The sequence below is a fragment of the Xenopus tropicalis genome, chromosome 5 (genome assembly GCF_000004195.4).
Source record: "Xenopus tropicalis strain Nigerian chromosome 5, UCB_Xtro_10.0, whole genome shotgun sequence".
In the NCBI taxonomy this organism is placed as follows: Eukaryota; Metazoa; Chordata; class Amphibia; order Anura; family Pipidae; genus Xenopus; species Xenopus tropicalis.
This window is the reverse complement of record NC_030681.2, coordinates 154,054,497-154,126,585: the sequence shown is the minus strand read 5'-3', so window position 1 is coordinate 154,126,585 and position 72,089 is coordinate 154,054,497. Positions and strand designations below refer to the sequence as shown.

The 72,089-nt window shown below is 48.4% G+C and overlaps 2 protein-coding genes across 5 annotated transcripts in view; one reads left to right on the top strand and one right to left on the bottom strand.

Moving 5' to 3' along the window:
- LOC116411115 (killer cell lectin-like receptor subfamily G member 1) overlaps positions 1-34,435 on the bottom strand; it is a 35,897-nt gene extending 1,462 nt beyond the window's left edge. The window contains exons 1-5 of one of the 2 annotated variants that reach the window (XM_031903108.1): positions 34,288-34,435; positions 9,950-10,042; positions 8,519-8,663; positions 6,292-6,440; positions 5,166-5,275 (exon numbers count right to left, since the gene is read on the bottom strand). In XM_031903108.1, the coding sequence (XP_031758968.1) occupies positions 5,166-5,275; positions 6,292-6,440; positions 8,519-8,663; positions 9,950-10,042; positions 34,288-34,356 (566 nt within the window). In that variant the 5' untranslated portion in view covers positions 34,357-34,435. Of the gene's footprint in view, positions 1-5,165; positions 5,276-6,291; positions 6,441-8,518; positions 8,664-9,949; positions 10,043-14,957; positions 15,110-34,287 lie in introns of those variants that run through there. The other variant, XM_031903107.1, reaches the window with a different exon arrangement.
- Positions 34,436-49,211: 14,776 nt separating this feature from the next.
- Positions 49,212-66,584, top strand: LOC101734677. 3 transcript variants are annotated; one of them, XM_031903106.1, is made up of 7 exons: positions 49,212-49,510; positions 60,023-60,112; positions 60,926-61,058; positions 63,334-63,482; positions 64,227-64,285; positions 65,468-65,575; positions 66,312-66,584. In XM_031903106.1, the coding sequence occupies exons 1-6, from the start codon at positions 49,289-49,291 to the stop codon at positions 65,559-65,561; spliced, it is 747 nt and encodes a 248-aa protein (XP_031758966.1). In that variant the 5' UTR covers positions 49,212-49,288; the 3' UTR covers positions 65,562-65,575; positions 66,312-66,584. The 3 variants fall into 3 exon arrangements, with proteins under 3 accessions (XP_031758966.1, XP_031758964.1, XP_031758965.1); XM_031903104.1 differs by having other exon boundaries at positions 49,215-49,510; positions 60,020-60,112; XM_031903105.1 differs by having other exon boundaries at positions 49,216-49,510; positions 60,020-60,112; positions 63,337-63,482.
- Positions 66,585-72,089: the final 5,505 nt, after the last annotated feature.

Genomic DNA, 72,089 nt, shown 5'->3' with positions numbered 1-72,089 from the left:
CGTTAGGCAGCTGACAGTTGACACATTCAAGAATACCATATGGTACGACCACGAGAGTCTCAGAGGCACTAATCCTCTACTAAATGCCATGACGACTCCAAGATGAGCCATCGCTGCCTCCCAGGATCCACAACATAAAGGAAACAGGTACCCCAAATAACCCTCCCCAGAACCGGTAAACTGAAATGTATATACAGGTATAGGACCCGTTATCCAGAATGCTGGGGACCAAGGGTATTCCGGATAAGGGGTCTTTCTGTAATTTGGATCTCCATACCTTAAGTCCACTAAAAAATCAATAAAACATTAATTAAACCCAATAGGATTGTTTTGAATCCAATAAGGGGTAATTATATCTTAGTTGGGATCAAGTACAGGTACTGTTTTATTATTACAGAGAAAAGGGAATCATTTAACCATTAAATAAACCCAATAGGGCTGTTCTGCCCCCAATAAGGGGTAATTATATCTTAGTTGGGATCAAGTACAGGTACTGTTTTATTATTACAGAGAAAAGGGGATCATTTAACCATTAAATAAACCCAATAGGGCTGTTCTGCCCCCAATAAGGGGTAATTATATCTTAGTTGGGATCAAGTACAGGTACTGTTTTATTATTACAGAGAAAAGGGAATCATTTAACCATTAAATAAACCCAATAGGGCTGTTCTGCCCCCAATAAGGGGTAATTATATCTTAGTTGGGATCAAGTACAGGTACTGTTTTATTATTACAGAGAAAAGGGAATCATTTAACCATTAAATAAACCCAATAGGGCTGTTCTGCCCCCAATAAGGGGTAATTATATCTTAGTTGGGATCAAGTACAGGTACTGTTTTATTATTACAGAGAAAAGGGAATCATTTAACCATTAAATAAACCCAATAGGGCTGTTCTGCCCCCAATAAGGGGTAATTATATCTTAGTTGGGATCAAGTACAGGTACTGTTTTATTTCTACATAGAAAAAGAAAATCAGTTTTAAAATTCTGAATTATTTGATTAAAATGGAGTCTATGGGAGACAGGCTTTCCGTAATTCGGAGCTTTCTGGATAATGGGTTTCCGGGTAAGGGGTCCGACACCTGTAGTTCATGTTGATTTTACCTGAAGCTTTATATCATATTTTGTTTGTTTTATTTGGCAATCGGACCTCCCACTATATCTTATCTTCGGTAACTCGTCTCACCTAAGCGTGAAACAGCCAACTACCCACCATCCATATATCTGCATACCTACAACAAGTTTACCAACATAACTGTCTTAAATCATAAGAGCACTAAACACCCATGCATAATAACATGTCTTGATTTCTGTAAAAGATAATATCCTGCATATGTGGAATCCGATTGTTATATACAAAATACAAATAAAAACAAAAAAAAAAAAGTGCACAATTCAGCAGGAACAGCCCCCTACGTTTACTCATAGCCTGTACAGAGAGATACCATAAAACTATGGCACATAGGGATTCCCCTGTACTAAGCACAATTCAGCAGGAACAGCCCCCTAAGTTTGCTCATAGCCTGTACAGAGAGATACCATAAACCTATGGCACATAGGGATTCCCCTGTACTAAGCACAATTCAGCAGGAACAGCCCCCTAAGTTTGCTCATAGCCTGTACAGAGAGATACCATAAACCTATGGCACATAGGGATTCCCCTGTACTAAGCACAATTCAGCAGGAACAGCACCCTAAGTTTGCTCATAGCCTGTACAGAGAGATACCATAAACCTATGGCACATAGGGATTCCCCTGTACTAAGCACAATTCAGCAGGAACAGCACCCTAAGTTTGCTCATAGCCTGTACAGAGAGATACCATAAACCTATGGCACATAGGGATTCCCCTGTACTAAGCACAATTCAGCAGGAACAGCACCCTAAGTTTGCTCATAGCCTGTACAGAGAGATACCATAAAACTATGGCACATAGGGATTCCCCTGTACTAAGCACAATTCAGCAGGAACAGCACCCTAAGTTTGCCCATAGCCTGTACAGAGAGATACCATAAAACTATGGCACATAGGGATTCCCCTGTACTAAGCACAATTCAGCAGGAACAGCCCCCTAAGTTTGCCCATAGCCTGTACAGAGAGATACCATAAACCTATGGCACATAGGGATTCCCCTGTACTAAGCACAATTCAGCAGGAACAGCACCCTAAGTTTGCTCATAGCCTGTACAGAGAGATACCATAAAACTATGGCACATAGGGATTCCCCTGTACTAAGCACAATTCAGCAGGAACAGCACCCTAAGTTTGCCCATAGCCTGTACAGAGAGATACCATAAAACTATGGCACATAGGGATTCCCCTGTACTAAGCACAATTCAGCAGGAACAGCACCCTAAGTTTGCCCATAGCCTGTACAGAGAGATACCATAAAACTATGGCACATAGGGATTCCCCTGTACTAAGCACAATTCAGCAGGAACAGCACCCTAAGTTTGCTCATAGCCTGTACAGAGAGATACCATAAACCTATGGCACATAGGGATTCCCCTGTACTAAGCACAATTCAGCAGGAACAGCACCCTAAGTTTGCTCATAGCCTGTACAGAGAGATACCATAAAACTATGGCACATAGGGATTCCCCTGTACTAAGCACAATTCAGCAGGAACAGCACCCTAAGTTTGCCCATAGCCTGTACAGAGAGATACCATAAAACTATGGCACATAGGGATTCCCCTGTACTAAGCACAATTCAGCAGGAACAGCCCCCCTAAGTTTGCTCATAGCCTGTACAGAGAGATACCATAAAACTATGGCACATAGGGATTCCCCTGTACTAAGCACAATTCAGCAGGAACAGCCCCCCTAAGTTTGCTCATAGCCTGTACAGAGAGATACCATAAAACTATGGCACATAGGGATTCCCCTGTACTAAGCACAATTCAGCAGGAACAGCACCCTAAGTTTGCTCATAGCCAAAGTACCAGCGGCATGCTGTGAACTGAGATGTCGCAGAAATTCCTATAAGATTTTCATAAACGAATTCCAGAATGAAAAAATATCAGTTTTGCAACACAACCATTTTGCCATAGTTTGGGGTAAATTACTTCCCAAGGTTGTTCCTTGTGTTCATATATTGAAGTCTTTGTCAATTTTTAATTGGACACAATCCTACAATTATGACTGTTAAGGGCTTATCTATCAATTTTCGAGTTTGTCTATCTAAATCGAATAAACTTCCATAGTGAGTGCTCGCTTCACGTTTACAAACTCAAAAAATAAAACTTTGAAAATATGGCCGGACTGTGCCCAGAACATTGACTTCTATAGAACCAACGAGCTTTTAGCATTAAGTAATTGGGTTCAGAGACATGTTAATTAGATATTGGCGTTAAGCATCTCAAGCAGGGAACATTCTCCTGGTGATCCATTGAAAATCTAATTGACCAACCAGCATATATGTCAATCATGTCAAAGTAAATAAAGTACCGGTAATTCTAGCGGGTAAGTAAAGGTATGTGATCCCTTATCCGGAAACCTGTTTTCCAGAAAGCTCCGAATTACGGAAAGCCCATCTCCCATAGACTATTTTATTCAAATAATTTAGAATTTTAAAACGGATTTGATTCCCTTTTCTCTGTAATAATAAAACAGTACCTGTACTTGATCCCAACTAAGATATAATTACCCCTTATTGGGGGCAGAACAGCCCTATTGGGTTTATTTAATGATTAAATGATTCCCTTTTCTCTGTAATAATAAAACAGTACCTGTACTTGATCCCAACTAAGATATAATTACCCCTTATTGGGGGCAGAACAATCCTATTGGGTTTATTTCATGGTTAAATGATTCCCTTTTCTCTGTAATAATAAAACAGTACCTGTACTTGATCCCAACTAAGATATAATTACCCCTTATTGGGGCAGAACAGCCCTATTGGGTTTATTTCATGGTTAAATGATTCCCTTTTCTCTGTAATAATAAAACAGTACCTGTACTTGATCCCAACTAAGATATAATTACCCCTTATTGGGGCAGAACAGCCCTATTGGGTTTATTTCATGGTTAAATGATTCCCTTTTCTCTGTAATAATAAAACAGTACCTGTACTTGATCCCAACTAAGATATAATTACCCCTTATTGGGACAGAACAGCCCTATTGGGTTTATTTAATGGTTAAATGATTCCCTTTTCTCTGTAATAATAAAACAGTACCTGTACTTGATCCCAACTAAGATATAATTACCCCTTATTGGGGCAGAACAGCCCTATTGGGTTTATTTAACGGTTAAATTATTCCCTTTTCTCTGTAATAATAAAACAGTACCTGTACTTGATCCCAACTAAGATATAATTACCCCTTATTGAGGGCAGAACAGCCCTATTGGGTTTAATTAATGTTTTATTTATTTCTTAGTAGACTTAAGACCCCTTATCTGGAATACCCTTGGTCCCGAGCATTCTGGATAACGGGTTCTATACCTGTATATAGAATTCTGTAAAACAAATAAGTCTCAGTGACCATGAAACACATGTGGGGGTCAGATTAATCACTGTATTTAGACCTAACTGACGGAGGATTAATATAGATGAATCTAAGAAACAGGTACCGTGTGAATAGAAAAAAGAAAAAGAAGAAACGAAGGGGAGAAAGCAGAACAACAAGAAAAGAAACTTAGAACCTGATTACTTATAACGTTATACATACACACACACACACACACATATACATTATATATATATGTATATATAAACTTCCAAGTAAATGCCGGCACTCACATTAGATAAGTTGCTGTTGCCTGGGTGCAGGTCTAAATAAAGTTGAAGGTGCTTGAGAGAGGGTCAGCACTCACAGGACTTATATAAACAAAATTATTTTTATTCAGTCAGTATCAAAAGTCTCCTCTTTAATAAAAATAATTTGTTTGTATAAGTCCTGTGAGTGCTGACCCTCTCTCAAGCACTAAAATATATATATATTATACACACACACACACGCCTTATTCCAAATATGCAACCACACTCCTCCTATAGCGCATATTCCGGTGCTCAGCAATCTCAGGATGCCGTATCATCCCTTTATCATAGATATATTAGAAAAAAACAAAACACTTTTTTGCAATTATCTGAGTGCCGCTTCTTTTTCTAATGTATATAAATATATACACACACACACACACACATATAGGAAATTTCCTTACATGTCCCCTGCCAACAAGGTCCCATTCTCCCACTGCCACTTTCCTTCTGAGTTTCTCTGTAGGCCGATCCAGAGATCAGTTTTCTCCATTCTTAAGTATTTAATGACCTCCTGTAAGGAGATAAGTGTCAGTATAACCAGAGGGGCAAACATACCATTGTCACCCCACTCCTGGGGGCTGGAACTATAGCGGGGTGACTGTTAACAAGGTTACAGATATATAAAAACATTGGGGTAACAGTCACCCTGCTATAGTTCCAGGGGTACCCAGGGCACAAATAAGCACTCACCCCAAATCCCCCCCTAACTGGCCTTCAGGCTGGGCCCCCTTAGCCCATAACAAGGTTACAGATATATAGAAACATTGGGGTAACAGTCACCCTGCTATAGTTCCAGGGGTACCCAGGGCACAAATAAGCACTCACCCCAAATCCCCCCCTAACTGGCCTTCAGGCTGGGCCCCCTTAGCCCATAACAAGGTTACAGATATATAGAAACATTGGGGTAACAGTCACCCTGCTATAGTTCCAGGGGTACCCAGGGCACAAATAAGCACTCACCCCAAATCCCCCCCTAACTTGCTTTCAGGCTGGGCCCCCTTAGCCCATAACAAGGTTACAGATATATAGAAACATTGGGGTAACAGTCACCCTGCTATAGTTCCAGGGGTACCCAGGGCACAAATAAGCACTCACCCCAAATCTCCCCCTAACTGGCCTTCAGGCTGGGCCCCCTTAGCCCATAACAAGGTTACAGATATATAGAAACATTGGGGTAAGGGGGCTCAGCCTGAAGGCCAGTTAGGGGGGGATTTGGGGTGCTTATTTGTGCCCTGGGTACCCCTGGAACTATAGCGGGGTGACTGTTACCCCAATGTTTCTATATATCTGAATCCTAGTTCAGAACTTGACTAAATATTAAATCCCAAAGGATGGGCTGTACCCCAAAACGCCAGCAGACCTCTGATTTAGGCGTTAGTCAGGCTTAAGACACCCCTCGTTGCTTCTGCATGGAGTTGAGGTTCTTATGCAGAACCAAAATAGCACGGAGAAGGTTGCATATAAAGGTATTTCAAATTTTTTTCAGTATATAGATAAGTATTACAGAGAGTGCAGACCAGGCCGTACCATTGTCTCGTTATTAAGCTGCAGAAGAGTCGCTCCTTCTTTATCACAGAAGCTCTTGGCAGAATTATAGTCTCCAGTGTCGAGAGATGCAAAATAGCAGGTTCTATTATATAAGGTCCACTTGTCCGGGCAGGCAGGAGGGCACGGTCCTACAGATTACATGAATTAAAGTTTAGATATCAGGGCACATAGCAGCCATTCAGGTAATGTGGTACCGTCATGTGACCCTCCTGTCAGTGTGGGGATGGGATTGGTTACTTTTTTGCCACATTGTTCTTCACCGATAAACCATGAAATATCTTAAAGGGATTCTGTCATGAATTTTATGGGGCATTCTTTATCTCTAAATGACACTGTTACACAGCAAATAATTCCCTCTGCCATTTAACCTTTTATTCTTCAACCAACAAATGTATTTGTAGCTGTAATATTGGTGTGTAGGCGCCATCTCCGTGCATTGTGCCTGAGTCTGAGCTTTTAGCCAGCGCTACCCATTAGAACTGCTTTCAGCTAACCTATTGTTTCTCCTACTCCCATGTAACTGGAGGAGTCCCAAGCCGGACTTGGATTTCTTACTATTGAGTGCTATTCTGATACCTACTGGGAGCTGCTATCTTGTTCCCTTCCCATTGTTCTGCTGATCGGCTGCTGGGGGGGAGGGGGGGATATCACTCCAACTTGCAGCGCAGCAGTAAAGTGTGCCTGAGTCTGAGCTTTCACCCAGCGCTACCCATTAGAACTGCTTTCAGCTAACCTATTGTTTCTCCTACTCCCATGTAACTGGAGGAGTCCCAAGCCGGACTTGGATTTCTTACTATTGAGTGCTATTCTGATACCTACTGGGAGCTGCTATCTTGCTCCCTTCCCATTGTTCTGCTGATCGGCTGCTGGGGGTGAGGGGGGGGGATATCACTCCAACTTGCAGCGCAGCAGTAAAGTGTGCCTGAGTCTGAGCTTTCAGCCAGCGCTACACATTAGAACTGCTTTCAGCTAACCTATTGTTTCTCCTACTCCCATGTAACTGGAGGAGTCCCAAGCCAGACATGGATTTCTTACTATTGAGTGCTATTCTGATACCTACTGGGAGCTGCTATCTTGCTCCCTTCCCATTGTTCTGCTGATCGGCTGCTGGGGGTGAGGGGGGGGGATATCACTCCAACTTGCAGCGCAGCAGTAAAGTGTGATTTAATCTAAGCTTTCAGAAGGAGCCAGTGATACCAGAGGCGTAAGGGAGTTACTTTGCTGCACTGCTGTGATGTGACCAGAAATTAGCACAGTGGGAAAGGGAATCAGATTATTGCAGGAGCCAACATGGAGCCCTCTTAGTTACTTTAACCATAACAGTCACTTTACTACTGAAAATATAATCACTGGTAGGCAGTGGAGATGAAAGGGAAAGAGTTAGTAGGCACATTGATGGACTCAGAGGAGATACTGAAGTCCCCTAAATATTCAAGAGGGAGTGGAATAGGGGGGGGGGGGGGTGATACAATGGGAGGAGATCTGAGCTGAGAGACTGTAACAGGTCAAGGCAGCAGCGAGAGGGATGGGAGTAGTAACTCAGTTGTACAGGGATTGTTAACCCTTTCCTCCCAGCATAGGGAGCTCTGCTGAATAAGGGGCTGGTTAGAGAGTGAGGAGGAGAGACCCAAACCCCGAGCCATTTGGCACGAGCAGAAGATAAAGGTGCAGCCAGGGAAGTTGCCGGGTAGAATATACAGAGAGAGCAGAAGAACAGAACCTGCCGGGCTGCAGGATCATCGGGGAAAGAAGCGCAACAGACAGTTGGTGTTCATTAGGGAGGACACATTGCCTTTAAGTAGTAAAACCTCATTTACGGTACTAGTTATGTTAGTACATTTTTTTCTTTTTTTTGCAGACATGTTCCCAGCATTATCAGAGGGACTATGGCATTAGACTAGGGTGATGGCACACAGGAGATATGTCGCCTATGCTTAAATCCAGGCTACTGCAGACAAATCTCCCCAGAATTCTTTCCCACTGGCCATAAAGTGAATCAGGGGTGGGATAACCGAGTACTGCATATGTTTTCCCACCGGTGATCCATTTTATTGCCAGCAGGAAAGAATTCTGGGGATATTTGTCTCCCATGGTTTCCCAGATTTAGCAAATCTCCATATGTGTGTTTGTGTGAGTGACTCCTTATATGCCCCCCTACTGTACATAATCAGGAGACCCGGGGTAGGTGCCTGCAGCTCATACTTACCAGGGGTAGTTGTGAGAGTTGGAGTTGTACTTTTATAATTCTCTCTTTTGATTCCTTTTCCAGTCACTATTCCAATGGGAACTCCAATCACTATTCCAATCACTATTCCAACGAGTAGAATACAGAGGTTGTGCCGGGAGATTTCCTGAAACAAGAGAAGAGCCGGTGAGTAACGGCACAAGCAGAATTAGGGGGGGTTTCAGCAAACAATGTGGGGGTCACGTACGAATCAGCACTGATAAAGGGAAAAGTGAAGACCAGGTTTGGGAAGCCGTACTGGCAGCAGTGGGCTGTCCAGTGAGTATAGATCTATATGACACTTTATAAAGGCAGAGTAAGCAGTACTGGCAGTTAGTGGTTTGCTGTCACCCCTTACTGGGCCCAGGCTGTGGATGTGAATGACTGACATTCTGTATAACCCTCTATCACTGAAACGTGTGCCGGACACCCTAAAGGGCTACTGTACCCCTGCTATTATAGTGTATTATTCCCTTAATCGCTTGGCTACTTCGTATTCATTCCTGTAGAAATCCTCGTGGTTAGTTGTTCCCACGCATTTCGTACTAACCGGATGGCTCAGGTTTCAGTCTCAGGTCTTCGGGACTCCCCTACCCAAAAGCTTCAGAATTAGGCAGTCCCTTGGTCTTCATACCTACAGCCATATGGCATTTAAACCAAAGGGCACCAGTCTTGAACCCAAAGGTTCCATTTTGTGCACCCACAGTGGGGCCAGGGGCAGCTTGGTCATTTGGCCAGGGGAGCTAATGTTGATAATACATTTGATCTTGGCCAAAATTCTGAGAAGTGCCAGTCCTACAGTGCAAGAGTTATTGTACTCCCTCTGTACCTTGCCAGGGGGCACAGGAGTCCGATGCCAGTTGTACCAATGTGATTAAGCTTATTATGTAACATAATGCTACACTGGTGGGCAACTATGGTTCCATGGGGGCACGCCTTGCTGCTCTGGGGCATATGAGCAGCGTATCCCTAACATTCAGTACTACTGGGATCATTTCCTAATGGTTTTAAGCACATTGGGCAGTGTGAATAGTGCATTTGTACCAGGGGTAGTTGTGAGAGTTGGAGTTGTACTTGAATTATTCTCTCGTTCGATTCCTTTTCCAAACTCTAATCCAATGGGAACTCCCAATGGCAGCTGCAATCACTATTCCAATTCCAGTTTTCAAATTGACTGCAACTTTATTTTTCCATAATTTCAGTCAGGAAGAGGTTGTGCACCTTTGGCAACTGCAACGGATGCATCAAAATGTGCACATTGGCAGTGCCAGCTCCTGTGGGTACAGGCCTGTAATGCAGATGGTATAACGCCAACGCCAATGTTGAGAAATGACTGGAAGGCCACATTCCACTGATGCCTCATTGCCCCTCAGTAATAACCCGGCATTCCCATGGCCCTGCGGTTCTACCCACCTGCTGAAATCTCAGCCGTAATGAGCGGCACCCTTGGTTCTTTGGTGCTTCCGGGTCCCCAGCGCCAGCACTGCCATTGTCCAGTGGGTCAGCCTGTACAGAAAGGGAAAGTTCAGCTTTGGGAAAATGTAATATTTATAGGAATGTGCCCCCATATACACACAGTCACCATTTATTGCATTCTCCCCACCCATACATGCTGCCAGCCCATATACACTTACCCCCAGGATTTACTGCATGTTACCCCATTGGGAGCAGAACATACATACTGTATATAATATATACAGCACAGAGTTAAAAATAAAGTATAGAACAAGCAACAAATAACAAAATCATCACATGAATGTATCGAACAAGGTACAGCCTTTCAGAAGTAAACATTAACAGTTACTACTATCTTGAAACAAATATATACATCTCTGGAATTCGCTCCCACAAACTGTCAGACTTTCTCCCAATCTCTCTGCCTTCAAGAGATCTCTAAAAACGCATTTATTCAGAGAAGCTTCCCCTAATCTAGTGTAACATACCCTCAGTGTGCCGCTAAATACCCCCTGCATACCCCCTGCCCCACCCCTCCCAACTCTGCCCATTCCCACATCTTGTGTCTCAACCCTTTCTCCTTGTAAATTGTAAGCTCTTTTGGGCAGGGCTCTCTTCCCCTCCTGTATCGGTTACTGATTGCTTTATATGTTACTCCTTGTAGAGTGTAAGCTCTTTTGGGCAGGGCTCTCTTCCCCTCCTGTATCGGTTACTGATTGCTTTATATGTTACTCCTTGTAGAGTGTAAGCTCTTTTGGGCAGGGCTCTCTTCCCCTCCTGTATCGGTTACTGATTGCTTTATATGTTACTCCTTGTAGAGTGTAAGCTCTTTTGGGCAGGGCTCTCTTCCCCTCTTGTATCGGTTATTGATTGCTTTATATGTTACTCCCTGTAGAGTGTAAGCTCTTTTGGGCAGGGCTCTCTTCCCCTCTTGTATCGGTTACTGATTGCTTTATATGTTACTCCCTGTAGAGTGTAAGCTCTTTTGGGCAGGGCTCCCTTCCCCTCCTGTATCGGTTACTGATTGCTTTATATGTTACTCCTTGTAGAGTGTAAGCTCTTTTGGGCAGGGCTCCCTTCCCCTCTTGTATCGGTTACTGGTTGCTTTATATGTTACTCCTTGTAGAGTGTAAGCTCTTTTGGGCAGGGCTCTCTTCCCCTCTTGTATCGGTTACTGGTTGCTTTATATGTTACTCCTTGTAGAGTGTAAGCTCTTTTGGGCAGGGCTCTCTTCCCCTCCTGTATCGGTTACTGATTGCTTTGTATATTACTCCTTGTAGAGTGTAAGCTCTTTTGGGCAGGGCTCCCTTCCCCTCCTGTATCGGTTACTGATTGCTTTGTATATTACTCCTTGTAGAGTGTAAGCTCTTTTGGGCAGGGCTCCCTTCCCCTCTTGTATCGGTTACTGATTGCTTTATATGTTACTCCTTGTAGAGTGTAAGCTCTTTTGGGCAGGGCTCCCTTCCCCTCTTGTATCGGTTACTGATTGCTTTGTATATTACTCCTTGTAGAGTGTAAGCTCTTTTGGGCAGGGCTCCCTTCCCCTCTTGTATCGGTTATTGATTGCTTTATATGTTACTCCTTGTAGAGTGTAAGCTCTTTTGGGCAGGGCTCTCTTCCCCTCTTGTATCGGTTACTGATTGCTTTATATGTTACTCCTTGTAGAGTGTAAGCTCTTTTGGGCAGGGCTCTCTTCCCCTCTTGTATCGGTTATTGGTTGCTTTATATGTTACTCCTTGTAGAGTGTAAGCTCTTTTGGGCAGGGCTCTCTTCCCCTCCTGTATCGGTTATTGATTGCTTTATATGTTACTCCTTGTAGAGTGTAAGCTCTTTTGGGCAGGGCTCCCTTCCCCTCCTGTATCGGTTATTGGTTGCTTTATATGTTACTCCTTGTAGAGTGTAAGCTCTTTTGGGCAGGGCTCTCTTCCCCTCCTGTATCGGTTATTGGTTGCTTTATATGTTACTCCTTGTAGAGTGTAAGCTCTTTTGGGCAGGGCTCTCTTCCCCTCCTGTATCGGTTATTGATTGCTTTATATGTTACTCCTTGTAGAGTGTAAGCTCTTTTGGGCAGGGCTCCCTTCCCCTCCTGTATCGGTTATTGGTTGCTTTATATGTTACTCCTTGTAGAGTGTAAGCTCTTTTGGGCAGGGCTCTCTTCCCCTCCTGTATCGGTTATTAATTGCTTTATATGTTACTCCTTGTAGAGTGTAAGCTCTTTTGGGCAGGGCTCCCTTCCCCTCCTGTATCGGTTATTGGTTGCTTTATATGTTACTCCTTGTAGATTGTAAGCTCTTTTGGGCAGGGCTCCCTTCCCCTCCTGTATCGGTTACTGATTGCTTTATATGTTACTCCTTGTAGAGTGTAAGCTCTTTTGGGCAGGGCTCCCTTCCCCTCCTGTATCGGTTATTAATTGCTTTATATGTTACTCTGTATGTCCATTTCTAGCACCCCAGTTTTCTTTGTGCAGATACCAGTCAGTCAGTGGGAGTTGGAAAATCCTTTAAAGTCGGTTTTAACAAGTAAATCCCTAAGGCTACTGCTCCTCCTATAGCCAATCATTGGTTCAGTAGCCTGGTATAAAGACAAAGGGGCACATTTACTAACCCACGAATCCGAATCGGAAAAATTCCGATTGGAAAACGAACATTTTGCGACTTTTTTGTATTTTTTGCGATTTTTTCGGCGCCTTTACGACTTTTCGGAAATTGTTGCGACTTTTTCGTTACCAATACGATTTGCGTGAAAAAACACGAATTTTTTGTAGCCATTCCGAAAGTTGCGCAAAATCTGGCGATTTTTTCGTAGCGTTAAAACATTGCGCGAAAAGTCGCGCCTTTTTCGTAGCGTTAAAACTTAAAAAGCACGACGTTTCGCGCAAGTTTTAATGCTACAAAAAAATCGCCAGATTTTGCGCAACTTTCGGAATGGCTACGAAAAACTCACGTTTTTTCACGCAAATCGTATTGGTAACGAAAAAGTCGCGACAATTTTCCGAAAAAATCGCAAAATACCGATCATTACGAAAAAAACGCAATTGGACGCATTCGGCCCGTTCGTGGGTTAATAAATGTGCCCCAAAGTTTCATCTTGGTTGATCATAGGCCAATTCTTCTGAATGTTTTTAGACAGATTTGGTGATGTCGAGTTGTATGTAGTTGTAAAGATCAAGGGGGTTGGTTGATTCCGAGCCTTACCATCCCCTTGTAGTAGTGCCTCCTGTGTGTGCCGAAGTGCCCTTTGTAACGGTTGGCCCAATTGGGTGCCGGTATAGAAATCTTTCATACATTTCCCCAAGTTGTATTTGTGCTTTATCTGGTGAGCGGTTATTCCTAATAACACTAAGGACTGGGAGAAAGGGATACCCCTAATTATGGCTGGTGGCGTGTAATATAGAATTATGGTCGGTAGGTTTCCTAAATAATCTGGTGCCCAGTCCTGACCCGGATTTATATACGGAATAATTTACAAGAAGCACAATATTCTGGGGGGAACCTCTATACATTATCAGATGAATTCCCCCTACACAGTATCACATGGGCTCTCACATCCCCCGGATCAGCAGCAGCTCATTACATTTATTTGGACAAAAGCTGATTTAACCGTCTCCCTTCCCCTGTGCCGCTGCGGCAATGTGTGCCGGGGAACCTGGGGCTGGAAGGGCTGCACCCCCAAACCCACTGTACACCTGCCCATCAGGTATGGGGGGGCCGGGCTGCACTATATCCACGATTCAGCTCCAAATCCAACCGCACTTTTCATTAAAGTTCATTAAGTTCATGAAACTAAATCAGAACACAAAGTCATGTGACATTAAAGCGCCAGACAGCTTATTATTAAATGATATTGTTGAAATTTCAATAGGCAAATCAGGGCTGGGATCTGGTATCCGGGAATCTCTTGTACAGAATTCAGTCATTTTTGACCAAATCCAACAGCGATGGATTTTATACATAACTAAATTTGTAAAGGGTTAAGAGCATTGCCCTGCACCAGTACCTTACACACCGCTGCGCATCACTAGGCAGGAGGGCCACCCATATGTACTAAGCATAACATACTGTAAGGCAGGGCCCCCAACCTTTCTTACTCGGGAGCCACAGTCAAATGTAAAAAGACTGGAGAGCAACACAAGCACCATAAAAGTTCATGGAGGAGCCAAATAAGGGCTGTGATTGGCTATTAGGGGCCTCTATGCACCCTATCAGCTTACAGGGGCTTTATTTGGTAGGAAATCTTGTTTTTATTCAACCAAAACTTGCCCCCAAGTCAGGAATTCAGAAATAACTCCCTGGTTTGGGGGCACTGAGAGCAACATCCAAGGGGTTGGGGAGCAACATGTTCCCCCCGAGCCACTGGTTGGGGATCACTGCTGTAAGGTGTACCCAAGGTGCTAAATAAAAGTGTGTGTGTGTGTGTGTGTGTGTGTGTATTTTATATTATATATATATACACCCCCCCCCCCCTATTGCACTACAGCTTCTATTTCTCCAGCAGCACAAATAAAAGGCAAGAGTATCAGCACCCCAAAACCAACCTGCCCCCCCCACCCCACCTGTAGGTAACATTACAGTGACACAGTCTCACCCCCAGCACTAAGGGCCGGGGTACAAGATCCACAGCAGCCCCCACCTCCATCACCTTACTAATTACCAATTACAGGGTAAACGGCGCAAAACAGCGGCCCGGTCAGTTTCCCATAGGGAGAGAGACTGCGCCCTCACCCCCAGCACCCCTGCCCCGGTAATTGTGCCCCTGCCCATGGTGCCAATAAGGCGCGGCTAACGGGCGCTCCCCCGGCCCCTCTCCCCATAGGGAACAGTGGGGGCAGGTAGGGGCAGAGGTACCTGCCCGGGTATCACTTTGGGACAGTGCAGCAGTTACAGGGGCAGAAGGCTCTGGGGCAGTTGCGCTCACTGCCAACTCAAAGACTCACAAACCAAAAGCACGAACTTTTCTGGACACTAACCGGCTGCTGGGGGGCAGGAGCAGCCCTATAGCTTGCGGATCCGTTCATATCCACCCGGCAGTTATCGGGCAGGAAAGGTTGTCTCTCCGGGAGCGGTTTAGAAGCAGCCACAGGCATCGCGGAGCAGCAGATTGCGACAGTGCGACACCGGAGCTTATATAAGGGGTGAGTGAGGAGAGAGAGAAGCGCAGCCGGAAAGTCACATGGGCAGAGAAGAACGTCTTCTTAACCCAGCTGCTAGCAACACCAACTGCCACCTAGTGGCAGATACAAGTCGATTATTTTTATTAGTATTTTGTGTAAATCAGGTGCCTCTCTATTCCGGGTTGAAACTTCAGACTTTAAAAACAGCCCAATGCAGCAAACAGATAAATTCATTAGAGAATAACTATTTCCTATTTCCCTTCCCTGGGGGTCCCTGAGGGGCTCATACACACACATACTGCCTGCTGGGTAATTATATGTCAGTGCCCCCAGCAGTGTGTGCCCCCAGGGGTCTCGGTTTCCAGCACGTTGCGCTTTTAATTGCACAAAAGATGTTTTTTAGAGCAGCGGCCAAACAGAAAGGGCACAGAGACTCACAACCCATACGGTCTGTAGCTTCAAAACTATGTATTTAAAGGACAAGGCAACTCAAAATGTAACTTTTTGCCTAAGAAACCAAAATTCTACGCAGCTTTGCAATATACATTTATTACAAGTTTGTAATGGTTTTTGAGTTATTTGTATTTATAATTGCTATTAGAAGCAGTGTCTGCCTGTGCTTTTCTCTTCTCTGCCCTGGGGGCTCTGACTGAAACAGTGTAACACAAGGCAGCAGCCTGACAGACCTGACTCGCTGGGGGAGACTGACCCCTGAAACACTGTAACACAAGGCAGCAGCCTGACAGACCCGACTCGCTGGGGGAGACTGACCCCTGTAACAGTGTAACACAAGGCAGCAGCCTGACAGACCTGACTCGCTGGGGGAGACTGACCCCTGTAACAGTGTAACACAAGGCAGCAGCCTGACAGACCCGACTCGCTGGGGGAGACTGACCCCTGTAACAGTGTAACACAAGGCAGCAGCCTGACAGACCTGACTCGCTGGGGGAGACTGACCCCTGTAACAGTGTACACAAGGCAACAGCCTGACAGACCTGACTCGCTGGGGGAGACTGACCCCTGTAACAGTGTAACACAAGGCAGCAGCCTGACAGACCTGACTCGCTGGGGGAGACTGACCCCTGAAACACTGTAACACAAGGCAGCAGCCTGACAGACCTGACTCGCTGGGGGAGACTGACCCCTGAAACACTGTAACACAAGGCAGCAGCCTGACAGACCTGACTCGCTGGGGGAGACTGACCCCTGAAACAGTGTAACACAAGGCAGCAGCCTGACAGACCTGACTCGCTGGGGGAGACTGACCCCTGAAACAGTGTAACACAAGGCAGCAGCCTGACAGACCTGACTCGCTGGGGGAGACTGACCCCTGAAACACTGTAACACAAGGCAGCAGCCTGACAGACCTGACTCACTGGGGGAGACTGACCCCTGAAACACTGTAACACAAGGCAGCAGCCTGACAGACCTGACTCACTGGGGGAGACTGACCCCTGAAACACTGTAACACAAGGCAGCAGCCTGACAGACCTGACTCGCTGGGGGAGACTGACCCCTGAAACAGTGTAACACAAGGCAGCAGCCTGACAGACCTGACTCACTGGGGGAGACTGACCCCTGAAACAGTGTAACACAAGGCAGCAGCCTGACAGACCTGACTCGCTGGGGGAGACTGACCCCTGAAACACTGTAACACAAGGCAGCAGCCTGACAGACCTGACTCGCTGGGGGAGACTGACCCCTGTAACACTGTAACACAAGGCAGCAGCCTGACAGACCTGACTCACTGGGGGAGACTGACCCCTGAAACACTGTAACACAAGGCAGCAGCCTGACAGACCTGACTCGCTGGGGAGACTGACCCCTGAAACAGTGTAACACAAGGCTGCAGCCTGACAGACCTGACTCGCTGGGGGAGACTAACCCCTGTAACACTGTAACACAAGGCAGCAGCCTGACAGACCTGACTCGCTGGGGGAGACTGACCCCTGAAACAGTGTAACACAAGGCAGCAGCCTGACAGACCTGACTCGCTGGGGGAGACCGACCCCTGAAACAGTGTAACACAAGGCTGCAGCCTGACAGACCTGACTCGCTGGGGGAGACTGACCCCTGAAACAGTGTAACACAAGGCAGCAGCCTGACAGACCTGACTCGCTGGGGGAGACTGACCCCTGAAACAGTGTAACACAAGGCAGCAGCCTGACCGACCTGACTCGCTGGGGGAGACTGACCCCTGAAACAGTGTAACACAAGGCAGCAGCCTGACAGACCTGACTCGCTGGGGGAGACCGACCCCTGAAACAGTGTAACACAAGGCAGCAGCCTGACAGACCTGACTCGCTGGGGGAGACTGACCCCTGAAACACTGTAACACAAGGCAGCAGCCTGACAGACCTGACTCGCTGGGGGAGACTGACCCCTGAAACAGTGTAACACAAGGCAGCAGCCTGACAGACCTGACTCACTGGGGGAGACTGACCCCTGAAACAGTGTAACACAAGGCAGCAGCCTGACAGACCTGACTCGCTGGGGGAGACTGACCCCTGAAACACTATAACACAAGGCTGCAGCCTGACAGACCTGACTCGCTGGGGACACTGACCCCTGAAACAGTGTAACACAAGGCAGCAGCCTGACAGACCTGACTCGCTGGGGGAGACCGACCCCTGAAACAGTGTAACACAAGGCAGCAGCCTGACAGACCTGACTCGCTGGGGGAGACCGACCCCTGAAACAGTGTAACACAAGGCAGCAGCCTGACAGACCTGACTCGCTGGGGGAGACCGACCCCTGAAACAGTGTAACACAAGGCAGCAGCCTGACAGACCTGACTCGCTGGGGGAGACTGACCCCTGTAACAGTGTAACACAAGGCAGCAGCCTGACAGAACTGACTCGCTGGGGGAGACTGACCCCTGAAACAGTGTAACACAAGGCAGCAGCCTGACAGACCTGACTCGCTGGGGGAGACCGACCCCTGAAACACTGTAACACAAGGCAGCAGCCTGACAGACCTGACTCGCTGGGGGAGACTGACCCCTGAAACAGTGTAACACAAGGCAGCAGCCTGACAGACCTGACTCGCTGGGGGAGACTGACCCCTGTAACAATGTAACACAGGGCAACAGCCTGACAGACCTGACTCGCTGGGGGAGACTGACCCCTGAAACAGTGTAACACAAGGCAGCAGCCTGACAGACCTGACTCGCTGGGGGAGACTGACCCCTGAAACAGTGTAACACAAGGCAGCAGCCTGACAGACCTGACTCGCTGGGGGAGACTGACCCCTGAAACAGTGTAACACAAGGCAGCAGCCTGACAGACCTGACTCGCTGGGGGAGACTGACCCCTGAAACAGTGTAACACAAGGCAGCAGCCTGACAGACCTGACTCGCTGGGGGAGACTGACCCCTGAAACAGTGTAACACAAGGCAGCAGCCTGACAGACCTGACTCGCTGGGGGAGACTGACCCCTGAAACAGTGTAACACAAGGCAGCAGCCTGACAGACCTGACTCGCTGGGGGAGACTGACCCCTGAAACAGTGTAACACAAGGCAGCAGCCTGACAGACCTGACTCGCTGGGGGAGACTGACCCCTGTAACAATGTAACACAGGGCAACAGCCTGACAGACCTGACTCGCTGGGGGAGACTGACCCCTGAAACAGTGTAACACAAGGCAGCAGCCTGACAGACCTGACTCGCTGGGGGAGACTGACCCCTGTAACAATGTAACACAGGGCAACAGCCTGACAGACCTGACTCGCTGGGGGAGACTGACCCCTGAAACAGTTGTAACACAAGGCAGCAGCCTGACAGACCTGACTCGCTGGGGGAGACTGACCCCTGTAACAATGTAACACAGGGCAACAGCCTGACAGACCTGACTCGCTGGGGGAGACTGACCCCTGAAACAGTGTAACACAAGGCAGCAGCCTGACAGACCTGACTCGCTGGGGGAGACCGACCCCTGAAACAGTGTAACACAAGGCAGCAGCCTGACAGACCTGACTCGCTGGGGGAGACCGACCCCTGTAACAGTGTAACACAAGGCAGCAGCCTGACAGACCTGACTCGCTGGGGGAGACCGACCCCTGAAACACTGTAACACAAGGCAGCAGCCTGACAGACCTGACTCGCTGGGGGAGACTGACCCCTGAAACACTGTAACACAAGGCAGCAGCCTGACAGACCTGACTCGCTGGGGGAGACTGACCCCTGAAACAGTGTAACACAAGGCAGCAGCCTGACAGACCTGACTCGCTGGGGGAGACTGACCCCTGAAACAGTGTAACACAAGGCAGCAGCCTGACAGACCTGACTCGCTGGGGGAGACTGACCCCTGAAACACTGTAACACAAGGCAGCAGCCTGACAGACCTGACTCACTGGGGGAGACTGACCCCTGAAACACTGTAACACAAGGCAGCAGCCTGACAGACCTGACTCACTGGGGGAGACTGACCCCTGAAACACTGTAACACAAGGCAGCAGCCTGACAGACCTGACTCGCTGGGGGAGACTGACCCCTGAAACAGTGTAACACAAGGCAGCAGCCTGACAGACCTGACTCACTGGGGGAGACTGACCCCTGAAACAGTGTAACACAAGGCAGCAGCCTGACAGACCTGACTCGCTGGGGGAGACTGACCCCTGAAACACTGTAACACAAGGCAGCAGCCTGACAGACCTGACTCGCTGGGGGAGACTGACCCCTGTAACACTGTAACACAAGGCAGCAGCCTGACAGACCTGACTCACTGGGGGAGACTGACCCCTGAAACACTGTAACACAAGGCAGCAGCCTGACAGACCTGACTCGCTGGGGGAGACTGACCCCTGAAACAGTGTAACACAAGGCTGCAGCCTGACAGACCTGACTCGCTGGGGGAGACTAACCCCTGTAACACTGTAACACAAGGCAGCAGCCTGACAGACCTGACTCGCTGGGGGAGACTGACCCCTGAAACAGTGTAACACAAGGCAGCAGCCTGACAGACCTGACTCGCTGGGGGAGACCGACCCCTGAAACAGTGTAACACAAGGCTGCAGCCTGACAGACCTGACTCGCTGGGGGAGACTGACCCCTGAAACAGTGTAACACAAGGCAGCAGCCTGACAGACCTGACTCGCTGGGGGAGACTGACCCCTGAAACAGTGTAACACAAGGCAGCAGCCTGACCGACCTGACTCGCTGGGGGAGACTGACCCCTGAAACAGTGTAACACAAGGCAGCAGCCTGACAGACCTGACTCGCTGGGGGAGACCGACCCCTGAAACAGTGTAACACAAGGCAGCAGCCTGACAGACCTGACTCGCTGGGGGAGACTGACCCCTGAAACACTGTAACACAAGGCAGCAGCCTGACAGACCTGACTCGCTGGGGGAGACTGACCCCTGAAACAGTGTAACACAAGGCAGCAGCCTGACAGACCTGACTCACTGGGGGAGACTGACCCCTGAAACAGTGTAACACAAGGCAGCAGCCTGACAGACCTGACTCGCTGGGGGAGACTGACCCCTGAAACACTATAACACAAGGCTGCAGCCTGACAGACCTGACTCGCTGGGGGACACTGACCCCTGAAACAGTGTAACACAAGGCAGCAGCCTGACAGACCTGACTCGCTGGGGGAGACCGACCCCTGAAACAGTGTAACACAAGGCAGCAGCCTGACAGACCTGACTCGCTGGGGGAGACCGACCCCTGAAACAGTGTAACACAAGGCAGCAGCCTGACAGACCTGACTCGCTGGGGGAGACCGACCCCTGAAACAGTGTAACACAAGGCAGCAGCCTGACAGACCTGACTCGCTGGGGGAGACTGACCCCTGTAACAGTGTAACACAAGGCAGCAGCCTGACAGAACTGACTCGCTGGGGGAGACTGACCCCTGAAACAGTGTAACACAAGGCAGCAGCCTGACAGACCTGACTCGCTGGGGGAGACCGACCCCTGAAACACTGTAACACAAGGCAGCAGCCTGACAGACCTGACTCGCTGGGGGAGACTGACCCCTGAAACAGTGTAACACAAGGCAGCAGCCTGACAGACCTGACTCGCTGGGGGAGACTGACCCCTGTAACAATGTAACACAGGGCAACAGCCTGACAGACCTGACTCGCTGGGGGAGACTGACCCCTGAAACAGTGTAACACAAGGCAGCAGCCTGACAGACCTGACTCGCTGGGGGAGACTGACCCCTGAAACAGTGTAACACAAGGCAGCAGCCTGACAGACCTGACTCGCTGGGGGAGACTGACCCCTGAAACAGTGTAACACAAGGCAGCAGCCTGACAGACCTGACTCGCTGGGGGAGACTGACCCCTGAAACAGTGTAACACAAGGCAGCAGCCTGACAGACCTGACTCGCTGGGGGAGACTGACCCCTGAAACAGTGTAACACAAGGCAGCAGCCTGACAGACCTGACTCGCTGGGGGAGACTGACCCCTGAAACAGTGTAACACAAGGCAGCAGCCTGACAGACCTGACTCGCTGGGGGAGACTGACCCCTGAAACAGTGTAACACAAGGCAGCAGCCTGACAGACCTGACTCGCTGGGGGAGACTGACCCCTGTAACAATGTAACACAGGGCAACAGCCTGACAGACCTGACTCGCTGGGGGAGACTGACCCCTGAAACAGTGTAACACAAGGCAGCAGCCTGACAGACCTGACTCGCTGGGGGAGACTGACCCCTGTAACAATGTAACACAGGGCAACAGCCTGACAGACCTGACTCGCTGGGGGAGACTGACCCCTGAAACAGTGTAACACAAGGCAGCAGCCTGACAGACCTGACTCGCTGGGGGAGACTGACCCCTGTAACAATGTAACACAGGGCAACAGCCTGACAGACCTGACTCGCTGGGGGAGACTGACCCCTGAAACAGTGTAACACAAGGCAGCAGCCTGACAGACCTGACTCGCTGGGGGAGACCGACCCCTGAAACAGTGTAACACAAGGCAGCAGCCTGACAGACCTGACTCGCTGGGGGAGACCGACCCCTGTAACAGTGTAACACAAGGCAGCAGCCTGACAGACCTGACTCGCTGGGGGAGACTGACCCCTGAAACAGTGTAACACAAGGCAGCAGCCTGACAGACCTGACTCGCTGGGGGAGACCGACCTTTGCAACATTGTTTAAAATGTAACAACCAGGAGTTCAGCAAATGCTGCTTTCTATAGCCATTACATTTACACATGACTTTTAAAGCGCTACAAATTTTTAATTATTTCATATTGGAAAGTTGCTTAGAATTATGTTTTCTTTCATTATGCAAAAAAATTATTTTTGGGGTTGACATGCCCTTTAAAATAAAGGTGACAGATTGTGGGAGTGAATAACAGAGAAGGGGGCAGGTCTTGCAAAGTCTTGAATTCAGTTTAAATTCAGACTTTTGTCTGAAGGGGAAAATACCCTTTATTAATAATAATAAACAAAAATAATAATAATAATAATAGCCAGCGCACACCCCAACTGTGTCAGTCACAGCTGCAGGGTACAATCAGCACTTTCGGATGCTAATGAGTTACCCACATGAACTTGTTATCCAACTAATCAGTGAATTTCTATTTCTGTTCCATTTCTCGGAGCTACAGACCTTATTTCTTTACCACAAGTTCCTTTGTTCTTGTGGCTTGGGGTAAGGTGGGTGGGAAGGGTTCTCTATCTGAGTTTGTGCTCTTGTAACCATGGGGACCATATCTTTGTACATTTCTGGGGGCAGCCCCTATGCAAGTATGTTAATCAGTACATGGGAATGCTAGGGTTAACTGCATTGTGTGGCGGTTGGGGGGGAATGTGATTTCTCTATGAGGCGTTTGGCTACAATGGACAGAAATACCAGGGATGCCCGCTCTGCTCTTTTAGGGGCATCTGAAACCTGGTTTATATTTATTCAGTAATATAAACGCATAAAATAACAGAGTATGATACCTGCACAGACCATTCAGTTTAACGCGATTCCCATATCCCATGAGTTCCCTGGGCTCCCTGTGTGTACAGAGCTACTCATTCACTCACGCACAGTAACTGCCGCACAAGTCGCACCGCGAATCAGCAAATTCTGTCACTTAACCAGGCCCGGATTTGCGGTGAGGCCAAAGGCCTGGGCCTAGGGCGGCACAAATTTAGGGCCAACCCGCCGCAACAAAATTTTTACATTTTGCACCCATACAGAGCAATGGGGACTTCTCCCCACTGCTCCGTATGGGGGGGGGGGAGGGTTTAAATGTTGCGCATGTGCACTTGCGACAGTGTGGAGCAGGGGAAGGTTTGTTCGCACATGCACGCAGGGGGGGGGCAAAAGGTCTCGGGGCGCCTGGATTTGTAATCCGGCGCTGCACTAAAAGGAACAGTAACACCAAAAAATGAAAGTGTATAAAAGTAACTAAAATATAATGTGCTGCTGCCCTGCACTGGTACAGCTGGGGTGTTTGCTACAGAAACCCTACTATAGTTTATATAAATACCCCGCTGTGTAGCCCCGGGGGCAGCCATTCCTGCACTGGTACAGCTGGGGTGTTTGCTACAGAAACCCTACTATAGTTTATATAAATACCCCGCTGTGTAGCCCCGGGGGCAGCCATTCCTGCACTGGTACAGCTGGGGTGTTTGCTACAGAAACCCTACTATAGTTTATATAAATACCCCGCTGTGTAGCCCCGGGGGCAGCCATTCCTGCACCGGTACAGCTGGGGTGTTTGCTACAGAAACCCTACTATAGTTTATATAAATACCCCGCTGTGTAGCCCCGGGGGCAGCCATTCCTGCACCGGTACAGCTGGGGTGTTTGCTACAGAAACCCTACTATAGTTTATATAAATACCCCGCTGTGTAGCCCCGGGGGCAGCCATTCCTGCACTGGTACAGCTGGGGTGTTTGCTACAGAAACCCTACTATAGTTTATATAAATACCCCGCTGTGTAGCCCCGGGGGCAGCCATTCCTGCACTGGTACAGCTGGGGTGTTTGCTACAGAAACCCTACTATAGTTTATATAAATACCCCGCTGTGTAGCCCCGGGGGCAGCCATTCCTGCACTGGTACAGCTGGGGTGTTTGCTACAGAAACCCTACTATAGTTTATATAAATACCCCGCTGTGTAGCCCCGGGGGCAGCCATTCCTGCATTGGTACAGCTGGGGTGTTTGCTACAGAAACCCTACTATAGTTTATATAAATACCCCGCTGTGTAGCCCCGGGGGCAGCCATTCCTGCACTGGTACAGCTGGGGTGTTTGCTACAGAAACCCTACTATAGTTTATATAAATACCCCGCTGTGTAGCCCCGGGGGCAGCCATTCCTGCACTGGTACAGCTGGGGTGTTTGCTACAGAAACCCTACTATAGTTTATATAAATACCCCCGCTGTGTAGCCCCGGGGGCAGCCATTCCTGCACTGGTACAGCTGGGGTGTTTGCTACAGAAACCCTACTATAGTTTATATAAATACCCCGCTGTGTAGCCCCGGGGGCAGCCGTTCCTGCACTGGTACAGCTGGGGTGTTTGCTACAGAAACCCTACTATAGTTTATATAAATACCCCGCTGTGTAGCCCTGGGGGCAGCCATTCCTGCACTGGTACAGCTGGGGTGTTTGCTACAGAAACCCTACTATAGTTTATATAAATACCCCGCTGTGTAGCCCCGGGGGCAGCCATTCCTGCACTGGTACAGCTGGGGTGTTTGCTACAGAAACCCTACTATAGTTTATATAAATACCCCGCTGTGTAGCCCCGGGGGCAGCCATTCCTGCACCGGTACAGCTGGGGTGTTTGCTACAGAAACCCTACTATAGTTTATATAAATACCCCGCTGTGTAGCCCCGGGGGCAGCCATTCCTGCACTGGTACAGCTGGGGTGTTTGCTACAGAAACCCTACTATAGTTTATATAAATACCCCGCTGTGTAGCCCCGGGGGCAGCCATTCCTGCACCGGTACAGCTGGGGTGTTTGCTACAGAAACCCTACTATAGTTTATATAAATACCCCGCTGTGTAGCCCCGGGGGCAGCCATTCCTGCACTGGTACAGCTGGGGTGTTTGCTACAGAAACCCTACTATAGTTTATATAAATACCCCGCTGTGTAGCCCCGGGGGCAGCCATTCCTGCACTGGTACAGCTGGGGTGTTTGCTACAGAAACCCTACTATAGTTTATATAAATAAGCTGCTATGTAGCCCTGGGGCAGCCGTTCAAAGGAGAAAAGGCACAGGCACATAGCAGATAACAGATAAGCTCTGTAGAATACAATGGTGTTTTATCTGTTATCTGCTATGTAACCTGTGCCTTTTTTCCAGCTTGAATGGCTGCCCCCGGGGCTACACAGCAGCTTATTATATAAATTATAGAAGTGTTACTGTAGCAAACACACCAGTTTTACCAGTGCAGGGCAACAGTGCATTATATTTTTATTACTTTAAAGCTCTTTCATTTTTTGCGTTACTGTTCCTTTAACGTAATTTCTCGCTGTCTAGTTCCAAAGCCTCAACCCGGCCTGGGCATGGTGTATGCGCTTTCTCCTGAGTCCAGGAAAGAGAAGTAAGCGACAGAATTTCCCTTATTTGCTAGGGGTGGGGGTACCTTATATACATTTTTTATTGGGAAGGTGGAGGAGGGGGACCTGTCCTATCAACTGGGGGTCGGGGATTAACCCACGGTGTATGCTGTTTCAAGGATTCCGGGAAAATATTGCTATCTGGGTTGGTATTGTGCGTATAATAATGTGATGGATCTCACACTGGGTGAAGTGGGCAATTTTAACACGATTGAGGTAACAACTATTACAAGACTTGACCCCCGCAAGGTGCGCAAACTGACAGCGCAAAGATGGCGCAAAGTGACCGAGAGTGCAAAGAGAGAGAATCCCCAGAAGTGACAGAGAAACAAACAGGGTATCGGAGTCTCATGAAACACCTTAGAGAGCTGGAAATAACTGGATCAGAACCCCTTTATTCTTATATATAATGATAAATGAATATAAATATAAGAAGCGCCGGATCGCCCAACACTCGGCTCCAATCCTCTTCCGGGGATGCCCGACATTCTGCACCTTCCGTAGGTTGGTATCATTCTGCGCAAACTTGCGTTATATCTCTATATAATTAATACTGAACTCATTTATAACCAACAGTACCGTTTTATTAAGGCGATGTTCCATCTCCCAATAATCAAATTCTTAGGGGATAATAAAAAATAAACTTAAGCAGAGTAAACTGGCGACTATAAGCTCATTGGAGACACCGTCATACCCCAAAAAGTATAAGGTATTCACCAGATACACAGGGAATAGCCGCATATTTATACAGTCAGTTCAGGGGTTTAGATTATGGAAGTCACAAAGGGACACAAACCCCATTAGAGCCAAGAGCCGGGCACAATATACAAAACAAAAATCAGAAAAATAAACCAGAAACCAGATAAAGCACATCAGCATATAACCAATGTAAAATACAAATTGTCAGCTGTATTTCCGAAATACAAATAAATATTCTATATATAATTCTATATATTCCAGGGAAGCCCTCCATCCCCGGGGCTTTATGGATTTTCCCCTTTAAGAATGTCAGGGCTATATACAGGGGTGCAAGGGCAGATACCTCTCTATCCGGCGGCTGGATATATCCCTGCTTCAATCTCCCATATACCCTCCCAGTTAATATATTGTTCTATTATATTTAAAATAAATAAATGTTAAAAATAAATCTATATATGTAAATTGTAGCAGCAGAGACACATTTGAGGTTTAACCAAAGGGCTCATGTGTAGGAGTCGGTTAAAGGAGAAGGAAAGTTATAATCCAAATCAGTGCAGCCTGTATAAGCCACACAGCAGCCTCCCTTCTGCCCCGACACTTAGTAACCCCTGTAATGCTGAGAGCCAGTAGTATTGCCAATCCCATTCCCATCAGCCCCTGCCCCAGTGAGCTTACAATCTAAGGTCCCTATCACATTCCCATCAGCCCCTGCCCCAGTGAGCTTACAATCTAAGGTCCCTATCCCATTCCCATCAGTCCCTGCCCCAGTGAGCTTACAATCTAAGGTCCCTATCACATTCCCATCAGTCCCTGCCCCAGTGAGCTTACAATCTAAGGTCCCTATCCCATTCCCATCAGTCCCTGCCCCAGTGAGCTTACAATCTAAGGTCCCTATCCCATTGCCATCAGTCCCTGCCCCAGTGAGCTTACAATCTAAGGTCCCTATCACATTCTCATCAGTCCCTGCCCCAGTGAGCTTACAATCTAAGGTCCCTATCCCATTGCCATCAGTCCCTGCCCCAGTGAGCTTACAATCTAAGGTCCCTATCCCATTGCCATCAGTCCCTGCCCCAGTGAGCTTACAATCTAAGGCCCCTATCACATTCCCATCAGCCCCTGCCCCAGTGAGCTTACAATCTAAGGTCCCTATCACATTCCCATCAGCCCCTGCCCCAGTGAGCTTACAATCTAAGGTCCCTATCCCATTCCCATCAGCCCCTGCCCCAGTGGAGCTTACAATCTAAGGTCCCTATCACATTCCCATCAGTCCCTGCCCCAGTGGAGCTTACAATCTAAGGTCCCTATCACATTCCCATCAGTCCCTGCCCCAGTGAGCTTACAATCTAAGGGCCCTATCACATTCCCATCAGTCCCTGCCCCAGTGAGCTTACAATCTAAGGTCCCTATCACATTCCCATCAGTCCCTGCCCCAGTGGAGCTTACAATCTAAGGTCCCTATCACATTCCCATCAGCCCCTGCCCCAGTGAGCTTACAATCTAAGGGCCCTATCACATTCCCATCAGCCCCTGCCCCAGTGAGCTTACAATCTTTATTTATCTGTATTTATTGTTATACTTTGTATTTATCTATTATCTTAATAACCCCGTTTGTATTAATGTATTCTACTGTACAGAGCTGCGTAGATAAGTAGCACTTTATAAATAAACATAAACATACATACATACTAAGCATAACACTATAACACTATACATACATAACACGTACTCGGTACTAATCTGGGTAAATATATATATAAGTGAATACACAGACGCAGGCAGAGATACGGTACCTGCCGGGGCATCATTTTGGGACAGTGCAGCAGTTACAAGGGCACAAGGCTCAGGGGCAGTTCAGGACCCTCACACTTACCCGGGGGGGCTGCTGGGGGGCAGGAGCAGCCTTATAGCTTGCGGATCCGCTCATGCCCACCCGGCAGTTACTGACTGGCAGGAAAGGTTGTTCCTCCGGGAGCGGTTGAGATGCAGCCACAGACATCGCGGAGCAGCAAATAGCGACTGAGAGACAGTGGGACCTTATATAGGGGGAGTGGGGGGACTGACTTTCAGTCATATCTGCACATTTTAGTTAAAGAGGAGCCCTGCTGGGTAATTATATTTCAGTGCCCGCAGCAGTGTGACACCCAGGGGTTTCCGTTTAATATTTAGTTATACAAGTTTCCAGCATGTTGCACAAAAGAGATTTTTTACTGCAGCAGCCAAATAGAAACCACAAAATAGAAACCACACTGACGCTGAACTGATCAGCCGGAGAGGAAAGGCTGCCAAGTGCTGGTCTGGAAAAAACTAACAGTGCGGAGTCATATGGTGTTGTTTTATCTGTTGCTCAAAGAGAGGCAATTGTGGCCCCAAGTACAGCAGGGGGTGCAGCTATGGGAACATATGGATTATAGAAAGGGGTCCATAGCTCCTTGGCTTTAGGGTTCCCATCCTCATAAATCATATATTGGTTATGGGGGGGGCCCCATGCTTCCCAATGGTACCAAACAGGGACTGCCTATACCCACCAGTTAGGAGGGATAGTTTCTGGGGGGCTGGGACAGGAGACACCCCTCATGTTTGGTATCATTCTGATCCCCCCCATATGGGTCAAAACAAGCCCCTACTTTCATAATAATATTATATGACAGAAACTGGCATGAGAAGTGCAGCTCTCTACGGGGGGTCCCAAGGGACATGTGACATCCTGTGCCGTAGGCACCAACCTGACTGGACTTCTTTGTATGTATCCCAGAGCGTTGAAATAGGGGGGGATAGAGAGGTTCAGCTGTGGCCCCTGGGGGGATAGAGAGGTTCAGCTGTGGCCCCTGGGGGGATAGAGAGGTTCAGCTGTGGCCCCTGGGGGGATAGAGAGGTTCAGCTGTGGCCCCTGGTTGGATAGAGAGGTTCAGCTGTGGCCCCTGGGGGGATAGAGAGGTTCAGCTGTGGCCCCTGGGGGGATAGAGAGGTTCAGCTGTGGCCCCTGGTTGGATAGAGAGGTTCAGCTGTGGCCCCTGGTTGGATAGAGAGGTTCAGCTGTGGCCCCTGGGGGGATAGAGAGGTTCAGCTGTGGCCCCTGGTTGGATAGAGAGGTTCAGCTGTGGCCCCTGGTTGGATAGAGAGGTTCAGCTGTGGCCCCTGGTTGGATAGAGAGGTTCAGCTGTGGCCCCTGGGGGGATAGAGAGGTTCAGCTGTGGCCCCTGGGGGGATAGAGAGGTTCAGCTGTGGCCCCTGGGGGGATAGAGAGGTTCAGCTGTGGCCCCTGGTTGGATAGAGAGGCTCAGCTGTGGCCCCTGGGGGGATAGAGAGGTTCAGCTGTGGCCCCTGGGGGGATAGAGAGGTTCAGCTGTGGCCCCTGGGGGGATAGAGAGGTTCAGCTGTGGCCCCTGGTTGGATAGAGAGGTTCAGCTGTGGCCCCTGGGGGGATAGAGAGGTTCAGCTGTGGCCCCTGGTTGGATAGAGAGGTTCAGCTGTGGCCCCTGGTTGGATAGAGAGGTTCAGCTGTGGCCCCTGGTTGGATAGAGAGGTTCAGCTGTGGCCCCTGGTTGGATAGAGAGGTTCAGCTGTGGCCCCTGCAGAAGAAAAATAAGCAGAAGCCCAATGGGAATTAGAGGCTTTATTCCTGTGGGTGCTCCCTCTTACCCCACTCTCCCAGCCTCCTAACTGGGCAGCATTTGGGGGTATCCGTTTGGCAGCAGTGAGCCTGGCAGTACAAACCAGCACTCTTTTTTTTTTGGCTACAGAAAAGCAAATTCCTTTATTCACTCAGTCTGGAGATTCACAGAAGCCAAGCGGCTGCTTCAAATAGTTGTCTGGCAGCTCTCCAGCAGGCTGCCTTAGGGCAAAGACACACAGAGCTACTAGTAGCAGCTACTTGTCACGGCTACAGAAACAGATAATACTGATCATTCACTGATAATTGTCTCTGTGTGCGTTTAGCAGGGGAAATTCTAGTGCTCAGTAGCCGTGACAAGTAGCTGCTACTCATGGGTAGGGGAATTTTTTCTTTTTCGTTTTCTAATAAAAACCCAAATATTTACTATACTGAATGTTCAAAGTTCATAATTTCCTTTGTTAGCTTTATTTTATTTTTGCTACATCTTTATCTATCTTTATCTATATACTAAGCCGAAACGTGTGTCCTTGGTGCTTCCAGCGCCGGTGGGTCAGCCTGTACAGAAAGGGAAAGTTCAGCTTTGGGAAAATGTAATATTTATAGGAATGTGCCCCCATATACACACACTCACCTATTATTGCATTCTCCCCACCCATACAAGCTGCCAGCCCATATACACTTACCCCCGGGATTTACTGCATGTTACCCCATTGGGAGCAGACACCTACATACTGTGTATTATTATTTATATATATATATGGGTTAATTTACAAGAACACAATATTCTGGGGGGAACCTCTATACATTATCAGATGAATTCCCCCTACACAGTATCACATGGGCTCTCGGATCAGCAGCAGCTCATTACATTTATTTGGACAAAAGCTGATTATTTAACCGTCTCCCTTCCCCTGTGCCGCTGCGGCAATGTGTGCCGGGGAACCTGGGGCTGGAAGGGCTGCACCCCCAAACCCACTGTACACCTGGGCATCTGCCCATCAGGTATGGGGGGGCCGGGCTGCACTATATCCACGATTCAGCTCCAAATCCAACCGCACTTTTTTTCTTTTTTTAACCAAATCAGAACACAAAGTCATGTGACATTAAAGCGCCAGACAGCTTATTATTAAATGATATTGTTGAAATTTCAATATGCAAATCAGGGCTGGGATCTGGTATCCGGGAAATCTATTGTACAGAATTCAGTCATTTTTGACCAAATCCAACAGTGATGGATTTTCTACATCACCATTTGTAGTAAGCATTAATATCAACATTTATTTATAAAGCGCCAACATATTCCGCAGCGCTGCACAATAAGATGTACACTAAGCATAATATACCCAAGGTGCTAAATAAAAGCAATATATATATAATATATATATAATACAACACCCCCCCCCCCCATTGCAATACAGCTTCTATTCCTCCAGCAGCACAAATAAAAGGCAAGAGTATCAGCACCCCAAAACCAACTGGTCCCCCCCACCTGTAGGTAACATTACAGTGACACAGTCATAGAGTTAATATAACCCTAAGGGCCCAGGTACAAGATTCACAGCAGCCCATCAGGATACCAGGAAAACTCCCGGTGGGCCCAGGTGTCAGGGGGCCCTCCTGCTAATGACTATTTGGCCTGTTTCATGGCCATTCCCTATATCTGAATGGGAAGAGAGAGGAGAAATAGATGGAAGAATAGATGCTAGCATGTAAATAAAAGAGACTAGGGGAATAAAGAGGTTGGGTGAGGAAAGGAGGAAAAATAGTTTGGAGAGTGGGCCTGTGGTCTAAGGATTTCTGGTGGGGCCCTGGGGTCCCAGTCCGGACCTGGTCACATCTGCGGGTTACAATCAGCACTTTCAGACTCTAAGAAATGAGTTACCCACTTGTTACTTAAGAACCAAGCGTGTTAATGTTCTGTGAAACCACAAAACAGTAAATTTGTATTCCTGTTCCACTCTTCTTGCATTTGATTGTTTACCACAAGTTCCCTACTTGTTGTGGCTTTGGGAGGGGTGGGGGGTTTGAGGGGTTCTCTGAGTTTGTGCTCTTGTAACCATGGGGACCATATTTTTGTAAATTTCTCAGGGCAGCCCCTTTGCAGTGTCGGACTGGGACCCCAGGGGCCACCAGAAACCTTAGACCCTCCTTTCCTCCCCCAACCTCTTTATTCTCCCAGTCTCTTTTATTTACATGCTAGCATCTATTCTCCCATCTATTTCTCCTCTCTCTTCCCATTCAGAAATAGGGAATGGCCATGAAACAGGCCAAATAGTCAGGAGCAGGAGGGCCCCCCGACACCTGGGCCCCCCGGGAGTTTTCCTGGTATCCTGGCAGCCCAGTCCCACACTGTCCCTTTGCAAGTATGTTAATCACTACATGGAAATACAGCAGATTTCTATATTTATACAAAGTCAGTTCAGGGGTTTAGATTATGGAAGTCACAAAGGGACACAAACCCCATTAGAGCCAAGAGCCGGGCACAATATACAAAGAAAACACAAATCAGAAAAATAAACCAGAAACGGGAAAACAGAATTTTTTAAAGCGCATCAGAATATAACCAATGTAAATTACTAACTGTCAGCTGTATTTCCTGCTGTATTTCCTGCTGTATTTCCTGCTGCTCACTATCTCTGGCAGGGAAGGTAATTAGATTTGGCCTTTGTTTCCGGCAATCCTGTGCCCTGAGTGTGTGTATTGTTACCGATGCTATTAAGTGTAACCTGTAAGTAATTACATGACTAACGCGGCTTTGACTTGTCTCTTTGTCAAAAACATGTATCTGAGTTGACAAATACACACTGACAAATATGTCTAATTTTATAGGAATTTTAAAGGCACATAAGAGTATTTATTTGTCAGTTCCAAATGAAACTATCGGCTTTGGAATGTGTGCCGAGCGCAGGGAAATGCAGGATAAATGGGAATTAAATGGAACCCAACTCTGAGCCCCCAAGGGCAGAATATAATGGGATTAATCAGCCGATGTGATCAGGGGCAACTCAAATGTGCATAAAGCACACAAACTGCCCCCGTGTGAGAGTGACCCCTACAGGCTACTTTCCATATAGAACATTTGCACCCATTGACACAATTTCTATAAGAATGAGGGAACCCAGCCTGCCCCCCCACAGCTGAACTACAACTCACAGGGGTGTCCCAAGGCAGCACCTCCAGCCCCAAAACCTGCCCCCCCCACAGCTGAACTACAACTCACAGGGGTGTCCCAAGGCAGCACCTCCAGCCCCCAAACCTGCCCCCCCACAGCTGAACTACAACTCACAGGGGTGTCCCAAGGCAGCACCTCCAGCCCCCAAACCTGCCCCACCCCCACAGCTGAACTACAACTCACAGGGGTGTCCCAAGGCAGCACCTCCAGCCCCCAAACCTGCCCCCCCACAGCTGAACTACAACTCACAGGGGTGTCCCAAGGCAGCACCTCCAGCCCCCAAACCTGCCCCCCCACAGCTGAACTACAACTCACAGGGGTGTCCCAAGGCAGCACCTCCAGCCCCCAAACCTGCCCCCCCACAGCTGAACTACAACTCACAGGGGTGTCCCAAGGCAGCACCTCCAGCCCCCAAACCTGCCCCCCCACAGCTGAACTACAACTCACAGGGTGTCCCAAGGCAGCACCTCCAGCCCCCCAAACCTGCCCCCCCACAGCTGAACTACAACTCACAGGGGTGTCCCAAGGCAGCACCTCCAGTCCCCAAACCTGCCCCCCCACAGCTGAACTACAACTCACAGGGGTGTCCCAAGGCAGCACCTCCAGTCCCCAAACCTGCCCCCCCACAGCTGAACTACAACTCACAGGGGTGTCCCAAGGCAGCACCTCCAGTCCCCAAACCTGCCCCCCCCACAGCTGAACTACAACTCACAGGGGTGTCCCAAGGCAGCACCTCCAGTCCCCAAACCTGCCCCCTCCAGCTGAACTACAACTCACAGGGGTGTCCCAAGGCAGCACCTCCAGCCCCCAAACCTGCCCCCCCCACAGCTGAACTACAACTCACAGGGGTGTCCCAAGGCAGCACCTCCAGCCCCCAAACCTGCCCCCCCACAGCTGAACTACAACTCACAGGGGTGTCCCAAGGCAGCACCTCCAGCCCCCAAACCTGCCCCCCCCACAGCTGAACTACAACTCACAGGGGTGTCCCAAGGCAGCACCTCCAGCCCCAAACCTGCCCCCCCACAGCTGTTAATGGGCCCCTGGGATGTGCAGTTGAACAGCTGGAGGGCTGCAGGTTGGATATATCTGATGTATTTACTGATTATTTTAATAACAATTACGATAGTATTAATATACTACTAGTAATACTCCCTCCCCATTAGCCGCACACACAGTTTCTACCTTGTCGGTGCCCAGGAGCGACTCCATCACTGCAATTGGACTTTCCTGCTTCTGTCCCTTTGGGCTCATCCTGTTCCGACTTGCACTTTCTTTGCTGCGACTCTTCCCTTATGTACTGATCTGCTCACTGTCCGACCCCCAGGCGGGGCCCATTGCGCTGGGTGAGATATTGCCAACTAAGTCCCTGGAAAGCAGCCAAATACATCAGGGAAGCCAGTCACATTGACTTCTGTGACTCACACACCAGGAATCTGTAGCCATTTAATTAGGCTGGGGGGGGGGGAAACACCTGCAAGACTAACACTCACCTGCCTGCACACACACACCTCTCCCCCCCAGGCGCACATATCTGTACATGGTGCAATCAGGTGGTTACTTTGAGGCTTCTTTGATTTAATCAGTACTAATGTATAATTAACACTACTGCCACTTTCTTTCTTACCTAAATACAGACTTGTGCGCCTTGTAGCGCCAGACACTGCAGGAGAGTTGCAGTTCAGCAATACAGTTTGTCACATTCTTTCCAAATCTCTTCTTTCTTCTTAGTGTTCTAATCGCCATATCGCTTAATCATTATTTCCCCTGTTACAATTGACTTCTGTTAGTTTTATTTTATTTGTATTCATTCATATTAGTTACACGTGCCCCCAATTGCCCCCATACCCAGTACCCCCATACACAGTGCTCCCAATTTCCCCCATACACAGTGCCCCCATAGAAAGTACCCCCCATACAAAGCGCCCTCCACTGCCCCCATAGACAGTAACCTCCACAGAAAGTGCCCCCATAGACAGTAGCCCCCATACACAGTGCCCCCATAGAAAGTACCCCCCATACACAGTGCCTGTCACCGCCACAAAAGGAGCCGCATACGCAGAGGAGCCGCTGAAGAAGAAGGAGTGCAAGCCATCGCGATATCCCGGATACTTCCATGAATGTCCTGTCTGTAATCTATTACGGTATGTATGCTATATATATACATAATTAAGCATTTAGTAAAAATATCTCTTTCCATACTTTCTTCCCCTTCAGTGATCCTTTCTAATCATTTTAACATTATTTCTCTGCCTCCCTTTTCTATACCATTGGCTCCTTTTTGTCTTTACATGTGTCTTGTGCCGTTCTCCCCCATTAACTCAAATAAATATTATTTCCACCTGTACTCACTTTTAGGGCTCTGGCACACAGAGAGATTAGTCGCCCTTATTGTTATATTAATTTCCCCAAACCCCCTGCTTCTCTCCCCTTGCCAGATATTCCTGCTTTTCCCTATACTGAGCCTACCGGCCTGCACACTCGCTTGTGTTTAAGTTGCAGCGATAGTGAAGCATAACAAACCCGGGACACCGCTGCTGTAATGTTACCCTGTACTTTGTAACCCTGTTAAGTCAACACTCGGCTCCGATCCTCTCCCGGGGATGCCCGACATTCTGCACCTTCCGTAGGTTGGTATCATTCTGCGCAAACTCGCATTATATCTCTATATATTTAATACTGAACTCATTTATAACCAACAGTACAGTTTTATTAAGGCGATGTTCCATCTCCCAATAATCAAATTCGTAGGGGATAATACACAAAACAAAAATCAGAAAAATAAACCAGATTTTTTAGAGAGCATCAGAATATAACCAATGTAGAATACAAACTGTCAGCTGTATTTTCCGCCTCTGCACACACAGAGTTTGCCATATAAATATTTTCCATCCCTGGGGGCTGAGTTGGGATTTTCTGTTGTGCAGATATTACATTCATTCTAATGCATTTGGAGAGTGGGTGGGGGGAGATTTCCTGTCAGTTTTCTAATAAAAACCCAAATATTTACTATTCTGAATGTTCAAAGTTCATCATTTCCTTTATTACCTTTGTCCTATTTTTGCTACATCTTCTTTTCTGTTGAGCTTTTACAGGTTTTCCAACGTTTGTGAAGTCTTTATTTATATACTAAGCGTGTATCACTTTGCCTTACAACCAGCACTGACCCACAATTTGCTCTCTGGGATTCCCAAAAGTGCAAAAAAGTAGCAAATACAGACTGAATTCATCAAAGAATAAACGGTTTATGAAAGAGGGGATAAGAAGGCAGTAGTTCAGCTGTGGGGCAGGTTTGGGGGCTGGAGGTGCTGCCTTGGGACACCCCTGTGAGTTGTAGTTCAGCTGGAGGGGGCAGGTTTGGGGGCTGGAGGTGCTGCCTTGGGACACCCCTGTGAGTTGTAGTTCAGCTGTGGGGGGGCAGGTTTGGGGGCTGGAGGTGCTGCCTTGGGACACCCCTGTGAGTTGTAGTTCAGCTGTGGGGGGGGGGGAGGCAGGTTTGGGGCTGGAGGTGCTGCCTTGGGACACCCCTGTGAGTTGTAGTTCAGCTGTGGGGGGGCAGGTTTGGGGCTGGAGGTGCTGCCTTGGGACACCCCTGTGAGTTGTAGTTCAGCTGTGGGGGAGGGGGCAGGTTTGGGGGCTGGAGGTGCTGCCTTGGGACACCCCTGTGAGTTGTAGTTCAGCTGTGGGGGGGCAGGTTTGGGGGCTGGAGGTGCTGCCTTGGGACACCCCTGTGAGTTGTAGTTCAGCTGTGGGGGAGGGGGCAGGTTTGGGGGCTGGAGGTGCTGCCTTGGGACACCCCTGTGTCAATGGGTCCAAATGTTCTATATGGAAAGTAGCCTGTAGGGGTCACTCTCACACGGGGGCAGTTTGTGTGCTTTATGCGCATTTGAGTTGCCCCTGATCATATCGGCTAATTAATCCCATTATATTCTGCCCTTGGGGGCTCAGAGTTGGGTTCCATTTAATTCCCATTTATCCTGCATTTCCCTGCGCTCGGCACACATTCCAAATCCAATAGTCTCATTTGGAACTGACAAATAAATACACTTATGTGCCTTTAAAATTCCTATAAAATTAATTATGTTTTTAGCGTGTATTTGTCAACTCAAACCCCCCCCCCCCCCCCCCCCCCCCCCGTTTTTTCTTTTTTTTACATCATAATGAAGAAACTGTATTGTGCTCAGTAAAGGAACCTTGTACTTTCCCTTCCCTGCTCTGGTGCCTTATGTTCCATGGAGCTGACACGTCTGGGCATTGCTATACAGAGGGATGTGCAGTTCAGGGGAAGGCTGTCTGGGCTGGGAAGGGACTAATATAATAATTACAGCACCGCATGGATTTCTTATGCTGAATATAATGGAACAGTCAGGCTGCTGGGAAAATCCACATTGAAAAGACAGATTTATAAGGTTATACACAGTGGGTATATAAATCTACACTAGGTTTTTTTTTGGTTTTCTTCCCTCCACCTATAAGAGTTCAGTTTGTTTTTCAGTTGAGTGGTACAGTTTATTGGTCACATTAAAGGTGGAAAAAGTTCTGAAATGATTTATCTTTGTCTCATTTTTGTACAGCAAAGGAACCTGACATTGAGTGTGTATCCTTTTTATATCCACTGTAATTAATTAGTGTTAATGTGACATTAATGTGTTAATAGCGCTGTGATTTGTGTCTAAAAGCTTATTATATTGCACACAAAGGCTACTAAAGAGTTAAGTATGCTTTGAATTGATTGGCTACCAAAGGAAGGGGGTGGGTATGACCATACCACCCAACATTTCATTAAGAGAAAGAGGGACAAAAATATGTGAAGCGGGTAGTGCAGCAAAATTATTTTGCCCATGCCTGCTTTGTGACCACGCCCCCACATGCCACACCCACTTTACACGCCCCAGATGTGCCAGTATAATCACTAAATAAAAAGAATACAGGACATATTAACTTCAAAGGTGCCAGTATGACTACATTAAATTGATAAAGGGCATATTAACCCCAGACATGCCAGTAAAATTACTAAATGAAACTGATAAAGGGCATATCAACTTCAGACATGCCAACAGTTTCCAAAGTTATAAACAGGGTCAATTCCAGTGGTACATAAATCTGTTATTTCCTTCTATTCTTAATCAGTTGAAAGCAAAACAATATTAATGTACCACTAGAATTTCTAGCCATATTAACAAGGCCTAAGGTTCCCAGACTTATAAGGGCCCCTTTTAAATGTCTGCTATATTTTATGAACGGATCAGGGATACCCCTGTCTTCCCCTGCATGCTGTGCTATGCCAGAGATTCCAAGGAGTGAGAGATATATGTTAGGGGTGGGAAGGTGAAACTGCCCAGCACACAATTAAAGACAGCAGCCTCTTCTGCCTGATTAAAGACAGAGCGCACTCCCAGCCCCTGACCCAGTGAGCAGGAGAGGGATGCCGCCAATGCTGATAGTTAACCCTTGCCTGTCACAAATGCTCCTCCCAGGACAATTAAACATCAAGGTAAACCTGTGAGCTTGAGTGTAGCAGGGGAGATTGAAGAGTTAAGGGGGTGGGGCTTTATTCCCCGGAGCAGAGCAGGCACAGCAATCAATTAAATGGCAAAGCTGAGAAGCGGGATAACTAATGGTGAATCCGGGACAGCGGGCAGTGCCATAAATATTGGGCCGGTTGGGAGGTATGGATGACTGTGTTTAACTCTCACTTACGGCTTTGTTATGTAAACTTGATAAAGGGCAGGAAAGGGGCCTGAAACATGTCCTGTATGGCATAAAAATAAACACTTTTTTTGCAGAAATTTTGCATTTTGTCTCGTGCTCCCCCCTACATATATTTTTCGATAAGACTATGGTATGACTAGTTTAAAAGCCAATGTTCTAGAGTGTAACTAAAGGTCCCCATACACAGGCAGATCCGCTCACTTGGCAACATCCCCACCTACGGGTGGGCGATATCGGGGAACATGAAGGCGAATTCCATTGTTTGGCCCTGGGGCCAAACGATCGAATTATATTGGAGGCAATGGGGCAGTCGGTTCGGGGACCGCATCAACGAGCCAATTCGGTCCCCGATCCAACTGAATTTTCTAACCTGCCCGATCGATATCTGGCCAATTTCAGGCCCCTCGTTCCTGCCCCTACACGGGCCGATAAGCTGCCAAATCAGTCTAGGGACCCATATCAGCAGCTACAATCGGCCCCTGTATGGGGACCTTTACTTAGGTAAGAACATCATCCCATGTAATTACAGGCTAATTAATGAATTAATGCCTAAGTAATGGATAATGAAAGTACATGTCAAGGAAATAACAAATAATTAGGATACATTTGTAAAGTGAGCATTATTGGGCAACTCTCGTACCCCTCTAGTACAGGCTGGGGGCCCGGTGCCTTGGGGGTGGGACCTGACTATAGGCCTGTACATGGGTGGGAGTTGCCCAATGAGTGGCAGCAGTGGCGTAGCGAGGGGGGTGCCGAGGGGGCCATGGCCCCGGGCGGCGTATCAGAAGGGGCGGCGGCGGCTCCTTCTCTCTTACAGGCAACAGGCGCTTTTATAAGGTTGCGCCCGTGCGTATGACATCACACGTCAGCGACGAGGCGCAACCTTATAGAAGCGCCTGTTGCCTGTAAGAGAGAAGGAGCCGCCGCCAATGGTCTGTTGGGGGTATGTACTATGGGGGAAATTGGGGGCACTGTGTGGGGGCTACTGTCTATGGGGAAATTGGGGGCACTTTCCATGGGGGGGGGCCAGGTCTTTGTGGGGTATTGTGTATGGGGCCACTTCCTATTGGGGGCACTGTGTATGGGGCAATTGGGGCTCTGTGTATGAGGGCACTTTCTATTGGGGGGCAAGGTCTTTGGGGGTATTGTCTATGGGGACACTGTGTATGGGGCAATTGGGGCACTGTGTATGGGGGCACTTTGTATGGGGCAATTGGGGGCACTGTTTATTGGGGCACTGTGTATGGGGGCACTTTCTATTGGGGGAACTGTGTATGGGGCAATTGGGGCACTGTGTATGGGGGCACTTTCTGTGGGGGGGGCAAGGTCTTTGGGGGGTACTGTCTATGGGGGAACTGTGTATGGGGAAATTGGGGCACTGTGTATGGGGGCACTTCCTATTGGGGGCACTGTCTAAGGGCAATTGGGGGCACTGTGTGGAGGGGGCTGTCTATGGGGACACCGTGTATGGGGCAATTGGAGGCACTGTCTATGGGGAAATTGGGGCACTTTCTATGGGCAATTGGAGGCAATGTGTGTGGGGGGCACTGTGTATGGGGCAATGGGGGGCACTGTGTATGGGGGTACTGTCTATGGGGCAGTTGTATGGGGGGACCGTGGCCAGAATAGCGTTAGGGGGCACTGTGGTAGGGTGACCCTAATACTTTTTATGTCTGTGTGTCCTGTACTGATGGGAGGGGCCCCGTGATTTCTGATGGCAGCCCTGCCACCATGGGCAGCCACGGACGTACAGCTGAATCCACTTTTGACAATTATGACATGCGCACCGCATTTCAAATTCAATCAAAAAAAAAAAAAAATTTAATGCTGCTTTTTTTATTTTGTCTATTTTTTTTAAGAATAACTAAATAGAGGGGCGGCAAATTTCCGGTCGGCCCCAGGCGACGAAAGCCCACGCTACGCCACTGAGTGGGAGTAAGTGGGGGCTGAAGTGTAGTGAAGACAAACTAGCTGTCGCCCATCTCCCTAGAGAGTCTGTTGCATCCTGTGTCCGAATTACAGTAATGTTGTGGTAATATGAAATAAAACTGCTGAAAATATACCTTAATTTCCTAATTAATTCCTCACTTTCTGTGGCTTTTGGAGTTAATTGTAATCAATCTCTTCAGTGGCCGGTTAAGGAAACGTTTAATCTGTCATTAGGAAATGGCTACAGGATTGGGAGTTTAATAATGTCGATAGAAGGAAAGCCGCTTCGGGGCTTCAGGGATCTGTTTCCTGATGGCAGGCAGCCAATGGATTTATTTGACAAAGAGACATTTCAATGCAGCACTAGTCATGTAATTACCTACTTACACTTGTTAAATGCATTGGTAACAACACTTATGAAACAGGATTGCAGGAAACAAAAGCCAAATCTAATGACCTTTCCCTGCCGCTAAGGGCAATGGCACCCAGTAGCTGAGATTAACCACAGGCGACCATTGATGCTGAACTCCCGGTTGTTACTGTTTAAACAATGTTGCAAAGCTTGGTCTCCCCCAGCGAGTCAGGTCTGTCAGGCTGCTGCCTTGTGTTACACTGTTTCAGGGGTCAGTCTCCCCCAGGGAGTCAGGTCTGTCAGGCTGCTGCCTTGTGTTACATTGTTTCAGGGGTCAGTCTCCCCCAGCAAGTCAGGTCTGTCAGGCTGCTGCCTTGTGTTACAGTGTTTCAGGGGTCAGTCTCCCCCAGCGAGTCAGGTCTGTCAGGCTGCTGCCTTGTGTTACACTGTTTCAGGGGTCAGTCTCCCCCAGCGAGTCAGGTCTGTCAGGCTGCTGCCTTGTGTTACACTGTTTCAGGGGTCAGTCTCCCCCAGCGAGTCAGGTCTGTCAGGCTGCTGCCTTGTGTTACACTGTTACAGGGGTCGGTCTCCCCCAGCGAGTCAGGTCTGTCAGGCTGCTGCCTTGTGTTACACTGTTTCAGGGGTCAGTCTCCCCCAGCGAGTCAGGTCTGTCAGGCTGCTGCCTTGTGTTACACTGTTACAGGGGTCGGTCTCCCCCAGCGAGTCAGGTCTGTCAGGCTGCTGCCTTGTGTTACACTGTTTCAGGGGTCAGTCTCCCCCAGCGAGTCAGGTCTGTCAGGCTGCTGCCTTGTGTTACACTGTTACAGGGGTCAGTCTCCCCCAGCGAGTCAGGTCTGTCAGGCTGCTGCCTTGTGTTACATTGTTTCAGGGGTCGGTCTCCCCCAGCGAGTCAGGTCTGTCAGGCTGCTGCCTTGTGTTACAGTGTTTCAGGGGTCAGTCTCCCCCAGCGAGTCAGGTCTGTCAGGCTGCTGCCTTGTGTTACACTGTTTCAGGGGTCAGTCTCCCCCCAGCGAGTCAGGTCTGTCAGGCTGTTGCCTTGTGTTACACTGTTTCAGGGGTCAGTCTCCCACAGCGAGTCAGGTCTGTCAGGCTGCTGCTATGTGTTACACTGTTACAGGGGTCAGTCTCCCCCAGCGAGTCAGGTCTGTCAGGCTGCTGCCTTGTGTTACACTGTTTCAGGGGTCAGTCTCCCCCAGCAAGTCGGGTCTGTCAGGCTGCTGCCTTGTGTTACATTGTTACAGGGGTCAGTCTCCCCCAGCGAGTCAGGTCTGTCAGGCTGCTGCCTTGTGTTACACTGTTTCAGGGGTCGGTCTCCCCCAGCAAGTCAGGTCTGTCAGGCTGCTGCCTTGTGTTACAGTGTTTCAGGGGTCAGTCTCCCCCAGCGAGTCAGGTCTGTCAGGCTGCTGCCTTGTGTTACACTGTTTCAGGGGTCAGTCTCCCCCAGCGAGTCAGGTCTGTCAGGCTGTTGCCTTGTGTTACAGTGTTTCAGGGGTCAGTCTCCCCCAGCGAGTCAGGTCTGTCAGGCTGCTGCCTTGTGTTACAGTGTTTCAGGGGTCAGTCTCCCCCAGCGAGTCAGGTCTGTCAGGCTGCTGCCTTGTGTTACACTGTTTCAGGGGTCAGTCTCCCCCAGCGAGTCAGGTCTGTCAGGCTGTTGCCTTGTGTTACAGTGTTTCAGGGGTCAGTCTCCCCCAGCGAGTCAGGTCTGTCAGGCTGCTGCCTTGTGTTACACTGTTACAGGGGTCAGTCTCCCCCAGCGAGTCAGGTCTGTCAGGCTGCTGCCTTGTGTTACACTGTTTCAGGGGTCAGTCTCCCCACAGCGAGTCAGGTCTGTCAGGCTGCTCCTTGTGTTACACTGTTTCAGGGGTCGGTCTCCCCCAGCGAGTCAGGTCTGTCAGGCTGCAGCCATGTGTTACACTGTTTCAGGGGTCAGTCTCCCCCAGCGAGTCAGGTCTGTCAGGCTGCTGCCTTGTGTTACAGTGTTTCAGGGGTCGGTCTCCCCCAGCGAGTCAGGTCTGTCAGGCTGCTGCCTTGTGTTACACTGTTTCAGGGGTCAGTCTCCCCCAGCGAGTCAGGTCTGTCAGGCTGCTGCCTTGTGTTACATTGTTTCAGGGGTCGGTCTCCCCCAGCGAGTCAGGTCTGTCAGGCTGCTGCCTTGTGTTACACTGTTACAGGGGTCAGTCTCCCCCAGCGAGTCAGGTCTGTCAGGCTGCTGCCTTGTGTTACATTGTTTCAGGGGTCAGTCTCCTCCAGCGAGTCAGGTCTGTCAGGCTGCTGCCTTGTGTTACACTGTTACAGGGGTCAGTCTCCCCCAGCGAGTCAGGTCTGTCAGGCTGCTGCCTTGTGTTACACTGTTACAGGGGTCAGTCTCCCCCAGCGAGTCAGGTCTGTCAGGCTGCTGCCGTGTGTTACACTGTTACAGGGGTCAGTCTCCCCCAGCGAGTCAGGTCTGTCAGGCTGCTGCCTTGTGTTACATTGTTTCAGGGGTCAGTCTCCCCCAGCGAGTCAGGTCTGTCAGGCTGCTGCCTTGTGTTACATTGTTTCAGGGGTCGGTCTCCCCCAGCGAGTCAGGTCTGTCAGGCTGCTGCCTTGTGTTACACTGTTACAGGGGTCAGTCTCCCCCAGCGAGTCAGGTCTGTCAGGCTGCTGCCTTGTGTTACATTGTTTCAGGGGTCGGTCTCCCCCAGCGAGTCAGGTCTGTCAGGCTGCTGCCTTGTGTTACACTGTTACAGGGGTCAGTCTCCCCCAGCGAGTCAGGTCTGTCAGGCTGCTGCCTTGTGTTACACTGTTTCAGGGGTCGGTCTCCCCCAGCGAGTCAGGTCTGTCAGGCTGCTGCCTTGTGTTACATTGTTTCAGGGGTCGGTCTCCCCCAGCGAGTCAGGTCTGTCAGGCTGCTGCCTTGTGTTACACTGTTTCAGGGGTCGGTCTCCCCCAGCGAGTCAGGTCTGTCAGGCTGCTGCCTTGTGTTACATTGTTTCAGGGGTCGGTCTCCCCCAGCGAGTCAGGTCTGTCAGGCTGCTGCCTTGTGTTACATTGTTTCAGGGGTCAGTCTCCCCCAGCGAGTCAGGTCTGTCAGGCTGCTGCCTTGTGTTACACTGTTACAGGGGTCAGTCTCCCCCAGCGAGTCAGGTCTGTCAGGCTGCTGCCTTGTGTTACAGTGTTTCAGGGGTCAGTCTCCCCCAGCGAGTCATGTCTGTCAGGCTGCAGCCTTGTGTTACACTGTTACAGGGGTCAGTCTCCCCCAGCGAGTCAGGTCTGTCAGGCTGCAGCCTTGTGTTACACTGTTACAGGGGTCAGTCTCCCCCAGCGAGTCAGGTCTGTCAGGCTGCTGCCTTGTGTTACACTGTTACAGGGGTCAGTCTCCCCCAGCGAGTCAGGTCTGTCAGGCTGCTGCCTTGTGTTACAGTGTTTCAGGGGTCAGTCTCCCCACAGCGAGTCATGTCTGTCAGGCTGCTGCCTTGTGTTACACTGTTTCAGGGGTCAGTCTCCCCCAGCGAGTCAGGTCTGTCAGGCTGCTGCCTTGTGTTACAGTGTTTCAGGGGTCAGTCTCCCCCAGCGAGTCATGTCTGTCAGGCTGCAGCCTTGTGTTACACTGTTACAGGGGTCAGTCTCCCCCAGCGAGTCAGGTCTGTCAGGCTGCAGCCTTGTGTTACACTGTTACAGGGGTCAGTCTCCCCCAGCGAGTCAGGTCTGTCAGGCTGCTGCCTTGTGTTACACTGTTACAGGGGTCAGTCTCCCCCAGCGAGTCAGGTCTGTCAGGCTGCTGCCTTGTGTTACAGTGTTTCAGGGGTCAGTCTCCCCACAGCGAGTCATGTCTGTCAGGCTGCTGCCTTGTGTTACACTGTTTCAGGGGTCAGTCTCCCCCAGCGAGTCAGGTCTGTCAGGCTGCTGCCTTGTGTTACAGTGTTTCAGGGGTCGGTCTCCCCACAGCGAGTCAGGTCTGTCAGGCTGCTCCTTGTGTTACACTGTTTCAGGGGTCGGTCTCCCCCAGCGAGTCAGGTCTGTCAGGCTGCTGCCTTGTGTTACACTGTTTCAGGGGTCGGTCTCCCCCAGTGAGTCAGGTCTGTCAGGCTGCTGCCTTGTGTTACACTGTTTCAGGGGTCAGTCTCCCCCAGCGAGTCAGGTCTGTCAGGCTGCTGCCTTGTGTTACACTGTTTCAGGGGTCAGTCTCCCCCAGCGAGTCAGGTCTGTCAGGCTGCTGCCTTGTGTTACACTGTTACAGGGGTCGGTCTCCCCCAGCGAGTCAGGTCTGTCAGGCTGCAGCCTTGTGTTACACTGTTTCAGGGGTCAGTCTCCCCCAGCGAGTCAGGTCTGTCAGGCTGCTGCCTTGTGTTACAGTGTTTCAGGGGTCGGTCTCCCCCAGCGAGTCAGGTCTGTCAGGCTGCTGCCTTGTGTTACACTGTTTCAGGGGTCAGTCTCCCCCAGCGAGTCAGGTCTGTCAGGCTGCTGCCTTGTGTTACAGTGTTACAGGGGTCAGTCTCCCCCAGCGAGTCAGGTCTGTCAGACTGCTGCCTTGTGTTACACTGTTTCAGGGGTCAGTCTCCCCCAGCGAGTCAGGTCTGTCAGGCTGCTGCCTTGTGTTACACTGTTTCATATGCCCCAGGGCAGGGAATAGAAAGGGACAGACAAACACTGCTTTTTATAGTAATTACTGTATATAAAGAACAACTGTAAATGTGTAATGAATGTATATTGCAAATTTGCTTAGATTTATGTTTTCTTTTATTGGGCACATTTGTATTTTTGGCACGTCCTTTAAGAAAGTCATATCTGTTTTACACAATCTCCCTTATCTCCTTATCAGCTTCACAATATATATATTGGGTTGTCTTGAAAAGATAGTACTATGTTACACTGCCACCATTGTGCCACAGCAGCAATAAAGCAATTGCAGAGGCCACACAGGCCTTGTTCAGTGTGAGTTTAATGAATGAGCCTGGGCACAACACGAGTACGTGAGAGACACAGACTTGGCCGTGCCAATGGAACTTTGGCTAAAACGCAGGAACACAAAGAAACCCTGTACTCTGGGAGTAGGTTACTGAGCCCCTTGCACCTATAGGTGCTCCCTTCACCTTGCAACACTGAATGGTAAAAAAAGGCCTCCCCTAATAACCAAACCCTATAATATTAATAGTGAGGTTTGCTTTTTTATGGAGACTAAAAGATTCACAAAGAGGCAACAAGATGCAAAGTGCTGTATTTTGTGCCCACGAAGCACCCCAAATCCCACTTTTTTTGCACCCATTACTGACTGTGAATGGGGGGGGGGGTGCGGATGTGATTCCCAACCAGTGGCTCAGGGGCAACATGATGCTCACTACCCCCTTTGATGTGACTCTCAGTGTCCTAACGGGGGGTTCACTTTTAGTATGTTATAGAGGCGCCAATTCTTTTTTTTTTTTTCTTCATTTTTAATTTTGTATAGTTTAATTGCCTTTATCTTCTGACTCTTTAACTTCCAAATGGGGGTCACTGACCCCGGCAGCCAAAAAACTATTGCTCTGTGAGGTTACAATTACTTATCTTTCTATTCAGCTTCTCTCCTCTTCATATTGCAGTCTCTCCTGGTTGCTAAGGTAACTTGGAAAATAGCAACCAGACAACTGCTGAAATTCCAAACGGAAGAGCTGCTGCACAAAAAGCGAAATAATTCAACCACACAATATAAAACTTGAAGACCAATTGCAAATTGTCTCAGAATATCACTCTCTACATCATATTCAGGGCCGCCATTAGAAATCACGGGGCCCCGCACAACAAAATTTTCTGGGACCCTCTCCCATATGACCCCTCCCCCAATGGCCCCTCCCATCAGTACAAAGGACACACAGACATAAAAAGTATCAGGGCCGCCCTAATAGTGCCCCCCATACACAGTGCCCCCCTAACGCTATACTGGCCAGGGACCCCATACACAGGACCCCCATACACAGTGCCCCCAATTGCCCCCCGAAGACTGTCTACTTTGGCTTCAGCGGCGACGGCTTTTTCTTTGGTGGGGGCTCCGGCGACTTCGGACTTCTCCACAGTTTGACCCCTGCGTGACGTCAGTACGCACAGGGTGCAACCCTATAAAAGGGCCTGTGAAATTTAAGATGGCCAATTTTAAGGTGGACTGGGCCCGTATTTGATTAAAGGGGGCCCCAGCTAACCAGAAAAGTTTAGTCCGACTGGGCCCCCCTTAAAAGTGGAAATTCTCTGGGTGTGGGACTACTGCCCCCCCTGTGCCCAGGTCTGGATTTGTGGCGAGGCCACAAAGGCCTGGGCCTAGGGCGGCAAAAATTTAGGGGTGGCATGCCCTCTCCCCAATGCTCCTTATGAGTTGAAATGCACGGCTGTGCAAATGTGCATGCGTGTGCTCACTGGGGGGGAAGGTTGTGGGTTGGGCCCCGGGACACCCGGCTAAGAAATCCGGCGCTGCCTGTGCCCCCCTGATGGCGGCCCTGATCATTCTAAAAGTTAAGGTGAAAAATCCCCTTTACAGCAGGTGCTTATTTTTTTATTCCTGGCTTGTTTTGGAGGCACAGAGACCGTTTTACAAATGGGGGGTTGGCCAGGGCTGTCATCAGAAATCATGGGGCCCTGAACAGCCAAATTATCAGGGCCCCCCAGAGGCCTAATGGTTAAACCAGAACACATATTGGTGGCCAGGGGAAGTGTGTAACCAACAAGAGGGGGACGTGGCAACAGCAGTGCTAATGGTTATGGCACAAGGGGAGACTGGGGGAGCCGTGTAACCAACAAGAGGGAGACGTAGCAACAGCAGTGCTAATGGTTATGGCACAAGGGGAGACTGGGGGAGCCGTGTAACCAACAAGAGGGGGACGTGGCAACAGCAGTGCTAATGGTTATGGCACAAGGGGAGACTGGGGGAGCCGTGTAACCAACAAGAGGGGGCCGTGGCAACAGCAGTGCTAATGGTTATGGCACAAGGGGAGACTGGGGGAGCCGTGTAACCAACAAGAGGGAGACGTGGCAACAGCAGTGCTAATGGTTATGGCACAAGGGGAGACTGGGGGAGCCGTGTAACCAACAAGAGGGGGCCGTGGCAACAGCAGTGCTAATGGTTATGGCACAAGGGGAGACTGGGGGAGCCGTGTAACCAACAAGAGGGGGACGTGGCAACAGCAGTGCTAATGGTTATGGCACAAGGGGAGACTGGGGGAGCTGTGTAACCAACAAGAGGGGGACGTGGCAACAGCAGTGCTAATGGTTATGGCACAAGGGGAGACTGGGGGAGCCGTGTAACCAACAAGAGGGGGACGTGGCAACAGCAGTGCTAATGGTTATGGCACAAGGGGAGACTGGGGGAGCCGTGTAACCAACAAGAGGGGGCCATGGCAACAGCAGTGCTAATGGTTATGGCACAAGGGGAGACTGGGGGAGCCGTGTAACCAACAAGAGGGGGACGTGGCAACAGCAGTGCTAATGGTTATGGCACAAGGGGAGACTGGGGGAACCGTGTAACCAACAAGAGGGGGCCATGGCAACAGCAGTGCTAATGGTTATGGCACAAGGGGAGACTGGGAGAACCGTTCGCTACATGGGGGACAAATCTCACGAAAACACCTCTCCTTTCTTACACATTATGCTGAACTGCCACAAGGAAGGTGTTTTATATGTGATGTGAATGTTAGTGAAGGGAGTGGCGTTTGCAGATGATGTCGCTCTATGGAAATTACAATAACTAAATGGGTTAGTTTTAACAAAAGGGAATTGATTTTTTTTTTTTTTTTTTTTTAATATACTGAAGCCAGCAGAGATGTCTATGCCTACTCAATTAGCCAATATGTAAGGAGCTGCAATCTGTAACAAAAACAGAAATATTTTTTTCAACGAATTGCAGTTTCCCTCTCTGTAACCCCCTGACATTATATGCATCTTGATGTGTATATGTGCATGAGATGGGCGGGCTGGGCCAATCAGGTTAGGGGTTGGGCTGGACTGGCTGGGCCAATCGGGTTGGGCTGGACGGGCTGGGCCAACGGGTTGGGGGTGGGCCAATCGGGTTGGGCTGGACGGGCTGGGCCAACGGGTTGGGGGTGGGCCAATCGGGTTGGGGGTGGGCTGGGCCAAGCAGTGCAGGGAGCTTGGTAAAGATTCCAGCTTCAGGTGCAGACAGCAGAGTAGCCGGACTCACGGAGCTCTCTCTCTGTCACAGTTGCTCTCCCTATGCCTTTCTTTATGTACCAATCGTGCCCTCAGGCCGAACCTGCTCAGTCGGTACCGGGACCCCAGGGGGAGAGGGAATCCGGTACCAACCCAGCTGCACTCCGGTACCAACCCAGCGGTACCGACACCGAATCTGCCGGTGAGGAGGAGGGGCCCGATAGTTTCAGGCTGCACCTGAATGGATCCTCAAGCGATTCGGCCCCGACTGACCCTCAGCAGCCGGTAAGTGTCAGGGTCCTGGGAAGGATCGGTACTTAGCGCAACTGCCCTCATCGCCTGACCACTCCCCCCACAGGCTCAGTGCTGGGGCATTGGGCGAGCACAGGTACTATACCCAGGTACTATACACAGGTACTATACCCAGGCACTATACCCAGGCACTATACACAGGTACTATACACAGGTACTATACCCAGGTACTATACACAGGCACTATACCCAGGTACTATACCCAGGCACTATACCCAGGCACTATACACAGGCACTATACACAGGCACTATACCCAGGCACTATACACAGGCACTATACCCAGGTACTATACACAGGCACTATACCCAGGTACTATACCCAGGTACTATACCCAGGTACTATACCCAGGCACTATACCCAGGCACTATACCCAGGTACTATACCCAGGCACTATACCCAGGTACTATACCCAGGCACTATACACAGGCACTATACACAGGTACTATACCCAGGCACTATACCCAGGTACTATACACAGGTACTATACACAGGCACTATACACAGGTACTATACACAGGCACTATACCCAGGTACTATACCCAGGCACTATACCCAGGTACTATACACAGGCACTATACCCAGGTACTATACCCAGGCACTATACACAGGTACTATACACAGGTACTATACCCAGGTACTATACACAGGCACTATACCCAGGCACTATACCCAGGCACTATACACAGGCACTATACCCAGGCACTATACCCAGGCACTATACCCAGGTACTATACACAGGTACTATACACAGGTACTATACACAGGCACTATACCCAGGTACTATATACAGGCACTATACCCAGGCACTATACCCAGGCACTATACCCAGGCACTATACCCAGGTACTATACCCAGGTACTATACACTGGTACTATACCCAGGTACTATACCCAGGCACTATACCCAGGCACTATACCCAGGCACTATACCCAGGCACTATACCCAGGTACTATACACAGGTACTATACCCAGGTACTATATACAGGCACTATACACAGGCACTATACCCAGGTACTATACCCAGGTACTATACCCAGGCACTATACCCAGGCACTATACCCAGGTACTATACCCAGGTACTATACCCAGGCACTATACCCAGGCACTATACCCAGGCACTATACCCAGGCACTATACCCAGGTACTATACCCAGGCACTATACACAGGCACTATACCCAGGTACTATACCCAGGCACTATACCCAGGTACTATACCCAGGTACTATACCCAGGCACTATACCCAGGTACTATACACAGGTACTATACCCAGGCACTATACACAGGTACTATACCCAGGTACTATACCCAGGCACTATACCCAGGTACTATACCCAGGCACTATACCCAGGCACTATACCCAGGTACTATACCCAGGCACTATACCCAGGCACTATACACAGGCACTATACACAGGTACTATACCCAGGCACTATACCCAGGTACTATACACAGGTACTATACACAGGCACTATACACAGGTACTATACCCAGGTACTATACACAGGCACTATACCCAGGCACTATACCCAGGTACTATACCCAGGCACTATACACAGGCACTATACACAGGTACTATACCCAGGCACTATACCCAGGTACTATACACAGGTACTATACACAGGCACTATACACAGGTACTATACACAGGCACTATACCCAGGTACTATACCCAGGCACTATACCCAGGTACTATACACAGGCACTATACCCAGGTACTATACCCAGGCACTATACACAGGTACTATACACAGGTACTATACCCAGGTACTATACACAGGCACTATACCCAGGTACTATACCCAGGCACTATACCCAGGCACTATACCCAGGTACTATACCCAGGCACTATACCCAGGCACTATACACAGGCACTATACACAGGTACTATACCCAGGCACTATACCCAGGTACTATACACAGGTACTATACACAGGCACTATACACAGGTACTATACCCAGGTACTATACACAGGCACTATACCCAGGCACTATACCCAGGTACTATACCCAGGCACTATACACAGGCACTATACACAGGTACTATACCCAGGCACTATACCCAGGTACTATACACAGGTACTATACACAGGCACTATACACAGGTACTATACACAGGCACTATACCCAGGTACTATACCCAGGCACTATACCCAGGTACTATACACAGGCACTATACCCAGGTACTATACCCAGGCACTATACACAGGTACTATACACAGGTACTATACCCAGGTACTATACACAGGCACTATACCCAGGCACTATACCCAGGCACTATACACAGGCACTATACCCAGGCACTATACCCAGGCACTATACCCAGGTACTATACACAGGTACTATACACAGGTACTATACACAGGCACTATACCCAGGTACTATATACAGGCACTATACCCAGGCACTATACCCAGGCACTATACCCAGGCACTATACCCAGGTACTATACCCAGGTACTATACACTGGTACTATACCCAGGTACTATACCCAGGCACTATACCCAGGCACTATACCCAGGCACTATACCCAGGCACTATACCCAGGTACTATACACAGGTACTATACCCAGGTACTATATACAGGCACTATACACAGGCACTATACCCAGGTACTATACCCAGGTACTATACCCAGGCACTATACCCAGGCACTATACCCAGGTACTATACCCAGGTACTATACCCAGGCACTATACCCAGGCACTATACCCAGGCACTATACCCAGGCACTATACCCAGGTACTATACCCAGGCACTATACACAGGCACTATACCCAGGTACTATACCCAGGCACTATACCCAGGTACTATACCCAGGTACTATACCCAGGCACTATACCCAGGTACTATACACAGGTACTATACCCAGGCACTATACACAGGTACTATACCCAGGTACTATACCCAGGCACTATACCCAGGTACTATACCCAGGCACTATACCCAGGCACTATACCCAGGTACTATACCCAGGCACTATACCCAGGCACTATACACAGGCACTATACCCAGGCACTATACCCAGGCACTATACCCAGGCACTATACCCAGGTACTATACCCAGGTACTATACCCAGGTACTATACCCAGGTACTATACCCAGGTACTATACCCAGGTACTATACACAGGCACTATACCCAGGTACTATACACAGGTACTATACCCAGGTACTATACACAGGTACTATACCCAGGTACTATACACAGGCACTATACCCAGGCACTATACCCAGGTACTATACACAGGCACTATACCCAGGTACTATACACAGGCACTATACCCAGGCACTATACACAGGTACTATACACAGGCACTATACACAGGTACTATACCCAGGCACTATACACAGGCACTATACACAGGTACTATACCCAGGCACTATACCCAGGCACTATACCCAGGTACTATACACAGGCACTATACCCAGGCACTATACACAGGTACTATACACAGGCACTATACCCAGGCACTATACACAGGCACTATACCCAGGCACTATACCCAGGCACTATACCCAGGCACTATACCCAGGCACTATACCCAGGTACTATACACAGGCACTATACCCAGGCACTATACCCAGGTACTATACACAGGCACTATACACAGGTACTATACCCAGGCACTATACCCAGGCACTATACACAGGTACTATACCCAGGCACTATACCCAGGCACTATACCCAGGCACTATACACAGGCACTATACACAGGCACTATACACAGGTACTATACCCAGGCACTATACCCAGGCACTATACCCAGGCACTATACCCAGGCACTATACCCAGGCACTATACCCAGGTACTATACCCAGGTACTATACACAGGCACTATACCCAGGCACTATACACAGGCACTATACACAGGTACTATACCCAGGCACTATACCCAGGCACTATACACAGGTACTATACCCAGGCACTATACCCAGGCACTATACACAGGCACTATACCCAGGCACTATACCCAGGCACTATACCCAGGCACTATACCCAGGCACTATACCCAGGCACTATACACAGGTACTATACACAGGCACTATACACAGGTACTATACCCAGGCACTATACCCAGGCACTATACACAGGTACTATACCCAGGCACTATACCCAGGCACTATACCCAGGCACTATACCCAGGCACTATACACAGGCACTATACACAGGTACTATACCCAGGCACTATACCCAGGTACTATACACAGGTACTATACCCAGGCACTATACCCAGGCACTATACCCAGGCACTATACCCAGGTACTATACCCAGGCACTATACCCAGGCACTATACCCGGGTACTATACCCGGGCACTATACCCGGGCACTATACCCGGGCACTATACCCGGGCACTATACCCGGGCACTATACCCGGGCACTATACCCGGGCACTATACCCGGGCACTATACCCGGGCACTATACCCGGGTACTATACCGTTCTAAAGAATCACTAGCTGACATTAAATTGTTTTTTGCCTGACCTGACATCTATAATAATTTATAATCTATCCCCTACCCTAACACATGGAGGGTAAGTTAACTCTTTCCCTCTGAAAAAGCTCATTGTGTGTTTATATATTTGTTGTTGTTTTTTTTGCACTTACTATTTTTATTTTTGTCATTGTTTTGTTCATTTATGGTAAGTTACAGTGGGGCCAATGCTGTGTATCAGTGCCAGGGCCTGAATATCTGCCATCAGTACCCACTGTGTCTCACTGTATATAATGTGCTGGGTTTGTAAATACGGACTGTGTCTCACTGTATATAATGTGCTGGGTTTGTAAATACGGACTGCGTCTCACTGTATATAATGTGCTGGGTTTGTAAATACGGACTGCGTCTCACTGTATATAATGTGCTGGGTTTGTAAATACAGACTGCGTCTCACTGTATATAATGTGCTGGGTTTGTAAATACGGACTGCGTCTCACTGTATATAATGTGCTGGGTTTGTAACTACGGACTGCGTCTCACTGTATATAATGTGCTGGGTTTGTAACTACGGACTGCGTCTCACTGTATATAATGTGCTGGGTTTGTAACTACGGACTGCGTCTCACTGTATATAATGTGCTGGGTTTGTAACTACGGACTGCGTCTCACTGTATATAATGTGCTGGGTTTGTAAATACGGACTGCGTCTCACTGTATATAATGTGCTGGGTTTGTAACTACGGACTGTCTCACTGTATATAATGTGCTGGGTTTGTAACTACGGACTGCGTCTCACTGTATATAATGTGCTGGGTTTGTAACTACGGACTGTGTTTCACTGTATATAATGTGCTGGGTTTGTAACTACGGACTGCGTCTCACTGTATATAATGGGGAGTCAGTACCCACTGCCTTTCTTGCTATAAAACTAACATTAACACATCTAAAGGGGTGGTTTACTTTTAAGTTAACCTTTAGTATGTTATAAAATGGCAACTTTGCAATTGGTCTTCCTAATTAATTTTTTTGAATAATTTGCCTTTCTCTTCTGCCTCTATACAGATTTCAAATGGGGGCCAAAAAATATTGCTCTGTGAGGCTACAATTTTATTATAATTTTGTATTACTTATTTTTCCAAGTAGGCCCCTTAACTATTCATATTCCCATCTCTTGTTTAAACCACTACCTGGTTGCTAGGGTAAATAAGACCCTAGCAACCAGATAGCTGCTGAAATACCAAATGGAGAGCTGCTGAACAAAAAGCTAAATAACTGAAAAACCATTAAAAATAAAAGTGAATTCGAATGCGAACTACCCCTTTAAGCTAACTGATCCCAAACACAAATGTTTGCAGATCCCCTAACAGAAGTGCGCGTATGAATACTTTTACATACTAAACATTTTAGGGTAAAAAAAAAAAAGCCCCCCCACCCGCACTTTTGTACAGTATCCCTGGGAGTCAGTGGGAACGGCAAGAGGTAGCCAGCAGCGAATCCACTAAGTGTCACATTAGCTGTAGGTCAGTCTGTGTATGGGCCATCTTTAGCCCCCCAAACAAAAAAGTCACCCTCCGCCTATGTCCTCACATCTACAAATCTGCACTGGGAGTTTCTGTCGGAGTTCAGTTTTGCGACCTGCTGTAGCCGTTTGACAGAAAAAAGTCTTGCCTTGTAGCTCAATCTGAAACGGAACATTCCCAGCTAGGGCTTCTGTGAATAGTTATAGTTCAGCAGAATAGTAATAGTATCCACATCATGTGTGGTTAACGGATCTGTATGGGACACTTGTCATTACTCTCTTGCAGGTCACATAATATTGATACCTACACATAAACTACTCACAGCACTGTTAGGAATAGACATGTCTTGTAGATTGTAAGCTCTTTTGGGCAGGGCTCCCTTCCCCTCCTGATCGGTTACTGATTGCTTTATTTTGTTACTCCTTGTAGAGTGTAAGCTCTTTTGGGCAGGGCTCCCTTCCCCTCCTGTATCGGTTATTGATTGCTTTATATGTTACTCCTTGTAGAGTGTAAGCTCTTTTGGGCAGGGCTCCCTTCCCCTCCTGTATCAGTTACTGATTGCTTTATATGTTACTCCTTGTAGAGTGTAAGCTCTTTTGGGCAGGGCTCCCTTCCCCTCCTGATCGGTTACTTATTGCTTTATATGTTACTCCTTGTAGAGTGTAAGCTCTTTTGGGCAGGGCTCTCTTCCCCTCCTGTATCGGTTACTGATTGCTTTATATGTTACTCTGTATGCCCAATGTATGGAACCCACTTATTGTACAGCGCTGCGGGATATGTTGGCACTTTATAAATAAATGTTAATGTAATGTAATGTTAATATTGTGCATTAGACGGTGAGCACTTCCACAGTGACAGCAGCATGGGTTGAAGCAAAAAAGTCAGTAGATTTGGGAAAGCAGCAAGATTGTGATTGGCTGCACTGAACGCATAGGAGGTGCTTTTAAACACCAACGGACTATTGCATTATGATTTTTGGTGTCGGTGCCTCTTTAATATTGGATAGTATTTTCCAGGTCTGGCTGGACTGGGATACAACATTAGGCACCTGGGTACTTGGGATGCCAGGGCCTAACAGCCCCCCCTGCCCAATAAATAGTGACTGTCTGTGGCACCTTACAGCCCCCTGGCATTCCCAGTACCCAGAGGCACAAACAGCCCCCCCCAGCCCAATAAATAGTGACTGTCTGTGGCACCTTACAGCCCCCCTGGCATTCCCAGTACCCAGAGGCACAGCAGCCCCCCCAGCCCAATAAATAGTGACTGTCTGTGGCACCTTACAGCCCCCTGGCATTCCCAGTACCCAGAGGCACAAACAGCCCCCCCCCCAGCCCAATAAATAGTGACTGTCTGTGGCACCTTACAGCCCCCCTGGCATTCCCAGTACCCAGAGGCACAAACAGCCCCCCCAGCCCAATAAATAGTGACTGTCTGTGGCACCTTACAGCCCCCCAGGCATTCCCAGTACCCAGAGGCACAAACAGCCCCCCCCAGCCCAATAAATAGTGACTGTCTGTGGCACCTTACAGCCCCCCAGGCATTCCCAGTACCCAGAGGCACAAACAGCCCCCCCCCAGCCCAATAAATAGTGACTGTCTGTGGCACCTTACAGCCCCCCTGGCATTCCCAGTACCCAGAGGCACAAACAGCCCCCCCCCCCAGCCCAATAAATAGTGACTGTCTGTGGCACCTTACAGCCCCCCAGGCATTCCCAGTACCCAGAGGCACAAACAGCCCCCCCCAGCCCAATAAATAGTGACTGTCTGTGGCACCTTACAGCCCCCCCTGGCATTCCCAGTACCCAGAGGCACAAACGCCCCCCCCCAGCCCAATAAATAGTGACTGTCTGTGGCACCTTACAGCCCCCCTGGCATTCCCAGTACCCAGAGGCACAAACAGCCCCCCCCCAGCCCAATAAATAGTGACTGTCTGTGGCACCTTACAGCCCCCCTGGCATTTGCCTGAACCCACAGATTGCCAGTCTGGCCCTGGTAGTTACCACATCAGTGTAAGGAATCAGTCTCTCTATGTTCTGTGCTTAATACAAACCCTCTGCTTTCCCTTTTTTTTGCTCCTGTGACTAATTGGCTTCTATGACCTTGAAACAAGTGGCTGTTCCCACATAGAGGGATGGAGGCGTATTTCAGGGATATTTGTTTGGTTTGGACTGGGGGGGGAATTTACTGACAGTTACAGCCCTGCTGGGAATTCTCATGCCAAATAAAATAGAACAGGCAGGTGGGGGAACATCCGAATAAAGCAGAAAGATTAGAAATATAAATACAAAGTCAAAAATACCAACTCCCTGCGCCGGCTATGGTATCAGTTGTTTATAATCTGGCACCCTGGGGGCAACTCAGAAGGGGAAAGGGGAAATACACCGACACATATGGGACTGAAGGTACAAAGAATCAATTAGTACATATAGAATTAATTTAGGGACACCCCTTAATGATCCGGATTTGGTGATAATGCCAATAATATGAACTTAAAGGGGTTGTTCATCTTTGAGTTAACTTTCAGTATGATCTAGAGAGTGATAGTCTGAGACAGTTTGCAATTGGTCTTTGAACAAAGAGTAAAATAAATATTTTACTCTTTGTTCAGCAGCTCTCCAGTTTGGACTTTCGGCCGTTATCGGGTTGCTAGGGTTGAAAGTACCTTAGCGACCAGGGAGTGGTTTGCTTGAGAGACTGGTATATGAATAGGAGAGGGGCCTCAATAGAAAAACACGAAATAAAAAGTAACAATAAAACTGGAGCCTCACAGAGCAATAGGTTTTTGGCTGCTGGGGTCAGTGACCCCCATTTGAAAGCTGCAAAGAGTCAGAAACATATAAAAAAAAAAAAATAAGCAAATATGATTTGCATCAGTGAAGTCCTACATGGTGGATTGAGGGGCAACTTTCAGATATATGTGAATTAAACATTTGTAAAGTTATTTGTAAATGTAATTCCTATTGAAGTCAGTGTTTATATTCTCTGCGCTGCTGCTGTGACCCGACCATTGAGTTATGTGATTCCCTCAGGGAATGGTGAGTCTCTACTCTCAGTCAGGCAGATAAACAAATAACTCACCATTTCACTGAGGGAATCACATAACTCAATGGTCGGGTCACAGCCGCAGCGCAGAGAATATAAACACTTCAGTAGGAATTACATTTACAGATTGGCATTGGGCCTGCAGTATTGTGTGTGTCTTACTAATAGTACCAGCAGAATAGTAAGAGAGTCTGGTACTGCTTTACATTGTATTTATTTAAAAATCCTTAATTAGAATTGCACTTTCTTTCATTAGGCAGGACTTTTAGTACTGGGTTTAAATCCCCTTTTAAGATGCTACTTTTCTATTTTTTTTCTGCTTAATAGACATGTATTAAAAGGTAACGTTGCCCTCGCTGCTTTCTAAAGGTCCCCATACACGATGTCGCCAAGCGAGTGGATCTTCTCCCGATATCCCCACCTACGGGTGGGCAATATTGGGAGAATCCAGGATAATTTGATCGTTTGGCCCTGGGGCCAAACGATCGAATTATAACGACGGGCAGGCCCGGATTTGTGGAGAGGCCACAAAGGCAGAAGTTTAGGGGCGGCATGCCGCCCCGCCTCAAGAACATTTTTTAATTTTACTCCCATACGGAGCAGTCGGGACCTCTCCCCACTGCTCCGTATGGGAGTTAAAAAGAGCGTTCGCGCATGCACTGGCGCTTTGCACATGCGCAATGGGGGCGCGTTTGCGCATGCACACTGGGGTGCGCGTTCGCGCATGCGCATGGGGGACTCCCACAGGGGCGGCCTCGGGGCGCACCAAAGAGAAATCCGGCCCTGACGACGGGCACTGCAAAAGTCGGTCCGGGGACTGCATCAACGAGCCGATGTGGTCCCCGATCCAACTAGATTTTCTAACCTGCCCGATTGAGATCTGCCCGATTTCAGGCCAGATATCAGTCGGGCAGGCCCGTCGGTAGTGCCCATACACGGGCCGATTAGCTGCCAAATCTAAGGACCCATATTGGCAGCTACAATCGGCCTGTGGAAAAGTTCATGGAGGAGCCAAATAAGGGCTGTGATTGGCTATTAGGGGCCTCTATGCACCCTATCAGCTTACAGGGGCTTTATTTGGTTGGAAATCTTGTTTTTATTCAACCAAAACTTGCCCCCAAGTCAGGAATTCAAAAATAACTCCCTGGTTTGGGGGCACTGAGAGCAACATCCAAGGGATTGGGGAGCAACATGTTCCCCCGAGCCACTGGTTGGGGATCCCTGATTTAAACCATTAGGGGGGGGGGGCAATGAGGCTGTGACTACAAAATTCATACAGGCGGCAACAAGAGCCCCTCTGCCCCCCCCCCCCATTACTAATATATACAGGGCATTAACCCATTCTGTGCATTAAGCTGCCAAGCAATGCCCTTCACTATAATCAGAACAGGGATTGTTGTCCTTATATTGCATGTATAGATAGGTCAGTAACTATGTATATTTTACTTTTTTTTTTTCTTTTCTATACCCCCCCCCCCCCAGCAGGCACAGCCAGAGGGAACACACAGAGAAGCAAATGAAGGAGAAGCAAGACCCCGTGACTGCATACAGACTCGCTTCAATAGGTACAAAGAGGTGAGTGAGAGGCTTGTAATATTTATTATTCTGATGGGACTTTTCATTTATTGACTTTTATAACTTAATAATTAAGTGCGACTCCCCCAAATGTCACTTGCCTGATACCTCTGATAACGTATAAGGGTTTATATTTCTATGAACACCCTATTTACATGCCCTGGGGGAGAGACCAGAGGCTTTTGGTTAGTGCAGGCATAGAATAGATTGAGTCCCAGAATCCATTGCTGCATAAGGTGAGGGAGGAGTTGTATGACACTGTGAGCCTAAGGGTGCGGGCAAAGAGTTTATCAGACTATATTGGATGCCGTTTAACCTGAGGAATCGGGAACGTGTGTGTAAATAACATACATTTATATTTATATCTGGAAGCACTTATTCTACAAAACCCAACTGAAAGGGTATACTTGCTTTCCTGCAATGCTGTGATACTGCTGCTTTAGTTGCTTCTGCTCTGCTGGGCTCAACCAATTCCCTGCCAGTCGGTGATGCAGGTTACTGCAGGTAATGGCTCTGGGCAATTGTTGGGGTGCTACTGGGACGATACAGGAGGAGAGGCTCGATGTACCAGTACCTGGGTCAGTGCTGAAATCCTCAGCCAATTGCCCAGAGCCATTACCTGCAGTATCGGCCCAATAAAATAGGCTTTCCAGCCACAAGGTCCCACCTCTGCAGGAGCAGAACCATTGCTGGGCCAGTAATGCAGTTTTTGCCAAAAAGTACCAGAACTGAAAGATACAAGGCCATCTTAATTGTCAGTTATGCCCCTCTAGGGTGATTATCCCAGATATTAATGGATCTTTTTATTTTTAGATTTTGTCCAAAAAATGGAAGATTCTCATCCCGGGTGGATTCATAGTTATTCTTTTAGTAGTTGTAGTTCCAGTCTCTGTGTGTTTCTCAGCAATCGGCAACCTACCTCAAAATATTTCAAGAGAACTGCCAGGTAAGTACCTCTATTTACTCTGCCCAGATAAATCTTTGTCTCTTTGATAGCCCTGTTATTCTCCATTGTTTTGGGGTTCGGCCCTTTTGTAGTTTCCAGTTTTTAAAAAGTATGTTGACCTTCATATTAACTTTTGGTTTGCTCTGTGATATTCTGAGGCAATTTCCCCTTGGTCTCTATTGCTTTCTAGGTGTGGTTTAAACTGTGCTAACTGAGCTAGAATCTCAGCCATAAAGCAGGGCAGGACTGCTGCTTACAATGGGGGGATCAGATAGGATCTGTGCCACTGTGACAGAATGCTCTGTTATACAGATAGCTAGAATCTCAGCCATAAAGCAGGACAGGACTGCTGCTTACAATGGGGGATCAGATAGGATCTGTGCCACTGTGACAGAATGCTCTGTTATACAGATAGCTAGAATCTCAGCCATAAAGCAGGGCAGGACTGCTGCTTACAATGGGGGGATCAGATAGGATCTGTGCCACTGTGACAGAATGCTCTGTTATACAGATAGCTAGAATCTCAGCCATAAAGCAGGGCAGGACTGCTGCTTACAATGGGGGGATCAGATAGGATCTGTGCCACTGTGACAGAATGCTCTGTTATACAGATAGCTAGAATCTCAGCCATAAAGCAGGGCAGGACTGCTGCTTACAATGGGGGGGATCAGATAGGATCTGTGCCACTGTGACAGAATGCTCTGTTATACAGATAGCTAGAATCTCAGCCATAAAGCAGGGCAGGACTGCTGCTTACAATGGGGGGATCAGATAGGATCTGTGCCACTGTGACAGAATGCTCTGTTATACAGATAGCTAGAATCTCAGCCATAAAGCAGGGCAGGACTGCTGCTTACAATGGGGGGATCAGATAGGATCTGTGCCACTGTGACAGAATGCTCTGTTATACAGATAGCTAGAATCTCAGCCATAAAGCAGGGCAGGACTGCTGCTTACAATGGGGGGATCAGATAGGATCTGTGCCACTGTGACAGAATGCTCTGTTATACAGATAGCTAGAATCTCAGCCATAAAGCAGGGCAGGACTGCTGCTTACAATGGGGGGATCAGATAGGATCTGTGCCACTGTGACAGAATGCTCTGTTATACAGATAGCTAGAATCTCAGCCATAAAGCAGGGCAGGACTGCTGCTTACAATGGGGGGATCAGATAGGATCTGTGCCACTGTGACAGAATGCTCTGTTATACAGATAGCTAGAATCTCAGCCATAAAGCAGGGCAGGACTGCTGCTTACAATGGGGGGATCAGATAGGATCTGTGCCACTGTGACAGAATGCTCTGTTATACAGATAGCTAGAATCTCAGCCATAAAGCAGGGCAGGACTGCTGCTTACAATGGGGGGATCAGATAGGATCTGTGCCACTGTGACAGAATGCTCTGTTATACAGATAGCTAGAATCTCAGCCATAAAGCAGGGCAGGACTGCTGCTTACAATGGGGGGATCAGATAGGATCTGTGCCACTGTGACAGAATGCTCTGTTATACAGATAGCTAGAATCTCAGCCATAAAGCAGGGCAGGACTGCTGCTTACAATGGGGGGATCAGATAGGATCTGTGCCACTGTGACAGAATGCTCTGTTATACAGATAGCTAGAATCTCAGCCATAAAGCAGGGCAGGACTGCTGCTTACAATGGGGGGATCAGATAGGATCTGTGCCACTGTGACAGAATGCTCTGTTATACAGATAGCTAGAATCTCAGCCATAAAGCAGGGCAGGACTGCTGCTTACAATGGGGGATCAGATAGGATCTGTGCCACTGTGACAGAATGCTCTGTTATACAGATAGCTAGAATCTCAGCCATAAAGCAGGGCAGGACTGCTGCTTACAATGGGGGGATCAGATAGGATCTGTGCCACTGTGACAGAATGCTCTGTTATACAGATAGCTAGAATCTCAGCCATAAAGCAGGGCAGGACTGCTGCTTACAATGGGGGGATCAGATAGGATCTGTGCCACTGTGACAGAAAAAGTGCCAGGAATTTTCATTGGCACTTGTGTCCAATTTCTGCTGCACTGAGGGGTATCCTACTTAACCCCAAGATGTTACCAGTAATGAAAAGGTTAAAACATAATTTATAAAGCCAAAGATGAACAACAATGTGGTGAATAGTAGTGGGCACAAACAGTGTATTAGTACAGAGAACATGTTACTGGCGCTGCTGGGCTCTAATACCCCATATAAAATATAGGCCTGTGCCCATGTGGTACAGTTGCCGGCCATTAATACAGTGGTTTTTTTTTCCCTCAGATTCTAGTTTATTGGCTGGAGATCTTCTCTGGAAGCCGTGCCACGGAATAATGCTGAATATATCTAACCAAGAATTATCCTGGGAGGGCAGCCAGCAGCACTGTGCCAAGTACCATGCCCAACTGCTTGATATCAACTTTACCCAGGTAAGAACAATGGGAAGGGAGCAAGATAGCAGCTCCCAGTAGGTATCAGAATAGCACTCAATAGTAAGAAATCCAAGTCCGGCTTGGGACTCCTCCAGTTACATGGGAGTAGGAGAAACAATAGGTTAGCTGAAAGCAGTTCTAATGAGTAGCGCTGGCTGAAAGCTCAGACTCAGGCACAAGGCACTGAGATGGCGCCTACACACCAATATTACAGCTACAAATACATTTGTTGGTACAAGAATAAAAGGTTAAATGGCAGAGGGAATTATTTGCTGTGTAACATCCCAAAAAAGTGGATTTGGTGTGTCCCTAGTATTTGGGTGAAATTGCCCCATAGCCAATATTATGGACCAATCGCAGGGCACATCAGCCTGTGTGCTAGTTGGCTCTAGAGGAAAGACTGGGCTACATGTTGACCCCCTATATTTAGGGTGAGCCCCTGTATATGTGCATCAGGGATCATTGTCTTGCTGTATTTCCCTCTATTCATTCTTCCTTCTACCTTAATAAGGTGCCCAAACATAAGGCCAATTATGTAGTTGGCAAATTAAACTGATAAATAATCTACAGACTATTAGGGATACACAAAATCCACTATTTTGGGATTCGGCCAAACCCTGAAAGCTTCCGTGATTGTGTTGGAATGTCACATTATTTATTGTTCAGTCAAACACTTGGATTCATCCAGATCCTACAGAGTAACACTGCACTTGTTCCACTAATGGCATCATTGTATTACAGGCCGTACGGGACTGTATCGTGGACGCTGAAGACTACTGGATTGGGCAGGACTGTGACTTGTAAGTGATTAGTTGAAATAAGTGTTACCAAGATTTTCCATGTTGTGGGTCACGTTTGAAGGTCAGATTGTTACAATTACATCATACAAAGGTCTATGGAGAGTTGGGTGACTGGGGGCTAAAACATTCTTAGGTGGCCACATGTAACCTTAAACTGGACAGCATTAAACATTTTAATTGTAATGTTTATTGGCCTTTGGAGCAGTGTTCAGCACTGAGCTACGTGGCCTCTAGGCTTGAGGTGTTATGCAACGAATCCAAAATGGAAACTCTCAATTTGTTTGGTACATACCCAGGGTGCTGCCTGACTATTTGGGCAACTGCATGATGGGCTGCACACAGGGGGCTGTGTTGTTAGGCAGTACCAGCCTGCGGGTCTGTTAGGGTGGGGTTCCTTAGCCCTGGGCACATTTTGGATCTCAAAGGGGCCCTAAAAGTCTCGACCTCCAAGGGTGGACATTGGCATTTCTGTTAAAGGTGATAAATCAAGCAAATGAGAGAACACTGTGGCCCTCCGTTGGCACGTAAGGCCGGGGAGGCAGTGGCTCACCCATATATGTATTTGTTAGGGTCCTGGTTATTGCTGACATGGCTAAGAAGGTGATCCGGAAAATGGTTCTTATGTTTTGGGTAAATAACTTACTAATCTATGGGCCCCTGTGCCAATTGAGGTGCCAATGCATGAACAGATAGCCGCCTCTGATTCACCCTGTGCCCAGTCCTAGGGTGCCGCCTGGCATTCTCCTGTTCTGTGTACAATAGGGGCATCTTGTCCTCAGTGGCAATGAGTGGTGTCTGTGTCGGCACTGGGTGGCAGGGACAGTGGTGCTACCAGGGGCGGGCCGAGCCGACTGGGCGCCCTAGGCAGGTACTGCTTCTGCCTCCCCCGAGTTCCGGCCCTGGGTGCTACTGTATAAAACATAGTAACTTGCTTCTTTCTGTGGTTCCGGATCACTTCCAGCAGATTAACCTTAGGGTTCTGCCATCTCTGAGAAATTCTTGGCTGTGCTCGTGTATAAAGGGGGCACCACTGGCATAAAGAATTTTCTTGTCCAGTTGCATTGGGCACATGTACCGTCTCCATGCAGCCTGGGCCCATAAACAGCACTTTGTACCCGTTTGTCAGTATTGCTATTTAACCCTATGTTGGTGGGTATATCGTGTGTGTTTTATTCCCTGCAGAACTAACAGCCCAACCTGTAAAGCTTTCAACAAAAATGATGGAATTGTGCCACTTCATCCTAGCACGGAGAGATGGTTCATTTGCACTAAATAGTGTAACGGCCTTAGGTGAGTATTTTATTATATCAGAATAGTTGGTGTTAGGTCTCTTTCAAGGCTTCCTGTACTTATAGCTTCCTGCTTAGTAAAGGGGAATCCCTATCTCTTTGTACAGGCTATGAGCAAACTTAGGGGGCTGTTCCTGCTGAATTGTGCTTAGTACAGGGGAATCCCTATGTGCCATAGGTTTATGGTATCTCTCTGTACAGGCTATGAGCAAACTTAGGGGGCTGTTCCTGCTGAATTGTGCTAAGTTTGCTCATAGCCTGTACAGAGAGATACCATAAACCTATGGCACATAGGGATTCCCCTGTACTAAGCACAATTCAGCAGGAACAGCCCCCTAAGTTTGCTCATAGCCTGTACAGAGAGATACCATAAACCTATGGCACATAGGGATTCCCCTGTACTAAGCACAATTCAGCAGGAACAGCCCCTATGTGCCATCGGTTTATGGTATCTCTCTGTACAGGCTATGAGCAAACTTAGCACAGTTCAGCAGGAACAGCCCCCTAAGTTTGCTCATAGCCTGTACAGAGAGATACCATAAAACTATGGCACATAGGGATTCCCCTGTACTAAGCACAATTCAGCAGGAACAGCCCCCTTAGTACAGGGGAATCCCTATGTGCCATAGTTTTATGGTATCTCTCTGTACAGGCTATGGGCAAACTTAGGGGGCTGTTCCTGCTGAATTATGCTTGGTACAATATGTGGCTATAACAACCTCCTTTTTATTTAACAGAATGAGAGCTCAAATACCGAGGGGACAGATATGAGGCTGCAAGAGAAGAGACAAACTTTAAGAAGATTATGGCTGCCTTGTTGCCTCTTACTTGCCTACTGTTTTTGACTTTTGATTTTGGGTCAGGCTTTTCACTTCTGACTTTTCCAAGATTTATTATGCAACAAAACTGGAACAATCTCCGAATCCGCTCCAACTGAAACCCGTCGATCCTGCAGAAGCCAATGGCAAATGTTTCTTTAGTGGTTTTTGACTCCGGCTTTTGTCTGACAATACGGAAAAAACTGACTTTTCCACAACTTTCTGGTCCATTTTCCGCAACTTTTTTTCGTTCCATTCATGGAAATTCGTTTTTTGTGGTTTCTTTTTTTTTTTTTTTGTAAACTGCTGCCATTCTCACACATTTAATGCCAGTGTCCCCAAACTGTTCATAGTTTGTCACCGGGGGACTAAGGTTAATCCGTTTCCACGCATTACATTTCATTGGTTTATCTTTAAACTGATGCCATTATTTAAGTATTAATTCCAGGGTTGTTAAACTTTCCAGAGTTAGTCACTGCCGTTCAAAGTTAGAAAAGTGGGTGGAGCCACCAACAGCCAATCACATTTCACCTCTTTACTTTCAATGGTGAAGTGTAAAATGCAGGCAGCCAGTGCAGTTCAAAAATAAGGGGGTTGGGCCACTAACAGCCAATCAGATTTCATCCATTGAATTTCATTGGCTTAAATATAAAATGCGGAAATGCTCTCACACTATTTATGTCAGGGTGCCCACTGTTTATAAAATATATTGCATATACAGCTCATATGTGCCATTGGGTAATCCTAAATAGTAAAAACTGCCATTTTAAGTACTAAGGGCCGCCCCCTGGGATCATAGGAGTCACAGTGCACACAAACAAGCCAAGGCACACATACATGCTAGGCCCCATCAGCCAATGAATGGACAGAGTTCTGCCTTTTGCTCCCACACTACTTCCTGTTACAGTTAGAGCTGCATCACTTCCTGTCAGCTGATCTCTGAGGGGGCACACAGCCCATCACTAAATGGCGGCTCAGGGGAAAGGATGTAAAAGGGCAATATTTTTTTATTTTTTTAACAATTCTTTTATTGAGTGTTACAGGATATTATTTACATATATAGCTAATAATTGCATTACAATGCCCTGTTTTTTAACATTGAAATAAAGAAAAAATAAGATAATAAAAAAAATTATATAAACCAAGTTAACAGTGTTGGTGTCATATTTCCTTTTTGCTTCTGAGTTTTATCCCTCCATTTATTTATGTCTATTCTGTTTGGGAGGAATTTCAGGAGCACAGTCTATATATTTATCGTGAAAGGGTCTAGTCAGTTGGGTCTAAGTCTATCCAGGGTTCCCATACTTTGTCAAATTTATCCGGGCAGTCTCTTCTCATGTAAGTGAGTTTGTAGAGCGGGATGGCCTTCTGTATCGGTTGTTCCCATGAGGGTATTAGCGGGCCACCTCCAGATTTCCAGTGAATTGCAATTACTTTTTTTGCATTCATACACAGAATGGATAGTAATGTACTTTGTGCCCTACTCGGTGTTATTTCCCCAACTTGGTTGAGTAGTACAATTTTAGGTTCCATTGGGAGTGCTATGTCGGTTTTGTCTTTTATCTGCTGGGTGACTTCTCCCCAGTAGGATTTAATTATGGGGCATTCCCATACCATATGGATGAAGTTTGCAGGCGTGTGCTGACATCTTGGGCAATTCTGTGATATATTGGGATTCATGTCATGTAGTCGCTGTGGGGTGAGGTAGGTTCTATGTAGATAATTCAGTTGAGTCATCTTGTCCTCGCTACTAATGATCCCTTCAAAGGCTGAGTCTAAGACATATATGTCAAACACAAGGCCCGGGGGCCAAATCCGGCCCTTGGTGAGTGTGTCTGGCCATCCAGCCTGATCAATTTCCATTTCCCTCACATAGTAACTAAGACTAAGGGGTATATTTATCCTGCTGAGTAAAAAGTGGAGTGAAGCATTACCAGTAATGTTGCCCAAGGCAACCAATCAGTAATCAGATTTCAGCAGTAGCAAAGCATCTATTGGCTGCTATGAGCAACATCACCGGTAATGTCTTACTTCACTTTTTACACATTGTGATAAATATACCCCTTAGTATCTTACTAAGTATATTATATTATATCATATAAAAAATTTGGCCTGCGACTGTGTTTTAGATTTGGGCCCCCTTGTGTGATTGAGTTTGACACCCCTGGTCTAAGATATCTTCCCAGTGCTCTGGGGTGAGCTGGGGGATATCCGTCTGCCATTTTGTATACAATCTGGTCAGAGATACACTTCCAACTTGTATGAGCTGTGCGTAGATATTTGAAAGAGGTTTCACTGTGTATCATCGTTTCTACTGTATGTGCCTTGGGGTTGTTTTGATTGGTAAGTGCCCAAATTGGGTTTCTGCAGCATGCCTTAGTTGTAAGTACCTAAAGAGCATCCTATTCGGGAGTATGTATTTTTGTTTGAGTTCTGGGTAGGAAAGAAGTGTTCCGTTTGTCATAATATCCGCCAGATAATGTTATATTGTGCCCATAGGTGTAGGTCTGGTACTGTTGCAAAATGTTTTAGGTGTAAAAGGGCAATATTTACTGATATATATATTCCAGTTTGGGGAGATTCTTTAATAGGCCCCTTAACATAATATAAACTGTCTGTTGGTTACGTATTCATTCTGGGGGTGTAGTTTCCCTTTAAACCCAGTACATCAGTTCTACTGAGGCCATTTTTCATAGACTTGGTCTAAATTTTTGTGTAACTCAGTGAACACAACTGGGTTCTTCTAAATGGACCAAAGGGAGTTTAAAGGAGACGAACAATTTCCCATTTTATCAGTTTTTGTGCTGTAACTTTATAAATTAAGAACAAACTGACTATAAATAAACTGATGATTCTGTTACGGTACCGAGTATTTATTATTGGCTCACAGGTCTAAGGCTTTGAGTCAATCATCTTCCTATTTCAGCGTAATGTTATTTTAGTTCATCTTTAAACTTTACTAAGATGCATTTTATTCAACAGCTCTCCAGTTTGAAATGATACGGTTATGTACGGTCCAAATTCCCCTAGCAACCAGATAGGCCTGGCCTGGCTCGCTCATCCCCGGTCTGGCCCGTCCTACACTCACTCACCCCCGGTCTGGCCTGTCCTACACTCACTCACCCCCGGTCTGGCCTGTCCTACACTCACTCACCCCCGGTCTGGCCTGTCCTACACTCACTCACCCCCCCCCCGGTCTGGCCCGTCCTACACTCACTCATCCCCGGTCTGGCCCGTCCTACACTCACTCACCCCCGGTCTGGCCCGTCCTACACTCACTCACCCCCGGTCTGGCCCGTCCTACACTCACTCCCCCCGGTCTGGCCTGTCCTACACTCACTCACCCCCGGTCTGGCCTGTCCTACACTCACTCACCCCCGGTCTGGCCTGTCCTACACTCACTCACCCCCGGTCTGGCCAGTCCTACACTCACTCACCCCCGGTCTGGCCTGTCCTACGCTCACTCACCCCCGGTCTGGCCTGTCCTACACTCACTCACCCCCGGTCTGGCCTGTCCTACGCTCACTCACCCCCGGTCTGGCCTGTCCTACACTCACTCACCCCTGGTCTGGCCAGTCCTACACTCACTCACCCCCGGTCTGGCCTGTCCTACACTCACTCCCCCCGGTCTGGCCTGTCCTACACTCACTCACCCCCGGTCTGGCCTGTCCTACACTCACTCACCCCCGGTCTGGCCTGTCCTACACTCACTCACCCCCGGTCTGGCCCGTCCTACACTCACTCACCCCCGGTCTGGCCTGTCCTACACTCACTCACCCCCGGTCTGGCCAGTCCCACACTCACTCACCCCCGGTCTGGCCCGTCCTACACTCACTCACCCCCGGGCTGGCCCGTCCTACACTCACTCACCCCCGGTCTGGCCTGTACTACACTCACTCACCCCTGGTCTGGCCTGTACTACACTCACTCACCCCCGGGCTGGCCCGTCCTACACTCACTCACCCCCGGTCTGGCCTGTACTACACTCACTCACCCCTGGTCTGGCCCGTCCTACACTCACTCACCCCCGGGCTGGCCAGTCCTACACTCACTCACCCCTGGTCTGGCCTGTACTACACTCACTCACCCCCGGTCTGGCCAGTCCTACACTCACTCACCCCCGGTCTGGCCAGTCCTACACTCACTCACCCCTGGTCTGGCCTGTCCTACACTCACTCACCCCCGGTCTGGCCTGTCCTACACTCACTCACCCCCGGTCTGGCCAGTCCTACACTCACTCACCCCCGGTCTGGCCTGTCCTACACTCACTCACCCCCGGTCTGGCCAGTCCTACACTCACTCACCCCCGGTCTGGCCTGTCCTACACTCACTCACCCCCGGTCTGGCCTGTCCTACACTCACTCCACCCCCGGTCTGGCCTCTGGCCTGTCCTACACTCACTCACCCCCGGTCTGGCCTGTCCTACACTCACTCACCCCCGGTCTCGCCCGTCCTACACTCACTCACCCCCGGTCTGGCCTGTCCTACACTCACTCACCCCCGGTCTGGCCTGTCCTACACTCACTCACCCCCGGTCTGGCCCGTCCTACACTCACTCACCCCCGGTCTGGCCAGTCCTACACTCACTCACCCCCGGTCTGGCCAGTCCTACACTCACTCACCCCCCGGTCTGGCCAGTCCTATACTCACTCACCCCCGGTCTGGCCCCTCCTACACTCACTCACCCCCGGTCTGGCCTGTCCTACACTCACTCACCCCCGGTCTGGCCAGTCCTACACTCACTCACCCCCGGTCTGGCCAGTCCTACACTCACTCACCCCCGGTCTGGCCTGTCCTACACTCACTCAAAAGGACTAACTTTTACCTGCAACTTACTTGTTTTCAAGCTTAAACCCCCAAATGGTTGCCCCTTTATTGGCCCATTGGCATCACCTGACTGTAGCTGGGATTGATGGGAGCTACAACACTGAGCTGGCCCCTGCCCCTGTATAAACTATAGCAAACAAGGGGAAGCTGTGCTCACCCCTAAATTTTAAACCATTAGGATTTTTGTGGCCACAGCCCCATTGCACCCCCCCGGCACAACTTTCCCTTTTTTTCTATAGTTAAAAGATTCCCAGGCTGACTCTCTCCTAATTTGTGCATTAATACCCCCTATACTGAACCCATTTCAGCCCCATTGGAACCACAGTGACACCATAATAAAGATGAAATATGGATTAAACCTGATTGGAAAGGTCCCTGAGCTCCTCCCATTACCCACATGAGAAAGGAAAGTGTGAGGCACTGAGATCCAAACTGAAACCCTGGTGATAATTACCGCTAATGTTCATCTCTTCATCAACCACAGACTCACAGATTAAAAGCCTAATTGTTTGTTTGTTTTTGGTTTAAAGGGAAACTCTCTAATAAAGTGTATCATTCTAGGCACCTTTCCAGTACACATTAATTGCACATTTCCAGTGATTTTAGGGTAGTTATTTGTAAGTATAAGTGCTTTTACAAGCAGTATCTGTAAATCTTTAAATAAGCATAAGTATGTTAGATACCCCCCCCCCCCCCCAGCAATTGTAATCACTTGCCTTATACCTTGTAGGAGAGAACTGCCCCAGCCCAGGGTAGCTGCGAGGGAGGGGAGGGCATCTAATATTTGGCACCCCCAGTTATTTTTACCTTTGCTTCTCCTTTAAAAACTTCTACTGACTCTTTATTTTACCGTATTGTCAATATTTGTGC

What these genes read in the sequence shown, in the direction of transcription:
- LOC101734677 (XM_031903104.1), top strand. Translation starts at nt 49,289, where the DNA reads ATGCCTTTCTTTATGTACCAATCGTGCCCTCAGGCCGAACCTGCTCAG. An exon ending in CGACTGACCCTCAGCAGCCG is followed by an intron (nt 49,511 to 60,019) that starts GTAAGTGTCAGG and finishes CCCCCCCCCCAG; the next exon opens with CAGGCACAGCCAGAGGGAAC. An exon ending in TATTTCAAGAGAACTGCCAG is followed by an intron (nt 61,059 to 63,333) that starts GTAAGTACCTCT and finishes TTTTTTTTCCCT; the next exon opens with CAGATTCTAGTTTATTGGCT.